At 41.2% G+C, this 72,089-nt stretch overlaps 1 protein-coding gene and 1 long non-coding RNA gene across 4 annotated transcripts; one reads left to right on the top strand and one right to left on the bottom strand.

Moving 5' to 3' along the window:
• The first annotated feature begins 27,363 nt into the window (after window positions 1-27,363).
• On the top strand, window positions 27,364-53,230 carry LOC111249835 (roundabout homolog 3-like). Of its 3 annotated transcripts, XM_022804221.2 has the most exons (10): window positions 27,364-27,916; window positions 42,109-42,429; window positions 42,714-42,844; window positions 44,222-44,387; window positions 47,502-47,831; window positions 47,961-48,209; window positions 48,401-48,644; window positions 48,836-48,949; window positions 49,603-49,891; window positions 50,129-53,230. In XM_022804221.2, exons 1-10 carry the CDS (start codon window positions 27,844-27,846, stop codon window positions 50,456-50,458), a joined length of 2,247 nt encoding a protein of 748 aa, XP_022659956.1. In that variant the 5' UTR covers window positions 27,364-27,843; the 3' UTR covers window positions 50,459-53,230. The 3 variants fall into 3 exon arrangements, with proteins under 3 accessions (XP_022659956.1, XP_022659958.1, XP_022659957.1); XM_022804223.2 differs by lacking the exon at window positions 48,836-48,949; XM_022804222.2 differs by lacking the exon at window positions 48,836-48,949 and having other exon boundaries at window positions 49,600-49,891.
• LOC147756164 (uncharacterized) lies at window positions 28,358-53,357 on the bottom strand. The gene is made up of 3 exons (XR_015326214.1): window positions 53,229-53,357; window positions 41,666-42,550; window positions 28,358-30,822 (listed from the first exon to the last, which is right to left on the bottom strand). It is a non-coding gene; the product is annotated as an uncharacterized LOC147756164 (long non-coding RNA).
• Between the last annotated feature and the right edge of the window lie 18,732 nt (window positions 53,358-72,089).

The following is a 72,089-nucleotide window of genomic DNA, read 5'->3' as shown; positions in this document are numbered from 1 at the left end:
TGTATAAATTTCTTGAGAGTGCTTAATGATTCTCTCTTTGAGGTTGGCAAGCACCCAGAATGGCAAGCTATCCGGGTAAGGAAAATAAACCACGTTATTGTCAGGCACCTTGAATTCGTGTGGGATTTCATGAGAAATTAGGAGCTTCAGTGTGCCATGGACTGGATGAAACACACGGAAAAATACGGTTTCTTATTTATCCTATATATTTCGCCTAGAAGTGGAGAACGCGCGGGCTTAATGACAGGTTCTACGTGGGATCTTCACGGATGATAATAGGTATCTTTACGTCGATGTGGAGTGCAGCAAACAATTGATAATTCCCGAAGATATACTTAAGCCCCTAACTAAACCGAATATCGATTTCAAAATGTACGGTTGGCGGTAATGGAGAGGTCGAATATACTAGGATTATTACCTGTTACGGTTGTTGCCAATTATTAATTATTTGTAACAATTATATATATATATATATACAATATAACAAAAATTAATAATTTGGCAGAAGAATTTAAAAACCGACTTTTTCAATAGAATATTTAGAATTTTCTGACAAGAAGAGAGGACCTGGATGTGTTATAAAAAAATGCCATAAGGAGTGATGATGAGTATATAGTAGGTTAACTTGTTCTCAGAGTTCAAGTGAAATGCGTCTTTTGTTAGGCTAAAGGTCCGTTATTACATACGTTCCAATCTAATATTGAATCTCAGGTAAATCCTTCGTCATCGTTTTATCATTTCGTTGTATATCCTCGTGGCAGCGGTAATTTTGAATATCTAATTTTCACGTAAAGTTATCTTAAATAGCACTAACTTACTTAACTTTTTTACTTTTCCCGTAACTGTAGTAGTACTATCGATAACACGCCTTTATAACCGGAAAGCCTATCTACATCCAAATTACCTTTGGCATTCTTGAATCATTCTAAAAATCTGATCACTTCTTTGAATTTCCCTTTAAAAATGTTTGCCTTTATCGCTGTGGTCTTTGCTTTCGGCCTTCTCGATCTGTAGCCTTCCGGTCCCAAGAGTATATAATAACACTTATTATTATTACCCTCATCCCAACACACATTTTTAAAGTATTTACGCAATTATTTCATAGTATTCTTCTGGTTTCTTAGATTCCGTAAAAGCTTAAAGTGGTTTTCTTCTATTTTTTTTTTCTAGGAGAAACTTATTTCACCTACGGCACGAAATTAAATTAACGACAAAATTCTTCACTTCATGAAAGTTCCAAATTATCTCCATTAAATCGAGTTGAATTAAATAATATTTTCACCTTTAACATCTTCGAGATAATAAAAGAGTTCTAAGTAAATCTGAACGACAGTGTATAAATCGGAATACCCCTAATTGACTGCCGGATTGCAGGCTGTTGTTTCTACAATGTTCTTGGCCTGAAAATGCTGAAAACCTACGGTCTATTCTTGTTTGCCCGCGTTGACACAGGCGTACGCTTACTTGTATTATATTAGCTAAAAAGTTGCTGAACTTTCAACTGAAGAAATGTTGTTGGAAGTGAAAAAAATATGGAAAGAAAATGACCCAAGATCTCTTTCAAAACTTCAACAATTACCACACGTACATGCTATTATATAATAGTTTTATCATCTACCTCAGTGTGTGGATAGACAGCCTCGTCGAAGTTTGGAGTAGTGTTATTAGATAAACGAGTTTACAGAATGGCTATCAGTGCGGTCAGACCAATGGTCCGAATGACCAGTGGACTATTGCCTCGCGTAGTAGCTATCAGGCAATTTCAGGACGAAAGAAATACTATTCAAAGGTTCACTCGAGTGCTTATATTGGCTTTGGCAAGCCAATGCACTTCTGGAACACAAAATTTTAAACAATGAAGACTGTCATGTACAACGTCCTTGTACAAAAACATGTTTTAGACGTAAGATTTTGACGAGATACGTTAGTTCCATATGTAAAAGGCTTGTATTATCTGAGAAGTAGACAGGTTCGTATACACGTTATTCACTCATATATAAGATGGTTAGAAATTCATACAACCCTATGAAGTATACAAACTATTCGAGGCAAAATTTATTTAGAAAATACGCACACTTTTACGAAGAGTGCCTTATATCGGTATCACGAATTTATTCTTTATTTGAACAAAGCGTATTGGTAATTCAACGGTGGCAACTTCTGCCTGTGTCGTACTTTGCCTTTCATATTAGGGGGTAGATAAATTTATCGATACTCTAAAAAGGCCTATGGAATACTTTTAGGGTCTGCACAGCGAGTTGTCATTCTCTATATCGCACTTTACGAAGTGAGAGAACTGTGCAGATTTAGAATGGCATTTACAGATCTTGTTTATAGACCAACAACTGTCGCCTGATAATGCTTTATGACAGGCGTATGACATAAACGTTATGAGGCATAACCGAATTGGACGCGAAATTAATTTACGACAAGGTTAAGATAGTATCCTTATCGTTTCGTGTCGCGGCTCTATGACAATCACCTGAAATTGTCGAAGCAATACCTCTAGCGGCTAGCGTCACCTCACCGGTATGCTATCAAAGTACAATAGTAGAAGAGAACTCATAGGACTATACGCCGATACGAACGTCTCGCCGAGTATAATTAGTATGCTCTCGAAAACCGCTGATCCTTGTTGCCCCGTTTTTCATTTATTTTTCTTCTGTGTCTTCTGAATCTGTTGAGTTTCTCGCGAATCAATTTATATATATATATATATATATATATTATATGTATTTTCGTGTTTTCAAACCCCAACTTCTGTATGCGCATCATTACAGATACATGAATTTAATTGGGCAATGTTGCATGGCTGGTTCATTATGACCCCAATAAACAGGAAATCCGTCACGAATGCAATCATTCTTTGACCTCGTACTGAGAATATTTTTTGAAAGATGATCAGAATAATTGATAGGTTAAGTTTAACGAATATGCTGCTAACAACGGTAGCTGAAGACCTAATCTCCCTAGAAAGAACGTAGTGTATCTGACCTTACGTTCAAATCATAAGGTAATCACTACGTGAGACTCGAACCACATGTAGAATTCATGGCTGCTTGCGTGGTTAGAAAGCTATGGCTAGAGCTAGTACGACTATAATATAAGTTGTTGCATGTAACACAAATAGGATCTGATGCTGATCGAATTCGAAAGACCCAGGGGAAAAGGGGCGATCAATTTCAGTCTGCTCTGGGTTGTCCTTTGATCCTTCAAACAACCGAACAAGCGAGGAGTGAGGTGCCAGAGACAGACGCTTCGGGGATTTTCTTTAGCTACTAAGGTCACGGAATAGAAAGGACCGTCGTTCCTACCGTATGCATGTCTGAAGAGAAAAGAAGGTCGATGCAATGTCTTTATGTGTGTAGTATTACTGTAGGTGTAGTTGTTAAAGAAAGAGCCAATAATAACGATCTCGTTTATTAGCTGTAATAACGTCAAGGAAATATAAGATCAGACCAAACTGAACGTAGTACATACATAAACTTGGATATGGTTAGTGCCTATTCATGAGCCTTCGCTGGGAGGACTTGTAAGGGGAGATGTAGATGGAGGAAAGGAAAACGGGACGGTGCAATCGAATCTGTGGACTTCCTGCTCCGAGGTCAGAGGAAAACAGGGCCCGGATCGACGTCAAATAGCAGAGGAAAATGAATTAGTTGTTGGGCTTGAAAGATATGTCGCGACTGAACAGCAGGACAGTGGAAAAGTATCCACGAAGAGAGCGTTGCTAATACTGGTTAGCCTCTCAGTGGACTTTGGACCATTTAGTTGACGCTTGAGGCTCCGATAAATTACAAAAGTTACAAGCCAACGAACACGCGGGAAGGCAGTCATAGGATTGGGTAAGGTAGCGTAAGTACGATCTGCACAGTAGGTGATGCCTTTCTCCGTACTGCTATTATGTCAGAGATTTAATATCATCCGAAGCCTGACAAGGTAACTAACAGATAAAGACGCGTTCCAGTCGGCTTCATAGGGTTGTTCATTGCCGATCTCCAGTTAACAGGATCTTTGACACCAACTCCAGATTGGGAGTTACGGAGACCACGAAACTGTCGATCGACTTGGGAGTTCAAATTGTTTAGAGAAGCACTGTAAACGTTTGAATGCTCTAGAAGTAGTTAGGGCTAATATACCATCTGTATAATGTGAGCTTGATACCAGCAATTACAACAATGGGATGGAAGTACTAAACAATATGGAAGACAATATGGTATTCTACGAAGGCAGATTTAATTGCATTCATGTGTTTATCTATGAGGATTGCTAACACAATGGACCGTACTAGAGTCTAGACAATGAAGGCGAGTGAAAAATAAAATGGGCATTCTATAACTTTGAATTTAGCTAGATACGAAAAAACATCACCGAGGCATATTTTTGGTAACTAAACTCTAATACCTGACAATATAATAATTTCAGTTAGTTGGTTCCCACAAAGAACTCCACGTCCAGATTCCAACCTAGGCCACTACATGCCCTTAAGTTTAGCAGATGAACACGTTACTCTCTGCATACATGGGGCAAGACAGTACCACCAGCGTATCAGCGTCAAGCCTTCTACTACACTTTATTCTTTATAAGCGTTTGTAGTCGTGTAGCCAAAAGTAAAGTTTACTTTGAAACACAGCTTCAGCATTAATCTTACTTGTACGAAAACACTGTGAATTAATCGAGAAAAAAGTATTCTGCGATAATTTAATATATTAAGTCCAAGGTTACAACAACGGCACACATCTACAACCTATTAAACGCATAGCTTTTTTCTTCGATTGCAGCTTTTACTGTTTTTAAAACAACTTGGAATAGTAAGGGCAAAAGGATGCTTTTATCCTAACACACAACAAGTAATAAATCAGAGCTTAGTAGGAACTTTTCAATTTAATAACTTTAACAAAAAACGCGGTCTAAGCTACCAGGTGGTAACATAAATCGTTTTCAATGAAGTATCACAAACTTCAGCAGGTTATAACTTTTTTGAGTCTTACGGCCGGTACTTTCATTAAGCGTTACAGATTGGAGCACGTTCAGATCACCTCGCGCGACCATTGCTAACTTACCATTGCTATATCATCGAGACATATTGACAGAACCTGCTGTATGTTAACATAACCCGTATAAAGTTTTTCATCAGCTTTTCCCAAGTGAGTAAAGTACGCGTCCAAATAGATCTTTTGATGTACATATTAAGTGCACTGCCTGCAAACAGACCCAACGTTACGACTGATAGCCTTGTACTGTGGGGCGAATAAACCGGCTAAAAAACTCACCTATAGTATGCCTTGGCAATTTAAATACAAAGGCCGTAAAGATCCACGTCGTTGCCAACCACCGACTATACCTAATCTCCTCTGTTCTATTGTGCGCCATTATGACTACGCTTGCGACACAAATTGCAATGGCAAACTGCTCATCGATCAAGTGTTTACGGCAATTTACTAACCGGACGTAACTTGATTTTATTAAAAATAGTAAAATGATTTCACTTGATTGCGGCTTCTACAGGTTTTTTTCCTAATCTTACAAGATTGATTTTTTCGAAAATCCCGCCTCCCGATTGCAGACAACTTTTGACCAAGCTTCCGGGCGGATTTCTTCATGACCTCATGAATAATTCTTACTATCTACATAAACGTTATTGCCACAATACGAAGTTTAAAATTATGCGAATGCGTTGATTGGTGTCGCACAGCCAAATTAACTATCGCAATCCAAGTAAATACGATCGACGATAGCTATAAGAGTATCGTAAAGGTGACGAAACCTCACATACAAAGGGCAAGAGTCAGCTTAGATTGGCACTTCTGGTTTTGTGACGTTTTCTTTTTTGACGATACGGCGCCCTCTATAGAAGCCGTAATAGATGTCCACAAAATCTGCAGATGGAAAGCGACCCTACGGTCGATTCCGTCAACGTAGCCATTCCACTAGCGATTTCTGTGGCACTCTGTCGAGTCCAAGGAAAGCCACGCAACGTACGAGAAAACCAAGAAAACAGTTGTGACTTATATAGATTGTCGGAAATGTCTGGTGTTAGCGATATCCTTCGTATCGATACGCAGGGGGTCCTTCTGACCAGTGTTACATTCGCCGACAATGATTCTTTTCGGAAAGATATTGGCCATCAGTTTACTAGAGGGGTTTCCATTTCGGCGGAGATCGCTGTTTTTTGTCGAGTAGCAGCATTGTACGATGTGAGGACTGACAATAACGAGAAGAATAATGATAATGGATTGAGCTGTCTTTGAACCCCACTCATAAGTAAAACCATATTGTGAGAATCAAATGACAGTAATTATCTCGAGTTCCGCATCACCATAGTTTTTAGCGTGCAACATCAGTATCTTCATGCTTCAAAAATGCTTTGTATGTAGAAAAACTTAGCAAGACAGCTTATTCTTTGAATACACATATTGGCGAATTATTTCAACGAACACTCGAAAACATTAGTTCTCGCACAATGGCGTGTATCTGTGAAACATGAGTATAATCTTTCCCATTTGCTAATATTGTGTACTACTTACCTTCGGGGGAATTCGAGGCAGCGACCCGCCTGATATTCTATTCCGGCCGATTTGCATTTTACTGTCTTAACTGTCACTTCGACCGCAAAAAATAGCATTATGCCTGCATAACAACTCTGGAGTAAATTCGTCCAAGTGAAGTTCCTTCTAATTCAAGGGAAGACACCAAAAACACTAGAAAGAATTCTAACTTGAACCTTTACAGATAGAGCCTCGAAGTGCCTACCATCAACAAATCTCATGCAAGACAGGACGTCAGGTCTGGGGTCGATATCGAGTGCCCTCTCAAATTGTATAGCCTAACTGTGATTGATCAGGGTCGATGCTTATTTAAGGTCTAACTAATGCTCAGGCAATAGAAGCAGTGTGCAATATAGAGCGTACGTATTTAATCAGTGTCACTAAATACATCACCTTTCATTTATATACAAAGTTTGCGTATTATAATGAATTTTCCTTGCTACCGAATTGGCATATATGTACATGGACATTTTAAAATGATCTAGTCTTTGCTGGTATATATTTACTACGCATGTCAGTTTAGGTAACTGCGTACGCTATTATCGATCCAGACCCATTTTGAAGCTAGTTTCAGATTGAATAACAATCATACCAGTTCCAATAATCCTATCTAGAGAGAAGACTAGGAATTGCAGAAGGAAAAGCTGTTCACTGCGATTAAGAAAAGCAGCTGTAAGGCGCGTGTACGGCAACAACTTTTCTCTGTCCATTTAGGATATTTATGCCTCGTACCTTTTCCGTATAGGTAGACATTCTCTCTACAGCGACAAATACCGGCGAGAACAATCGTCCACTACGGTTACGTATGTAATCCCAATCTATGTAAATGCGCAGCTCCGCTTCGTCTTTTACTGTATCTAGTATATTATTACTATGGTAGGGATTACAACAGTCCACTTTGCCGTAGTCGGTTTCCAACCTCGTCCTGTGTTGGCCAGAGAGATAAACAGCTTGTCGCATTTCGTAGTGCTTGAAAAGGCGTGTCCATTGCTTTGACTTCTTTGATACGCGAACCCAGCTTTAATGACAGTGCTTTCCTTCGGGTCTAATTTTTCCTTTCCCTTTTCTCCTATTTTACCAACCCCAGGGAAAATTTCTAGCGAGCCTTTAGCACAAACGAATTAAATCGAGCTTGCATATCGGCCTATACAAAAGTCACGTGCATTTCAATGATTTAGATTGAAAACAGTCTGGCACCGTCGCGATTCGAGGTACAAACAGACGGTTGGCCAATCTCAGCACACCAATCAGGAGTATTTGGTGTCACGGCCGATGAAATCCATGCTTCCTGTCCCCTGCACGCCTTACCCTCTAACGCCTCTTTAAGCAACTGTTATTCTCCCACAGGGCGGTTGACGAGTGGCGTCTATCAGCGATACTGGAGATAAGCGAGGCGTTAAACGATAGCTGATGATCCCTTGGGTATAGCGGAATAGGCGTACGTCCTTCTAGGTTTAATCGGCGAGCGGACTGACGAAATTAGTCACCCACGACTCGTAAGTCAGCCGCTGTTGCTATCGATGTCGTCAGTGTCGCAGTTCTCAACAATGTCACAGTCAAATCGTTTAGCAGTCCGGTCAACACTATTTCATTTTGCTTTGCTAAAATGAGAGAAAAAGTACACTTCGAGAGCTTGGGGCGGTAGGTAACAGCGGGAAGTAGTAGTCAGCTAAAGTGCAGGAAACGTCCATTGGAAACAACGGCGTTTTGCTTAAACATTGTCTACTGAAGGGAAGATGATGATGGAGGCGATGATGTGGAGGTGGATAATAGTGACTCGGAGCGTTTATCTGCCCCTGTGTTGATTTCGTGTCCTTTGGGAGCAGGACGATGTCACGTGACCGACAGGGCAGAGCTAACTGCGGCGTTAGCTGTGAGCAACGCATACAGAGGCCAATTTATTCGAAAGCGATAAACTTATCATATATCGAAACGGATCTAGTTAGCGACGCTATGCAAGTACTAATTATTTGTCGTCACGGGTCGGAGTCTAGCTTATACGAAAATATTCGAAACTTATTTGCTATATTGCAAAAATCTGCTGGGTGCACATTGAGCCAAAACAAATGTACTCCCTTACATGATTATTACTTAAGAGACACTAGTAAGTGTTATAGAGCCTGTGTTTGTTGTGTGACCTAAGTCAATATTACTATTTACAACGACCGCTTTGAATTCTCAAAAACGCTTACCGGCTCTGTGGCTAATACCAAACTATACAAAATCAGTATGCGTATGGGAAACATGGGCGGGTTGTCCACCGTTTGCTTGACCAACTTCAAGCAGCTCGTATCCTAACTAATCCGGTGCTTTTTCACTGGCCGTTTTTGAATTTTTTCTTAACGTATGGCGACTTCGCGGCTGAAAACCACGTACGCGTATCTCAAGCTTGCTTTCCTGGACACCTTCCGCCGAGCAGTTGGCTTTTCTGTGAAGAAGCGATACCCTAGGCTATATCGCGTCGCACTCAAGCTTATAGACCGATACCATGCACAGCGGTAGTGCGGCGTAAGGTGGACTCCCATATCCTGTTTCCTCTCACGTCGATGACCCTATCCTAACCTGAAATATGTGTAACGTTTCTGGCGCTGATGACCAGCAACGTCTACAAATGAAAAATTTAACCATTCCGTCCGTGCATGTTCGTTCGTGTGAAGAGAACTAACTAGCTGTTTTAACTATCGAGTTTACCGCGAAACGACCCAACAACAATTGTAATACATAAAGAATTGGAATATTATTATGTGTAAGTAGATATACGTTCAAATGAGGTTAACTACAAGAAGGAAGTTCGATTATTATCACGAAGGCCCGCCAATATTATATTCGAATAGCACCTAGCGATGTTGTGCCTACGATTTCGTGGTATCCATTATAATATCGCTCTTATTTGGCCTTGGACCGTGTTTTGCTCGGAACTATTTTGTATTATAGTATTTTGTGAATGGTTTCCGTGCACTGGATATCTATCAGCAGTAACACCGTTTTGCTTAAGCCCTACCCATCGTAAACTCATCACATTTTAGAACCGTCTCCAAGAACCGCTGTCGCTTAGGTATTCAACCAGATATGTCAGCAGCAACGACAACAAGGACGCCAATCGCAGGCCTACCAATCAAAATGCATATTGATATGATCTCTCCTCTGATGCTCAGATGCGTAACTCTCAGATAGAATATCATAACAGCCTGATATGTTGCTCCGACTATCTGATCAAAAGAAACAAGGGCCAGAGTCGTATCTTGGTGGCTGCTCGTTTCGCTTAGCGACCGCGGACGCTAGAGTCAGCCGTCGCAGATTAGCAAAATTTACGAGCGAGTGCGCGGGCAAGTCGTAGTGCGTCGAGCGACAAGTAGAATCTAGAGTATAGTAGCAGTTGTACTAAAAAAAAAACAAATCAGACACGATAACTCGGTTTCATTGCGTATATTACCTTTTCTTTGCCGTCTGCTCATTATACGGACGTGCGTGGGGAATTTCGGCTTAACGTATTTGCACTCTTCCTCCTTCGTTCTTGAGAAATGTTCCATCTTTGCTGTCGCTGCCTGGTTAGTAATCCGACAAGAGGCACGGGCCTCTGAAACGTCGTAGATATAATCGATCGTGAGGTGACAGTAGACGAAACGAAGTGATGAAGCTGGAATTATCATCAATAGGATACCGTTTCGAGCTGGAAGCCAGCCAAGAGCGTGTTTCACATTAACAGGCACATTGATAATGACCGACGTATTTTAGCGGGGCCATTTGCATAAAGAGCAAACGTACGCGTTAAACAGTTTATTTAACAGTAATACAAAATATACTGATGGATCTGTTCCGCATGTATAATCGAGTATCTAGAAAAATAAATGTAAAACATTTAACAGAAAAAACAAGACGATCCCAACATCCAGCGAATATTGTTTTCCGAATGGCTCTATTTTTATATCTATTTTTATATATATATTAAATATCGTTGTACTGTATCACTGTTTAGCGAATCGGCCATTATAAACGCTCAAAGTGTGTCGGGATCAATTGTTCTCGCTGTGTCACAGGTTGCAATCATATTGACGAAATACTGAAATCAAGCAGGTTTACTGAACGATGTTTTGCGTTCTTGCATCGTTCCGCCGATTGTACAGCAGTTCAATGAAGGAACATTTCGTCAAGACCCGCCTTAACTGTGCATTTCACTTTGTGTCTTCTTTGTATATATCATCTTCTCTCAAATATCTACTTTTATATAATTATGTGTATAACGCAGCAGCTACTACGTTCTCTGCCAGCGGCAAAGCCAGTCGCTGAGTCATTAGGGTCTGGTTTTTGGAACCTGCAGGAACTTTTGTTTTAAACTCCACCGGTCGTTCGATGAGAACGATCTCTCATAAGCAACAGCTCTTCAGAGGCCGAACCCTGCTTGTCTACTCGACTCAGACAAAAAGTAACAGATATAAAGAACGTTCGATGTGTCTGCGAAGCTGGAAGAGACCCAAAGTGTCTTAGCATAAGTAGTTGCTTCTTTGGAAAAAAGCAGATATGAACTAAACCAGGGGAGAGGGGCGGTGGTGGGAGACGCGGAGGAGCCAAAAAACGACAGAAAGATGGGAAGAGGGAAAGGGGGCAGGGGGCAAAAGCAAGAAAAGTTGGTAGCTTTGAATCTGCCGATGTGCGCGGCCATCCTATATCCAATCATTCTTTTCTTTGGACGTTTGCCGTTGTTGTTTGGGTTGTAAATTGCTGTAAACAACCAGAAAGGAAGATGATTCTGTTTTGATCTTTTTTTTTTTTTATAAAAATGTAGGATCTGCTGCCACATGAATGGGGGAAAGTCAAAACAGCCATCTAAGATACACAGGCGCCCATTTATTCGCCCCTCACGCTTTCCTTCTCTCCCTCTCTCTCTCTCGCTGGCTAGTTCGCATAAAAGTGTATGCATTCATGTGCATACCGTGTTCAATGATAGCACTGCGCAGGTTACCGATCGGCAGAGAGCAAAACAGCGATCCTTAATGAGTACTTCAACTATCGAATACTTTCTTAATTTGAGTGACCATCTTGTGCGAAACAAAATACATTGAAAGCAAGCAAAAGTCAGAGTAAAGGCCGTGGGAACACTAGCCATGTGTAGATTTATGTCGCGATGCTGGCTAACAAGGGCTCAATTAGGATGGTCAGAGACTGGTCGAGCTTCAGCGCGAAGCAGATCGGTAACTGTTCGCCTTGGCGGGATCCGCCTAAATATACAGACAGTAGATGTTGTATTAAAAAGAAAGCTGACATTTTTATAATATATTTGTCGTATGTGAAGCGCTGTGTTTCATTACTCCCAGCGATTGATTATTATGAGAGAACTATATTAGCCAATCAACTTTTACAACACATCCATATACCTACTATGAAATGTCCGGGTTACTCTGCAAAGAGGAGCCTGAAACGTTCCTAATCTAATTATCTTTGTGACATGTTGAATTTTCCTTACTGATTTATCTGTTTGAGCTCAATTCGTTCCTCGTTTTACAAAGCGAAATCATAATTAGGCACTTTTGGAGCATATTACTTCTAGATGGAAAAGCGGTTAGAACTTTCCATGTACGAAAGAGGCACGTACCCAAATTAATAACTAACTATAATAGCAGTTTCTACTATAATCACCGGAAGCACTATCGTACGCCACGGAAAAGCATCTGGGCCTATTAATGGTCGATACCAGATACACTGCGAAGTTAAATTCACCTAATCTTTTTCGATTTCTAGTTTCGGCATAAACATTTTTGCCCATATATACAAACTGCACAAGTGACCAACGAGGACCCTAGCAGTTCGTTGTCCTGTCGCTGATCTCATTGATGACAGGCGGGGGCGGTCAAGGGAAAGCTGATCAGAAAGCTTCCAGATAGAGACAACGCTATATCTTTTTCCTCGTTCGTCCCCGTCTCGTACCGAGTGTTGATTGACCGGTAATACCCATATCGGCCATCCCAACAGTCATATGCCTGTGAAGATGTTTATGTGATTATCAACACTAGGTGCGATCATAACAAATGTACTAACCCATATCAGAGAGCATTGGACAAAGTCTGGTCGAAGCTTGTTCTATTTGAGCCTGAACGAATCTATTCAAGGCAGCAGCATTAGGCTACGACGGTCGCGTATGATGCAGAGATCGGACGAGTATTGCTAAATGCAAATGTAGGCTAGCTGCTCCTTGGCTCAGACGTAACCTCTGCAACGGGACTCGGATCGAGCAAGCTGAACTCCGTCCTACTCTATTTGCCGCCCCATTCGTCTATAGAGGGTTGTCGTCTACCGCCTCAGCAGAAGCCGCTTAACGAAAAATTAGGATTGGAAAAGCAATTAGTGCATAAAAATATTCAAGAGGCGCATTTTTTATTAATAGAACCAATATATATATATATATATATATATATATATATATATGTAACAATAATCCCGCTTATTATCCGCAAACGGATTGGAAAAACATTTCAGCTATTGAGAGCTATCATACAAAAGCATCTGTGTCAATACGTCGGCGACAGGTAGAAGCTAGCCGTTAACATGTGAAGTCGTAACCTTCATAGATTTACATGCGTTTATAATACGAGCTCCACTTCATATTATTTCGAATGCCTTCCCTCACTGAATAAATAATGATGTGTATATATGTCTAGCAAAAAATCCAGAAACTGGAATAATAGTAAAAACTGCATAGATAAGTTAGGCGTGCGAACTAAGCCAACGTCTCGTAGTGCGCGATGATTCTACCGACGCAATGATTGAATTTTTCTACTGAAAACTCATCATCGGGTATCATGCGCTAGCCACTTTTTAAATCAGATGTAGATGCTGCTTGTAATCATATCTCGGTATTGAAGACGGTGATAATATTTTGGTTTATGTTAGACTCAAGCGGTACCTTTACAGGATGGTGGTCTCCTTCTACAAGGTAAGGAAGGTTTCGGCGGACCATCTAAAAACAAGCTTAAGCCTCTTCATTTCCACAGCATTTCATTTTTGCCATCAGCTTACTTACAGACGATCAAGGATACTGTCAATTCCAGGAGTCGGGTCGTACAGCGGTTACGTTAGAACAAGCTGGAAGAATATTTACCAAGCATTTTTATGTGAAGATATTACTGATCCATGCAAAATATGCGCATTAGTCATATGAGCAAATGAAAAGTTAGCACAGTCTAAACTCGAATATTTCTACAAGAGTCATTGAATCAATATATTTGAAAGAAATGGCAAAACCTAATAAAAAGTCTTTCGAGCCTTTTTTCGCTCCACATATCATTAAAATTCAGCCACGGTACGAGCACGGCTCTTAATTGTCGCGCGATGCTAGGCGATGTCGGCCGAAGTTGACAACAAGCTAAATTTTGACGCTCGGCAATTTAACTCGAATGAGTGCAATGTTCCTTTATAGCAGTGTTATCATGTCGTCGTCAGGGGGCAGGAGATGAGGACCGATCGGTGTGTAAAAGCAGGAATGTCTTGAGCTGATTTCTCTCTCGTCATCCTGATTATCATCATCTGTCGCTTCTTATGAATAGCCACAACGAGTAAGCGTCGAATAGTCAAAAGATCGGCTGCGCGTACGTCGTCGCCAATTTGCGTCTTGAAGCTGGCGACAGTCGACAATCAAGCCACAGTGAGGCGGTGGCCCATTGAAACGAATAAAGCTAAACACTTTCCGTTGTGCCGTGGCCACTATTAACACCACCATAGCTATCATCACTGCAGCAGAATACCCCTGCTACAATAGTTAGTACTGGGCAATGTGGTGCCATGGCCTGCTTCCTCTGTTACGGCCGGACGTTGCTCCCAGAAGCAAGACAGGTACCAAAGAGATAATACCGGTGGCGCCGCCGCTGCGACTGTTTTATGCTGTAATGCAGTTCAGGACAATCGTTTCAGCCCACTTCTTTTCATCTTATAGCAACGATGCATATATGTATACATTATCTGCGTCTGTGTATAGCTGTTCCGGTATTACACGCTTACAAGCGTATATATATATATATATAGGAAATATAGGTCCTGAAGAGATAGCTATAGGTGATTTCAATAAGGATTGGATGATTCTAACTGTCGTTTGTCGATTATATATTATTAACGTTTGAACTATGAAGAAAAATCACATAAATTGTGTAACTTCGTTTGGTGTCGCGGGTTCTCAAAATGATTACTCTACACATAAGTATGAATTTTTCCGCATCTTTTTCTTTGGTCTTTCGTGACGCATCTTTAGCAGGGCAGCGATGTGGGATAGTGTTGGTCTCACTATTTCATTACCAGCAGTAGCGAAACTATGGGAAGACTATGGGCAACGAAATCACGTTTCGATACGTCGCCAATACCATTAATGAGTGCACACGCCGGCCATGTCGTGCGCGTCAGCATTCTTTAGAGCTGTAGGTGAAAGTCATATTTATACGTAGATTCAATTTACTATATGGAATAGTGCGTGTGTTTTAGGCCGACGGAGTCCGTTGATGTTAGGCCTCGACGTTCACCGACTCAACGCCATAGGAAACGATACGACTGTGACCATCGGCCTAAAGCTGACTGCGCCCACTGTGGCTAACGACCAAACGAATACAGCCGCCCTATTTAACTCCTAAAAGCTCCCATTCGATGGAACAGCAGCGTTCGCCGCAACCACTGCGGAACTCACGGACTAGCGGACGCCGACCCTGAGTAAATTCCCTATCTATGATCTTATTTTTTTTCCTCCCTTGAGTAAGAGTATCTGCTTGTGGTCCCAAGCATATCTTGTTGTCATTTAAATATATTGAAACGTACATCGAACCGTTTCCACTATATATATATATATATGTGAGTGTGTGTGTGTTTATGTAGCTAACTTTTGTATTTTAACATATAAGGACCAACGTGTGCTCATAGCTAACTAACGTTGTATACCTCAAGGTGCGAAGTAAACCATGGTTTACGAGTATAAATTTAGTATAGCTTTCAGCAAACTGAGCATAGAATAAAACACCTATTAACTCTCAGGCACAGTCACACGTGGAAGAGACTGTGATTTTTTGCGTGTCTGTTTCGTTCTTGACTTTTGCTTTTATTCGATTTTTCTGGGCTACTGTTTCGTAATAAGTGAACCCATTTTAACGTCTTTAATATGACATTCTCATGTTTGATTCCTTCGGTGACTTTTGATAAGGCTTGATATCTTTACTGGCTCTGGGTATGGATCTGTCGATACTTGGCTTTTCTCAGTTCAGTTACGATTGCCCGCTTTAATGAGCAAGACCTTTTCAAGGGTCGTGTCTGTTTCTTGCAGTTATCACACACGCTGTGAACAGCCTGCAATAAAGATGAATTGAAGTACCTCTTCGGCACCATTTATCTTTGGCCGGATGCAGTACATCTTTATTTAGATAGAATAATAAGTTTAGTAGTAATGCATAAATCAACAGCCTTTAGGCACAGTCTATACAATGCAACATTATCAACTAAACCCATAAGTAACAACGTATATCTGGGTCTGAGGTGCAACAGCAGGTTGATTAGCCGAGATGGTCGATGTACATTATCGCTTGAAGAACGCATCCTGTACAAAAGAAAAGAGAACCGTCCGCAAACGTAACCCGGATTATTAAGCGATTAAGCGAAAAGGGCTGTGTGCGTGATATCTGTTTCTTAAACATTATTACCATTCTACATAAATGGGTAGAATGTTGGAAAGAGTATGTTGAAAGCCGCTTTGGCGACAACCGACATAACACTCTACTTCGTTGATCCAGAGACGCTTCTATAGATAAGAAAGAGGCCAGATCTAACTGAAATTAGGATCCACAAAATAGCTAACCAGCAGGTTACTGCTTGACAGTCCAAGCTGTCGACGTGCACGGAAACGCTAGCAAAAGCTATAGACGCACTGCATTGTCGTTCAAGCAGGTCTTTTAGTGTAGACAGAAAGTTTACAAAATCTATAGCAGATGAGCGAACTCACCGGGCTGGGACGAAACGGGATTGATTGCGAAAGACAGTTTCCAATATTTAGTGGCGATTGTGGGTTGGTCGATTCGACAGTAAGTCTCTGACCGGCTTCGTTCGTCACCCATTCGAATAGATGTCATTGTAAAAAAAAACACACGAGAACGATGTGTACAGATAGGACGAGGGTGTTCTTTTTTTAGGTTATTAGCGAATACCGTTGTTTAGAAAAGACAGAAAAAAAATGCTGTATATTGAGCTTCAACAGGGAAATGGCTCAGCTGTGTTTGTCTCGATGAGCTGTTAGCCGCAAAAGTGTATATCTGCCGATGACAGCGTTCATTCCAGTCGGCAAGTCGTTCGTACTCTGAAGTCGAAGCAAAGATACTACATACGGAAATCAGGACGTCTCGGAAGGGCTCTGCGCCTTACCATGTCACCTAAAATAGCCTGATAAATACTATTCATCGCTTGATTCATTCGAGCGCTTAATAGTTACTTGTTATTTTTTTTTCCTTTTGCGCTTTTGTAATGCAAACAGAGGTGAGATTGAGTAGCATACAACAAATCCTAGAAACACATTGTATTCTTCCAGTATTTGAAGAATTGTTCAACTGTAGCATAATATATTATTTATCTATATATATATATGATAAGTCCTTGCTCGACATGGCGTCACTCAAGCGTCCAACACCTGATAAAATTTCAATCTTACAAAAAATATAGAACGACCAAATCGAAAAGTGCGCCCCTTTAACATACGGGAACGGACTATTTCTGTCCTAAGCCACTATTGAACTGATGCTGATTTCATATCGTTAACACTTTTCGATTGCGACCATATGCGCACGAGGCTTCACGGCAAACTGTGCTCGAGAATTCGATGTAATGCACGAAAGGGCATCTTGGGCAGATTTCGACAGGAAGTCTCTCGTAAACCATTATACGATCGTCAACTCGGTCCGCCATCTGACGCACTCTCACTACCCCGACACCGACAAGTGCTAATTTTAACTGCTGATCCCGTTCCGCATAAGTAAAAATACTGAAATAATTCTGATATAGCCCGAAAACTGAATTACAATTAGTCGACGGATCATCCGGCCTCGTCGCTTGCCTGCCAGCCTACCGAAACGATCAACAAATGAACACCTATTGAGATAGATCGCTGTTGGCGGACAGCGTTTCTGACCCCTTGGCCTTTGAATAGAGGTCACAGCTGACGACAATTCGCTTCGTGCTGGCGTATGTTCCATTCAATTTCCAATTCAGTGTGTTGGTACGGTACACGCCTTTGCGCTGTTTTTACCCGCCCGATGCTACTGCCAGCGAATTAAATCGTCTTCAAAACGCTAGCCCCAGTAAAGCAGCTACGATTTACCTGAACGTATCAACGACGCTAAACCGGTGTACGTGACGGTTGCAGGTTTGATAATGCCAATCCCTTTTCGAATAAGACGCTGTACGCGCGCGTCTGTCAACAGCGAATTTGGAATCAATGGAACTTTAACGAACCGTACGCCCAGAGGACGGAAGAAGATACTTTCAATGGCCGTTCGGTATCGAACGAAGCGTAGCAATGTATTGTTGTGGTCAAATCGCGGCAGAACCCAGCTCTTGGCTCATGTTGAATTACTCTATACTTTTGAAAATACTGACGACGGCAGCAGCAGGAACAACCCCCGTGTTTGTCGTGTCATAACTCACGATGCTCGCCTTCTAGTTTCGGCTCTTCTTTTACAATATAGAAAGTCGTGAACGCTGTCTATATCAATTTGCATTGAAGGCCACTGCCAGTCTGGTTAAGAGTCTGTGCACTACATGGGACCATAACGACAGTCGTTGTTTTGAAACTTAAAAATAATCAATATTTATAGTTTGCGTAATTTATTTAATCACCCAAATGTTCCTATAAGGTGCTAAACATGATTATGACAATACACAGTACATGCATTGTTTTATATTTCCGCTGTCACTCGAATAGGCATGTGTATAGGGGGGATGACCACCGTGGCCAACACCTATTATCGCAATAGCAAACTTTAAACGGGAGAGGAAAAATCATTCATAGTCTACCCCCGTTTACTTCTTTCTGCCTACTGTCGATCATCGTTAAGGTTTGGAAGAAGGACGCGGCTTTTCTGCTCTTGTGCTTCCATGTCCGCGACGTCCGCCTGTGTTTTCGGGTAGCATTCGACGAAGGTTCGAAAGGTGCGAGAAGTGGCGGGCCGGCCAGAGGATGCACTGGCTGATCGTGCGTTGCCTTACGCAATGCGAACGCTCCTAGAAAGAATTAGTCACTTTGGTCTAGTTTTACGCTGCGAGATATATTAAATGGTGAGTCTTTTCCTGATCATGGAGGTTGTGCATACTATCTTCAATTTGAAAAGTTCCACTGGCGTTTAATGAGATTTTCATCTGGGATAACTACAATCATCGCTTTTCGGTACGATACCGAGGTAAACCAATGGATTGAGTTGAAAGGCGCCAAAATTTCCAATAGACCGTCCCTTCCGTCTTAACCTTATTGGGTCGGTTTTTGTGTTGTTTACTCTAGTCATAAATGCATCCTGTGGATCGTGCCTGCTCATTGTACACGCTGCAATGTCATCAGCGTACGGGATTAAGCTAGCATGTCGCTGCCGTTGTTTTAGGCACAACAGAAGATCGTTGATTAAGGGTAACTAGGTAATCTCATTGAGCGAATCGTGCAGACTTTCGTTTCTCTCCGTCACTCCGCGGTCAACTATTCCTGTGCTGTTTTGTAAACTGTTTCCAATAGGTTTCAATAGCATCAACTAGTACATCGTGTTCGGTAAGTTTATGCGTGACAATGACGCTCTATTTCAAGTCGAACGCGATCCTAAAAACTAACATTTAGTAAACAAATAGTTTAGGACGCGAGATTATATTCTTTACGTTGTCCAAGGGGATCAAACATGGCGTTAGTGTTTATCTGCTTCGACCAAAGCCATTCTTCTTTTCTGGTAGATTTATACGATATTTTAAATAAGGGGCTAAAAGTCAAGCCGACAACTCGCTAGGAGTTCATAGATATCGTTTGTTTTCCGGGTAGCCTCTCCAGCACCGGCTTCCGTATGCGTTGGCCAAGGTTCGAATGTTAGCATCTGTATATGTGATTTAGTACACCCATATATACGTAGGCTTATAGGCGGCTGCGCGTTCGTTACAGGGTACCGTGTTCTGAGACAATTCGATGTTAAATAGAAGCTATCAAAAAACTGCTTATTATAAAACTACTACTCTTATTTTGACACTATATGCGACATAACATGTGTTTCCCACATGAGACCTTGACAAGCTCAAGGTGGATAGCATTTTCTCTCAGCTTTTAGCTTGTAAGAGCTATTTGTTTTAGACAATCACTGGATAGCATCCATTAAGCTTTGTTGCAGTATTGCTACTGTTCCTAGTGTTATATTTTCTTCTTAGAAATTAAGCGCTACCATTTGAACAATTGCGGTGATGCCTCAATAATCCCCGCTGAGGGCAGCATATGGCAAAGATTTGTCTTATTTCTTAAATGCAATATGACTATGTGATTATCCTGCATATGGGCAAATTGTTCTGTTTATCGAAGCACGTCCTGCACGGTAGCTAGAGGAAACCGTGCAATATGACTCTAATGTGGAGGCAAAACATTGCCGATACTTCATTCTGTTCGGTTTACATGCGGGAAACACGCAAGCGTAACAATCAGCCTCATTTCTACACTATCGTATACCGTAGATAGATTAACTGTTTTGAGAAAGTTTCGAACTTGTACTTTTAATCGAAACTTTTGTCTGCGGTTTGTAGCTCCGATTGCTGGTGCCGCTAGCAATTTATGATGAAAACATGGTCGAGAGAGATGTAGTATTGCACGAGGCATGGTCACGATGCACGTAAGTTACAATAAATGAGTAAGCCCCCTAAATGTTGTCTTATTTATAGATCTTTATTAGCGTTCGTTTTTCGAAAGATGAATCATGTTGCTTCCTGTTCACTCATTTCAGGAACTTTGTGGTTTTTAGCTATGGTTAGATAGTGTCGATTTTCGCTTACAAATTACAGCGGGCTGTACACATAAATTACTTTATGGCATAATAGTAGTGTAAATCTACCTGAAGCTAGACCCGGCAAAATTTCTATAAAGCGGAGAATATATCTTCGAAAAAAGCGTTCACGAAGGCGCCTATAAAAGGCTTCGCGCTATATAAGTCATTCGAACAGCATAAAGCACAGCTTGCTTGCGTGAACACGTTGCGAATGAATAAGTGAACGTGCATCGAGATTACGTCTATGTTTACTGTGTATGTATGATTACGTCTATGTACACACACGCACACGTTTCCGGTTCGCAGAAATAGAAACTGCGTCCTACAACGGTGAGAAACGCGCAAACAGGCCAGGGTTGCGGCTTAGGATTAAGCGATGCTGACTCCCCGTTGTTAAAAAATGCCCACTGGTATGAGCAGGGTGAAGTTTGGCCCTGTCGTAGCGGAGACGTCAATGCTGTTAGACCGTGAAGCCTCCGTGTTGAAGTGGTAGCGACAGAAACAAAGAAGCTACTTAACATACATAGCAGTATTCGTATTTACTGGCATTGGTAATCGGACTCATTTTCAACATCTACGCGCTCCTCAGACTGCGAAATGTATTCAGCTGAGTCTAACTTTTATGCTGACAGTATTAAAAAGAGAACAAGAAAAGCAAAAAAGATGGCCTCAAAAGGAGGGCTGCTGCTGCTGCTGCAACTGGCTGGGTGCAATTTCGGCTGGCGTTGACTGACTCATTCGGACAAACGGCCTGCAAGCAACCTCGAAGTGTGCCGATGCAATCAAATTGTAGGTAGACATTTCAGCTGGTCTGACGTATCTGGATGCGGTAGAAGACGACTGGTGCCCACTGGAACGAAGTCATTCCTGTGTAATCCTATGATATAGCTGATATCGTACGACGATGATGGGAAATAGTAGAGACTGGCTGGGCTGTTTAAGACGTTTCAAGCATTTCTAACCGAGTGAGTGTGCATACTCGAGTGCATGTGGATGCACACGTTCGACAACAAAGAAGGCCCTACAAAAATCGATCGAATTGCTAAAAGAAGACGCCGAAAGTTGTTGCAAATAGAGATTTTTACTGTCGTCTTTAAATTGTATCCGTGATCTAACTTCAGCAGAAACGCTATGTCTGCACTGTAGTCATGAAGTAGCTTGAAGTCGGCCTACCACTTTTACAAATTTACAGCCGTTCCACTGCTACCTTTCAAATTTATGCTTGACAAAAGATCGCTGTGCCTGCGTGCAATAGACGACGCTAGTCGTTCAATCCTCTTGGTAGTTAATACGATTCGTATTCGAATATCCCAATGAATTACCAAGGATTTTTCCAGTCCTCCATTGCGGTAACAATATTTAGAGTCCCACTAGTGGCTATAGCTAGAAAGAAGGGCAAGATACACGAGGACCTATGAGAACTATGGAGTTTCAGCAATATAACATGTATACAGCAGAGTCGATCGGCTCCGACAAGCGAAGAAGACAAATCACCAAGACGTTCGGATTGGAAACGCCTTTATTAAGCTAAATATTTTGCCTCGGGATCTTCGAGGTAGTTACAGTTAACTTAGGATAATGTGCTTCGTTTTCTTATGCAAGCGACCTGTCGACCACTTGTCTCTGTCGTGATGGGCGCTATCGGCAACGATTCGACTTTGCATGCAGAATACGAGGAAAGGACAAGTTGAGAGAAGGTTGTCATTTGCCTGAAGATACCCTGTTCAGGTAGCGGTCTGGTTGATCTGAGTGTGCAAAATCATGTCAAAAGCACAGCGTAAGTAAAAAAGTTAATTAACAGTTGCTAAGAGATAGGTGGTTTCAAAAAGGTCCTGTCAAACATCTTTAAAGCAAAAATAAAGATTGCATTTCTACCAGAAAATATAAATCAAGATATTGTGAAAAAGTCTTTTTTTCTACCCCTACTATTTAAGTAATACGACTAAATCGACCTTAAATTTTCGTTATGACTCGTTGATTGATTAAGGGTGTTAATAATAATCCTAATCGCTGGCGCACAGCCAACACGTAGTCTTTTGCAATACGCGAAAAAGGATCCGCTCACGTAAAAGTTATAGTTAAAAAAAAAAAAAATACTCTTTGTGGTAAAGTTGAAGTGTTAGTCTCGAATGTGTAACCTTTAAACGTAATGGAGGTCCGAAATTCCGAAGCTTGCGAAGTTGCCGTTAAATGTTTTGTAATAAAGTTGTAGTTTGTAGTAAACCTAAGCATAGGGACCTAGTCATAATAATGCAATAGATCTTGCCATACGATCTCTTATTTCTCACATCGGTGATGGTATGTCAATCTTCATTTGCATCTACTGTTGAGATCAGAAATGAGGAGCCAGCGGATTGGTAACGGTAGGGCTTCTGTTGCTTAGCCATGTTAAGTACAATGATCATATTGAAACTGACTTTATTCTATTTAGCCCGATAATAGAAATGGTTTGTTTCTATTTACGCTAGTTAATATATGTTGACGACGCGGCTATATAACGAACCACTTCAGGCCGTGGGGAAAATTGCGCCGACCGCTATACTGACTTACGTGCCCTCGAAATATAACAGCGCAGGTATAAGCACGTATCAATAAACTACATTGATGACATAATTTTACTTAATTTTCAGACCATATATACGTATATATATATATATATATATATACGTATGCTGCGTTGGTCTTATTCACAGGCCAGTCAGTTCACTGGCCGTCTTTGAATCATGTCTGCTCTCCTGAAAGTGGCTGCTCCCTAAGAGTAAAAAATAGCCCATTAAAGGACTGCATATCAAAGCTGGCTTTTTCCCTTTACTCCAAGTTTACACGGTACGAAGAACGAATATGCGTTGCTAAAGGAATCGCCTGAAGATGAATTCACTATTCATTGCTATATTAGATAACCCACCGAGCCTTGGGCGCTCATATCGACGACCGTGACCCCCACCCACCAGCCATTCAGTCGCAAACATCCCCCAGCTTGTCGCCTACATGGTCATAATAATAAGTATACGATAGCCGAATGGCCGAATTCACAGTAGATATACTATGAAGACAATGGTGGAAACTGCTGATGAGTTACAGTATTATCGCAATTTCGCGTACAATAGCAAAGGTTGGACAATCTAGAAGGCAAGAGGAGCAGAGCCGTACTGATGTAACGTATAAACTGAACAATACCATACGCTGAATGAAAGAGTATGTTCATAAATCTAGAACTTTGGCCTTTAATCTAAGCGTAAGATTCAACCAGGCCTCGACCTGAAAGCGAGAATACATACGTACATATGGTGCTATAAACGCAAATAGGTGCCTTCTTTCGTTAAAGGAAAGCTCGAGACAGCCCTTACCCTTTTTTAGCCACAGCAGGCAAATCCAGTAAAAAAGCAACGAAGGCATTGGCGTTATGGACCAGCGTACACTAAGAGAATCAACGGGTCCGCATTTGCCCTCATCTTTGGCTTTCCTGCCGAACCAATGCTTTGAGTTAGTGAGGTTGCTGGCTCAAGAAGAAATGGGGTAGCTCCAAGCCATAGAACAAGCATCAGTAGCCATGGCGAATCTTCTAACCAAGACTCCCCGATGATAGACTAGTCTAGGTTTGGTCGTTGCTATCTCTCTGTGTGGCAGTAGACAGATAGGCAGGCAGGCAGAAAACCAACACATGACTGTGTAATCCTAAAGTGTGATCCAATGAGAGCTCCCGCTGCTACTATGGCCTGGGATGGGCGTGTATTGCGCCTAATGTTAAGGGCAAAATCTTCACAGGGCGTGGGCAAAACCACATGTATTTGCCGTGCACCAACTTGATAGCTCCCTCCCTCTTCCATAAGATCATCAGTACGGACACGCACAGGGCCAGCGATAATATGGGACACCGTTAAAACCCACATGTATCTGTAACGGTTCATAGGAATTCACCACGGTAATGGGTGCCATCTGGGATCATCTTTCAGCTAGGGCCCAGGGTACGTTTGGCCTCCTCCAAGAGCAAAAGAAGGACTAGCGATAGTAGTGGTTGGCTACGGGTAACGCTGGACAGGGCAAGCAATAGATGAGGAGTGGAAGAAAGACCATAAGGAAGGTTGTTTTTCGAGAAAAGATAGATAGCCTAGACAGGCAAACCTTTCCTGCTCACAAGACAATGCAAAAAAGCGGTAAAGCGGTGGTCAAAATCACATTTTAGCCTCTTGGTTGTTGTTGTAGCCGTTAATCCTTCACCGGCGCAGAAGTCGCTAGTAAGAAGCTGCCCTTTAGACTAATGCACGACTGTCGTTTGTTTGCTTATGAGAAGAGACCTCTATGTCCAACGAAACTTTTCAGCTCTTCAAGACTGCGGTATGTTGTTGAAAAGTTTGAGTAACGTTGGATGATACTATTATATATCGTTATACTATACTTATTATTACTTCATCCCACGACTGTTTCTTCTCAAAATTACCTTTTACGCCCCATCAGCCAACTATCACAAACTAGAACAATCCCAAATTCTTTGTCAAAATATATTGTTTGTGGCTACGTAGTATCTCGATACTCGTGTGTTAATAAAACTAACTTTAGCTCTTTCGACTGGAAAGCGGCCGGACGCTGGAACGGAAACAGACAATCGAGGAACTCTCAAGTTCGTACCACTTGGCGTTCGCTATTTGTCAGAATGAGGTTGTTGTTAACACTTCGCCGATGCGTGAATTCACTTTCCCTTCGTCTGTCCGTCGCTGTGCTGAGGAACTTTTCACAAGAATTTATTTTTTGTGAACTTAACAGCATCTATTCGACAGCTGCTATGCCGCTTAAAATAGCTGACCAAGGTTTAGTTCTGTAACCACAGCCTATCGAGAATTAAGCCTTGGAAAACCCTGTCAAGGCTGAGTTTCCTCTGTTTAAAACCCCAAACGAAAGAGTCAGTATAACGAGCATTTGAGACTAATCAATCAGGAATCAAATGAAACTGAAGAATCGTTGGCACTCCAAATTCACAGAGGGAACTCTATGGGAATGGATTTGATGCCATGCATTCAGCGAAGGGGTCCCATTGCTGAGTGAAGAAAACAATGAAGTAATCCGACAGGTGCGCTTTGTCAATTGGGAATAGGGATTTTTGCCCAGTTCCTTATAGGTAGTAACCTTTGTGAGCCGATATATAGGAGGAGAAATTTTGACGGTGTAAGGGAAGGCTTCTAATGAAATCTATAGTAAGCTTCAAGCAGAGTCTGTATATTACATGTGGCGTAAGTGATGATGATTAGATCAGTGCTATAACTTCACTCCGACGTCTATTTGAATAACCGTGAAAATGCTTCCTTTATTAAGCTAATTGTTATTCCGCGAAATGCGCACCTTTTGAGGGTACACTTTGGGGGGTTGTGATTCAACAATATTTCTAAAAGAAACTGTCGCTGAGCTATATTCAAGCTAGCTTTTCTCACTAAACGACAATCGATTGAATATCCCGTTACTTAACAGCTGGATCGAGTAGAAATATATGTTGCGTAACTGCAACGTATGTTCTAAAATTGACCTCAAGTGAAAATGATTGCACGCCTCTCGTCTGAAGCGGCGGGCAATATCTGTATGTACTTCTTCAATTTGTATTAAATTATACACTTATATTCGTTAAGTTTAAATTTTTAGTCTCATAAAATACGAGTACAAAGCGCCGAAGACAATTCAAAATAATACAACATCAGTGTTTGTTCCACAGGTGGAAAATCACGTATATTTTGATATCTCGACTTCTCCTTGTAGCTATGACGCAAGTATAGTAATAAGCTTTGCCCTCTGTGTGGAAAATATGAAAGGCGATTTGCCGAAGGACAATATGCTGTTATTGATTATCACGCTGAAATCCTTAAATATAGGATGTCGTGTCATGTTCTTTGAAGAAATGGCAGTATTTGCTCGGCTTGTTCTCGTTTCATAAAAGTAAACTCAAACTAGGTTGTAAGAAGGTCAACTTGAACCGAACAATTTCAAGGTACGCTATTCTAGCATGTCATCGAATATGGGCGGATACCTTGCGGCCCAATGCTAACGTACTCAGGGTTTAACATACACTATTTGAGTCATTTTATGATAACGGACCGCCTTTACATCTTCTAACGATCTTAGCCCTAATTTATCCAGAGCGCTCAATTCGATCGTAGTTAGATGTAGCTTTCACAAGATTGGGTGTGTTCTTTTAAGCACCCGAGCTTTGACTTCGTTCTCGCTGAGATCCAATAGCTACGAATAAGGATTAGCGTAAGCGCATCAATCATGCATGGTTAAACACGCTGAAAGTGTAGTCTCACTGTGGAAACACTATCTAGTAATCGAAGACGACATTGTAGTTAGGTTATCCCATATGATTGGGTGTAGTTATTGCATAAAGAATACCTTGACTTACTTGGGGATGCCCCTTTAGTTCTGTTGGGCTTTAACAGCAGTCTCTAGTTGAGCACAGGTGAAATCTCTGAGATGGTCATGTTATTAGGATCGCTAATTCCCTTAAGCATTAGTCTCTTGTACTGCTCTACCATGCCGATGAGTAACTGTATTACTCAAAGTTGCATCTTTAAGAGATTGAAGGAACGGGAAATAAAGAGTCCATTTATTTATCCATATCTTTTCGGTTGAGATCAGCTTCCCCAAAGGTTACTTATTGCAGTCGCTGATCGATCGAATAATACGACGCACAGGTCGGCATATCTTGGCAAGCTGCCCTTGGTAAACCCAAATGCAACCCTCTCCCCGTGTTGGCTTCCCTCACCCAAAATCATTGGGCCCTTTCCACCGAGAAGATCGAAAAACACGGTGAACGGCCGAGCGCGTGACGAAACCTCAAATCAGAGAGGCTGAATCTCAACCCGGACGTGCGGTCGGTCGGTCGTTCGGTCGGTGGGTGGATCGGTGTTCGGGAACCATTCTCGTGTGCTCCCATAACCCATGAACACGTCTTGCTTCTGTATTTTAGCACGTGCGGAAGGACGATGGGCTTAGCAGTGTTTGTTTATCGTGCCGCCAATTTGACTGATGCTGAGCGGTATCGTTTACAATGAGGAAAGACAAAGTGTGCGCTATAATTTGTGAATAGTTGTGAGTGTGGATATGCTTAAGCTATTAGTCGAGCAAATGACAGAAGCGGATATTGTTATGAAGTGACATTACGAAATAGAAAAGTAACGGCTGAGAAATACGTGGCAGCTATACGGGCTTGGTTGATTAGGTGTGTCATCTACTGTTAGTGATCACTGAAAAAAGCCTGTTGCTAAGCTTTTGGTGCTCTCGTTTGGTGTCGATGGTGTTGGTCAATCGTCATGTGCTTGTCAGTTTGGATAATTGTCTGTACTGCGTTTGCTTTGAGTTTTCCTCCCCGAATCTTAGGCAAAGGTAAGAATCAAAGCCACTATACCTTTTCCTTTGTGTTTTTGAAACACTGATGATTATTACAGGATGTAACCTGCCATAGGCTCAAGGTGCCGTACATTGCTCGCATACACACTGTGCGACGACGGTTAATTAGTTTAGATAGAGATTTTAACTTGTTAACACTTAACGATCCCTAAAGGTATTATATGTAAAAATATTTATGATTTTTATGAAAAAAACCGTATACTATGAAAGCATTGTTACTAGGGGCAAAGTGTTCATCACCATATCTAACTGTTACTATGATATGTACTCGAACGTACATATTAGAGGATTGATTAGAGGTGTGATTGAATGAATTTAGAGTTGTAACAAAGAAGATTTGATATCTAGATCTACAACGGCGATAATTAATACTTCTTTGAATTTTTGACTTCTTATCATGTACTGCATTTCGCTTGTTTGAACTATGCCATCGACAGGTACTATAATATGATAACAATACGACATGATAAGAAAAGTAAATTACGTTTCTCTTTCTATTTTCAATAAGTAATTTTTTTTTATTTGGCACCAGTTTGAAAAGTTCGTTTGGTAGCACAACATTACCATGCAAAAAAATTACCTTTCACTATAAATAAATACGACCGTATATAGTTTTTAGACTAGGGAATTGTTCTACATATAGATGAATCCGTTTATGGCAGTGTTCGGAACAAAATGGTCATATAGTCTGAATCACCGTAGTTAAACGGCTTTAGCACGACGGTTTTTGGAGGGCTATTGCGAGCGTGATAGCTGTTTAGATAATGTTTGATAGATGACCCCCCGGATACGTACGTACACCGAAATGCACGGAATCGTACAATGTATACGTACTAAATATATATATATATATATATAATTTTGGCTTCTTTTAGCCTGTATCTCTCGCGTTATAATGCTAAATCGATAGATGCATATGTGGATTGCTATTATTTACAAAAAAATATTTCGCAAGATTTTTATAGGTTCAGATAAGCAAGTAGAAGTTCGTTAAACTTTGCGCTGCCAGTTAGCCTGTAGTAGAGATGTAGATTTTGCGCCAGGCATTGCGTTTCTCGCATATCGATTGACATGCTTGATAAATTCTATTTTATATGTGACCTTAGGTTCGGTCTGTGCCAAGTGTGTATACAACTATAGTTTACCATACGACCGTTGTTGTACTACACAATATCAGGTCTAGAAAGCTTGTTCAGTATATTGTTTGTTCCAGTACCTTCAGATAGGTTGGAACGTAAACAGACTTATTGTAAAGACGCATTCATGGTAGGCATATATTGCATGAGCATAATGAAGTATGACTTTTTTTTTTCAACCTGTCTCTATAATATATTTCCTGTTCTAGTTATTATCGAAAACCAAAAAAGAAACATCTCATATGGTACATAGGGAAATATCATAGACTTTAGTATTTAAACTAAATACAACACAAATAGTTTCAACCGTAGCCTAATGAAAGTTATCAAATTAAAATTATAGCTATTTTAGTTTTCTGCATTATGCAATAGGCAAGATTAGCCATTGTATAACTCGGAAGCTTCTATAGTAAAGCACGACGGTGATACGTCGTTTTTGTAAAATAATTTTTGTTGCAAAAATTGTGTTTTTGCGGGACACCTTTTGCAGATTAACAGAGATTTTTTTTTGTCACGTGTTTAAAGCAGGCCTATAGAACGGCAAGCCTCTTCAACAAAAAAAAAAAACAGCTTTTTAAAGAAGTACCTCTGATTTTGACACTCTAATTACAGCTTATAGAAACAAATAAAATGGTAGCACTGTTATTGTTAGAAGAAAATAATGAAGAGTTTTTTGGTGCATCGATAAAGGTCGTCAATCATCACCCTGTGTGCAAGACTTTATGGATTAAGCCACCGTGCCTAATTCATTATAATATACCATAAATTTTGCTGAAATTTTCAGAAAGTTACAGCGGACAACTGTACATAAAGTAGTATCTACAGTCAGCTTGCATGGACATATACGGTATCACTTACTTGTTGTATATAAAATCTTTTCTTTTTCCACGTGGTCCACGTAGACCTGTGTTATATATATATATATATAACTTTATGACGTTGGTGACAAGGAGTGTGCTTTATTTAGAACTAAATGTTATTCTTCCAAACGGATTTAGTCTGTTAAAGAAGGAAAAAAAATAATAATCTTTTAATCATTTACGGATCCTATTCTGTTTACGCGTAGGCAATGGTTCGAACAACGCCTGAGGAGCTGTGCCTTACGTTTTTCAACTCTCGCTACTTGGAACTCCATAGTTCAAAGAAGCTTATACAAGCATCTGGAGGAGAGACTAAATGAAACAAAATAGTCCTTGAGCTTTACTTTTTGAAGGCTGACGGCAAACTCTTTACTATAATGTGCACACTTGAATCTGTGCAGTTTGATAGATAGAATGCCATCATCTAACTAACTCGAACTTGGCTCGCTCAAGGAAATACAATGTCGTCGCTAGCTTAAAATTTGCAGCTCCTATGTAGAAGTTAGGTTCGACACGTTCTAAACGTGTCACATTTGCAATGCAAATTTAGCCATGCCTGGTCAACTGGCTGCTTTAATTTTTGTACATCATTTTAACACATCTAAAAAAAAAACACTTTTACATGCGTAGAACTCCGCTTCAAACATTATAAGCACGTTTCGCTATTGGCGCTGGTAGTTAGTTTCACATTGTCTTCGTCAAATTTACCGCCATTGTCTTGTCCGCAGATGTGGCGTCATCTACCTATTGTTATGAACATTATTTCTACTCACGACCATCGTCTTGAATATACATAGATAAACACTGACGCATCCGAACGGTGTGCTTGTTTCTGTTCCGATACTGTTGCCTGCCATTCGTTCTTTTCCCTCGTACGAGCACCATTCTGAAATAATAATACGATACATTGTTATGATCAGTAGCTTCACTGTCGTTAAGAAGGTGTTTAATTGATCGTCAACCAAGCCAGTGCTCGGTCCTTACGATCGAACAGAATTTTTTCCAGTGATTTATTCCTCTATTTATTGTTTTCTAAGCAATTTCTCGAACCCGAAATGTATACGACTCGAACGCCAACCGTCGGCTCCTAGTTGCCGTGGACACATCAGTTATCACCACATCTAAGTTTTGTTTATCATATGGCTATAGCTCAACTACTAACCTAATTACTAGAACCGTTTTGTCATAACAGGAAGATGGCATGACAGAAACAGAAGGATCATGTATGTTTTTCCGTGATTCCGGACTGGGGCTGCAGAGATGATTGAAGTCGATGGACGACCACGACTAGCTGCTAAAGAAAGGTTCTCTACAACTAGTTTCTCATTAAACAAATATGCTTTTCTTTTTTACCGAAATGCCTGCTGTTATGTCGCAATAGTACATTAGTGGTTAGCAATTAGTGTTTCTAGTGAAAATCGATGTTTTTTTCGTTTGAAAATTGTAATTGTTCGTTTATGCACGCATCGGCGAGTCCACTGAATAGGAAACTGATGTCAGCTTCAGAAGTCAACAGTCACCTGTCTACATAAACACATGCATAGTATCTATTTGATGTTATCGTCATGGCTTTACTGGGGTCTTGTCTGACGTTTAATTGCTACGAACTGGTAGTTAGTATCGTTTCTATCGGTATAATGCAGAACAGCAGATAGTAATAACAGCATTAGTGGCGAAACCGCTATAATTACTACTATTTTCACGACGGCGTAGATGGCCGACATGATCAACCAAGACTTATATAGATGTAATTTCAAACCGGGCGTCGTCTCTGCCCGCCGTAGCTCGATGGTGCCGACTCTGACAATTGTAACAGCAATTTCATAATGGCTTGATCACGCCGCTATACCATACTCACGGCAGCATCAGCATCATTATTGTGCCTTCCATCAGCCATGACGTACCATCAGTTCGTGTCGTCTGTATTCAAACGCCTTACCTGGAATGCCCAGATGTCTGTGGGTCGGCGAGCTGTGACGCCAAATCCTGCGCGTAAATAGACATCAATGAAGGTGCGCATATCTGTTGTATATATAATAAATAGATAGATGTTTACTAGGTCTAGTGACTGTAGAGAAAGTGATCGGAAACAACCCAATAGGCGCAGGCTGGCTAATATTGAGGGGCACCCGGAGACGGTCGCGAGGGTGCCATTTCCATGGGGGCAATTCACTATAACCGCGCTGAGCAACATCGCTGGTGAAGAAACGGCGACATCGTAGTGATCATCTCAGCATTGGGCACCAACGTTGGGCAACAACAGCGACAGCAAAGAACGCCAAGCCAAAGAAAAACGTCAGACTACGGCGCCCGAAGTGGTACTTGTTGCAATATAAAAGTTGTGCTAATGCTGTACGACGCATTTGCCTGTTACTAAATTAAACAAAACGACGATTTTGACTAGCATCCTCTCGTCAGTTTCGCTTATAGGTGGAATCCACCGAAGATCATTATAAGGGTTTGCAGGAATACATGGATTTGACAACTTACACTAACCTTCACTTAGCCAATCGCCTTCAGCTGCTTCGCGATAACCTATAACAAATGCAACAAATGAGAAGGATGAATCAGTGTTAGCTGGCGATCTTTTGATCCGTCGCCGCTCGCTCGGGCCGATCCTCAGACTCGCACTGAGCATCTCATTATCATTCGGCCGAACGAAAGATACGGCTGCTGATGATGACGGCAATAATTACGGTGGCGATACGATAGGGCAGTGAAAAAGTTTATGGAACAGAATTCGAAGAACCGATTTTTTCGTACTGCGTATGCAGACTGGAGACCGTGCAACATTCATCCGTAGGAATAACCGTAGGACAAGATTAAATACCACAGATCCTACAATTCTAAGTTCTCACTCTAAATATAATAAGGTATTAGAAGAAAGGGTGAAAGTTGTTGCTGTTTTTCACTGCGTTTATACGTCCGTCGGTTGACATCAAGAGGAACGGATTCGTAATGAGCCTTAACAGTCATTGGCCCTGTACGACGATGGGATGGCATGAAGACGATTAAGAGCAGGGGGCGCGACTTGGGCGCTATCCATGGAAGAGGAAGGTTTGCTCGCTTCCGCAGCGAAAAGATCACTGCCTGCAGAGACGAGGCGGCGCTGCACGTCACGCCTTCAAAAGAAAACGAAAAGAGAACCGGGCCTAATAGAACTTCGGCAGGACACCGAGAAGGAAAGAGAGAAAGCGCGCGAGATAGGGAGAATCGCAAAGGTGTAGAAAAGGAAATGCAATCGCCAGCTTGTGGTCACCGCATAGTTCATATAATGCTATAAAAATAATGCCGACTCGAACTAATGGTATAGCCAACATTTGATGCTGTAGTACTCGTTCGGTTCAGAAGCCGGAAGAAAAAGAAATGAAGCGGCGTAAAGTTTCGTAAGACACGTATCGTCGGTTATTATACGGCAAAATGTCAGTTTTGCAGCGTCAAACGGTGTGGCCTTTAAGTGGAAAGCGGCATCCGGCATCGCGAGGTGTCAGCGTTATCGTATTCGAAAGAAGAAAAATTCAAATTTCCTTGGGCGGCAATTGTGATTCTTCTACTATTGTGCCTACTGGGTGGTCACGAGCTGTTCGTTAGTACCCGAAAGCTTATACGCGATACGCGAAAATTCGTTGTTGTGAATAATGCCGTCTTAAGACGAAGGAAGAATCTCGAAACATACAGATTTGGATTGTGCCCGCGAAATATAAAACTATAACGCTATTGTTTGCTAATACGCAGTGTATGCACAAAATGTAAATTGTTATTATTGTTCGCACTTGTCCTAGTTATTTTCTCTATTTCATAGTTGAGGTTAGATTATACCGTCAGCGCAGGTTGCATTTGAGTGTTTATTGATTTTTGCCGATTTATCTTTTTCTCAGCATCGCCCTGCTTTGTCTTCGAGCCAGAGGGACGCAGGTACGGCGGGTAGGGATCTATTCATTTATTTCTGTATGAAATTCAAGCGCAATATCAATGAACTAATCGGCACACTTTTGTTGTCATGAATCTATCGAGCACGTTATCCCTAGTCTCTTTCGGACCAGATAATAAATCTTCAGGGACCTACATGTTTTCCGCGTTCGAACCTGTCATCTATACGAATTGGTATTTTCAAATTTAGCTACGATTGAAGTCGTTTTTATTTTTAGAGACTTAAGTAAGCCTCACTTTGTGCGTTCATATAGCTTTTACGTTAGGATGACCATCAATTTGCTAGCAAGGAAATAGGGGCCAGGCAGTTTTGTTTAGGAAACACTGTACAATTGTCTAGTAAAACGGGATGATCAAATCCCGCCTTCGTGCCTTAACGTAGTACCATTAGCTAGAAACGTCAGAGATAGCGTGAGTAATATCAGTTGCAGTAATTATTTCACTAGTAAGATGTAGATAATTAACTAATTAAGCATTTTGGACCATTGCGACGTGTGTTCGGGCGAGCGCACTGATGCCACACTTCATTTGGTAAGCGAGCTTAAGAACAAATGCGTGCTTCACATTACGACTGATTTATATATCAATTCATTCCGCTAAATTATCGATACGACAGCCTTAATTCTACAATTCTAATATTGCTAATCGAAATAGAGAAAAAGAATTGGAATTTTATTCTATATTTAATAATACCTTCCATGTGATTGTAGCGGACGACGCCTGGTGCAGTATACGATCTCTCTGTCAGCTGTGCGGTCAATTCTACACTAATATATAGAGTCTTCATATAGCCGTCTATATTATAAGGAATAAACTAATGTGTTAGTTGCGGTGCTGGAGTAGGAACATGATGCCTTAGGAGGACACAAAAGGGGGCGAAAATAGGACTAAACGAAGGCGGGATTTCTTGAGTTTTTTTTTATTACATTTTTGTGCAGCTTTGTCAGTAAGTGTAAAGTTGGGTCCCGGTTTCAAGGTTCGTTATCTATTGACAAGCGGGTTTGCTTTCCTTTTCAAAGAAGAAAGAAATCGCTGGTATTCTCTAGATTATCCCAGATGCCACCTTCCGCTCTGACGTTCTGAGCTCTAAACTGCTCTATTCCCTGAAGGGGAATATTTCTTTTATTAATAGCTAGTTTCAATCGAATTACGTGGTGCCAGCTTTTTTTATCGACTTCGATCGAAATCGCTACTTCTTTATATAACTATAATCTGCTTTAACGCCTTTCAAATATCGGTAGCCGATCAGGCTTTCGAAGAATGAAAAAACAGCCCATAGTGATAATAATCCGCAAACAAAAAAGCATCATACTAATTGCGTTGTCACTCCGTATAGAGGTGCTATATAACTACTCAATATAAGTACTACGTAGGCAACGAATTTGCGAGGAACTTTTCTTACCGGTAAAGTTTTTCTATGAAGGATTGAATACTGCATAAAATTTCAAGCCAACAATAGGCCGAATGTGTAGATTGTGCCCTTACGCTATAGCACCGAGTGGAATCCGAGCGATCATTAAGCGTCATGTTCTAGGGGTTATTTGTAACGCCATCCATCATATGCTTTCTACGATGTGAAAATATTCTTTTTTTTTTTTATAAATTTCAACAAACACTTTGCTTCGTTTTAGTCATCGTTCGTCGGCCTATGGCGAATGGACGTCTTGTTATCGGATGTGTTTATATTCATATCGCTTATACATATATATATATATATATATATATATATATATGTATATACATATATCGGTATACGAACCCGTTTATGCGTCTGTGAGAGAATATGTCCCTTTTTTCCTAAACGAATGTGCCACCAGCCGTACAAGCAGGCAACGGGCAACTCCTAAGCACTAGACGGATTAGAACGGACGCCGAGCGAGCAAACGATGTCCGCCCGTCTGATATTCAATTTAAATAACAAACTATCGCCTATCAACAAAGTGTGTAGAATTTTTTGGCTTCTTTTCGGTTTGAAACGTAGATAAGGGTAATGAGATGATGCTGTTTCTTCCGCTATCGTTGTTCTCGTTGCCAACGTTGATGGTGTTTGAGCCTTGGCCGATGACGCCAGCCAAAAGCTGCTGAGAATCGCTGAGGACGACCGGATCTCTGGCTATGTGCCCGTGTCTGCTGGTCCGAACTAACGCCGCAGTTATCGCTATCTGCTATCACTTCTTATTCACGGCGACTTATTTTTTTTAACAACTGTTACAGCCGATTGCGGCAAGTATCCACAAGTATCGACGGCCACGTCACGTCGAACAGCAACAGCGTATCAAATCGCCTGCACTGCTGTTGCCCCCCTCCCTAATATTCTTTTCGTCATAGGCGACGTTACGTGTATTATTATTACTATTATGATTGGTGTTATGGCTACGCTATTCTGTTTTCTGATCTGTCGCATATGCCGACGTAGGCCGTTCGTCGATTCCATTTTATAGGTTCAGATGGAAAACGACCAGAGCAATCGGTCGCAGATGTCTTTTTTGCAGTTCTTTGTAGAGATAGATTTGAGATGAACATCAAACAAAATACTTGCCATTTGCAACCAAGATTTACTAATATTACTGGTTTCAATGTGGGGCCTAAACTCAACATCAGGCAGAACAAGGCCATGCAGATGACTCGAGGTCGTTCCCCTGAACGCGTGCGTAACTTGGGCGCGGTATCTGGTAACGCGCGTCGAAGTGCATTATTTAAGTCTGTGATGCTGCAGAGGTGGAAGATGTGACCGAAAACCTCATCGCGGAATAATAAACCACTGAAGACCCTTCCGCGCAAAGTACGTCACAGTCTATGTATATAAACAGTAAAATATCACTTTGCACATCGGCATTAGCCATGGAGTTAAAGAAGAGTGGAAGAAGAAATGGAACTAAAGAAGAGTTTCTCGCCGAAACTCCTGCCATTTGGGAAGATCCTTCCGCATGCTGGTTTTCTCTATACATTCGTTGTTGCTACGATCATTGTTGTTGTTTGTATTCGAAGAGTTCATAGTTCTCCTTCCTTTCGAAGAAGATTGACAGTACGGCAGGAATGGAATTAGTCTAAATGCTAAACAGAGTCCGAGACTCGCTAAGTCGTCTTCTAGTAAACGCGTCTGCGCATCTGCTCACGTTGGTTCCTGCTGTATCTGCTCCGCAGCTCCTCTGATATCGCGCCTCTGTCGTTGGCCCGTATCCCGTCGTTTCTTCTGGCAAATATAGCGACTTAATAAGAAACATGATGACTTCAGAAAATACTGTTGTTGTTGTTAATATAATTAGCTATGTCATTATAGTGATGGAAAAACTCATGCGCAAGCACATACGTCTCTTTGTAGCAATAATTAATTTACCACACAACATAGCATAAAATGTTCTAGTCATAAGATTCTATCAGCCATAATTTTCGGTTTAGATGGGGGACGCAAGGGAATGATTAATCGCAGTACTCCAATCATATACAAAAAGTAACTAAGCTACGCTCGGTAGTTATCTAAGCTGTTTCGGGTTCGAGATCGGCTTAACTTCATCACTTACATGCCCAGGACGAGCTCCAAGTACCAACTCAACTTACGATGATGACCAAATTATGGGTGTTGAGAAGAGGGGTAAGGGCAAGAGAACAAACAAATAGTACTAGCATAGCAATATCGCTACGTTAAGGTTCCCCACATCAACACTAAGCTAGAGAATTCTATATCATTCATAAAAATTGACGTCCCATAGTTTCTTATATTATAAATGGCAGGTTTGGCTCACATTGTTTAAATATAATTGTGTATTGAAACCGGTAGCAGAAAAAAAATGTAGTTATTTTTTTACAGCTCATTGAAGACTATTGATGTGCTCCAATCATCTCTTCATCAAGTTTTTGTCATGCTAGTTCATCATGAAGTTACACATCATAGCATTGGGATATACGTAAACGGGTTTGCGTGCCCATTCATTTTCTACAGTAGTATTTTGACTTTACGTAGACAGGTCAGCAACATCAGATAGGACACGTTGCATATGAACTGTTGCATTTATAAAACTAACTTAAAAGATCTACCAGATGTCCTAAAGATAATACCAACAGGCAACGAGCAATTTCCTTTTGCATTTTGGAGCATTCACATGTATCGTCAAGCCCATGGAAATTTAATCTTTTGTGGAGTTTATGATGGAATCCATCCATGGCTAACGACATGTCTTTTAGCCGGTTGGTCTCGTCCCACTTGGTGCTCTTCATTGCACCGGAGCCAAATATATCCCCATCACTCGTCGCTAACCCTTGCTTCTAGTTCGTCTCGGAGGCTGCAATTGCTCGGAGCTCAAAGCGATGATGTACGTGGCGAGCCGACTAGGAGATATGCGAGGTGATTTCGGGTCACTATGCTTAGTCCCAACGTCCTTTTGGGGAAAAAGGCATTGGCGCAACTAGTGTTCGGAATTCTCCATTGAAAGACCGAACGGAGCTACTCCGAAACTGAACAGATTGAGAGCGGTTAGCTGTAGCATCGTACTTCTATAGCCACTTTGTTTTTGTATGTAATATTGAAATTCGTCATATTATGTCTTGTGACATAATCATTAGCTTATGAGATATGTCCATTAAGAAAGTTCTGATTATGACAGACCTTTGAACTTTAGAGAGCCATGTGCTACACAGCGGAACTGAACAGGTTGGCATCTACCAGGTATCTTCCTCGGACGTGTGTTAGGTTAGTCTTGCAAATGGATAAACTAGAGATTAAAAATTACCACTTAGGTCTTCTTCGATTTGCGTTTTCTTGGGTAGAATCTTTTAGTAGTCGCCTTTAAGAAACAACATGAACATTCTTCAAGAGTCATATGCCTGCTCTAGCGCTGTAGCTCATGGATCTACTGTTTATCTATTATACAGGTAAGCGCCCATGTTATTCAGGGTACGGTCGAGGCATTATGGTGCCGGCCGTGCGCCATACTATGTATGGATGAATTCTTCTAATTCAAATTAGTCACCGCATACGGAATTTAAGTACCACCAGTATGAAGGAACAAAAACAAAAGATTAGAGAGGGTGGTGAATCGGCTGCACAGAGTTAAGTGCGCACAAGCCGTCTGTTTGATGGCCTTCAAGGCGTACCCGTTGCGCGCCCCGTTTGTGCGCTGTCGCACTGAGTGTAGCAAGCCTGGTAGTAGACAGGCACACGACAGCTGAAATCGCCTTAGAATCCATTCCCGTAATTTCTTGCTGAAGCGAAAAATGGTCCAGCCGTGCATAAAATATGAACACCCTTTATCGCAGTCACACACGTTTAATTGATTTAATTCTGAGTCGTAGCGTTCATTTTTATCTCTGTGCTATAGTGTAGGGTATTAACAGCCATCGCTGTGTAATTCTATTTCGCTAACACCGCCACAAACTATAAAAAGCACATGGAGGAATATCCATTAGGTACAACAAAGTTCAGACGCTACACATATACGTTTATGTACACTGTTATAGGTATTTGCCATAGTATATCTCCCATCAGTCCTTGATCAACACGACGTTCTACTTATGAGCTACTTGCTAAATTACGTATACGCACAAGTGGAACGTCGGGATTTTGACAGAGCGATAGAATAGTTTGCGAATATTTTAGAGCTAGGAATTGCATATTGATAAGTTTAACGTTTACCGTTGAAAATTTTGTACTGTAGACTTTTGCATAATAAAACCAAGAAAACTTTTCGAAGATTATTTTTAATAAACTCGCCTTCAAAATATAATAAATGCCGAGCGCACCGTTTTCAGGACAAAGCTTGTCCTTGATTTTTATTTTACTTACCCAACGCAAGCATTCATTTGGAGCTAAATCGGTTTTGCCGCTATCTGTCAAAGGCCCATTATTAGATCGACCGCCCAAGTGTCTTCACTGACAAAAACCGTCGTCCATCTTCATGCGTCAACATATTCAACGAACAAAAACTCCAACTGGTCGAAACGGTAAAATCTAACTTGGAGGTATTGTTCTAGCGACTCGGGTAAACAAAGGGCATTATGAGTTACATAGCATAGGGTCAGCGTTCAAGGGCAACTATTTAACAGTCTTTATGAACAAAGCTTTCGTCAGGGCGAACGTTGGTTCTCATTTATCTGCCCACTAATCAGCGAACAACGTTTGTGTTAGAAGCTTGATCGGTTCCTGTAGAAAAAAGAACGCCGGCCGACCATTGGTGGCGTTTAGTAATGAACTGATTTTACGGATCTGAATTGATGTTTAAGCGCCGGTTGACTTTATTCGAACTTACATTAAATAGACCAAGCTGATTAGTTGGGGCCGACCAACGTAAGTGAGTAAGTGTGGCGTCGTTGAACTGAGCAGTTCTACCACAAGATAAAGCACAAGTTGCCTCCCACACTCATAGCGGCAACAATGGTAATAACAACAGTTGGCTTTCAGATCCCGATCATAACAGGGGGATCGAAGTGTATTTCCCTGACATTTGAATAGATTATTAGTTTTAATTCATAGTTTTATTCTACGGGACGTTTCATTATATTTCATACTAACAGTTTGCTTCTATCTTTTTTTGTGGGGGGATATTGGCAATTGCATATTATTTTTGCTTTTCAGACATGTTTTAAGCAATTTTTGTAGAACTTCTATCAAAAGGTAAGTTGTAAGTTTGTTTGAAAGATCTATGATGCTAAGACGTGAAGTTAAGTTAGAAGCCAATGAAGGTGCACTGTTTTGATCGGCTTTAATAGAGTTGCTAGGTTTATTATAATTAAATTCTACGTGGTACCTAAGGCAACATCGTGAGCTCTTATCACGTTTGTAAAGCTTTTTAAAAAAAAAAACTTAGATTCGCTTGGACCTTATCTCTAACAGTGTTTCATTTTTTCGTATGATGTTTTGCATTGGCTAGATATGTAAAAGAGCGGCTTAGCGTATAGATTAAAGGAAATGCATTTTGCAAAAGCAGGTTCATTATTGTCTAAACGAGTTCGTAATTAAAAGTTTCTATTCATATAAAAAGAAGAAAACGTTACTTAGGTCATCACACGTGGTGTTTATGATATAGAGATGTTATCACTGGCTTCTTATCGAAGTTCAACTTATGACTGAAGCATCTTAACACCCGCACCCGCTAAGCCGTTTAACGACCTGGTACAATCATTGCATTTACGTTATTACTTTGAACTCTGCAATATACCGCATCAATAAAACTCTTCACTCATAGTAATAGTTTTTATTGTAAGAGAACAACAACTATTTTTTTTTTTATGAATTATGTGTGCGGTCCAGACGGTATGTCGGCATAAGGGCGGGGCTGGAGCCGCGAGTGAACGTACGCGTACTGTGAGGTGATCATTATCTTTTGTGGTAGAACTTACGTATTACGGTCAAGATTTACTGCAAGTTATTCTGCCGCTGTCCCTAGCTATTGTATACCGTGAAAGAAGAAAGTGATCGCTGGCAAGCCGATGATCGGCGGCACAACTGCCAAATACTTGTTCTAGTTTATGACCCCTTCGACTTTTGATATCAGATCCAGCTAAACGGCAAGCAAATGTCTCTAGACGAAGCACTACTTGATCGAAGATCATCTCTTCTTATGCTTCTACAAATACGTGTACAACAGACCAATGACTTGTTTCTCAGGAAAAGATTTACCTGTTATCATGTCAATACATCAGCATCGTTGTGGGAGTTTATGTATAGCTTTTCCCTAATGAAGATATTATACGAATCGTTGTTGTTGTTGCAATAGAAATCATATTGGCAATCTTCATATTATCTGAGCGATTTGGTAGGAATAATAATGTGAGACAATTCACTAAAGGAAACATTGCATACTTACTATTAGTGAAGTTGTTTCGCGATATTTGCCACTGCAAAAAGGACAAGCATTAAATTTTTTAACTTTCTGTGAACTTACTTGGACGTTATTCTTGTCACCTAATGACAGTAATGTGTTGTCTACTTAATTACTATTTTTTTTGCCTAAGGAGATTCTATATTTGTATTCGCTTGCCACCAAGGACGTAGCGTTCGCATCATTTTGCTATAGTCGAACGTGATAATAACAAATAACCAGCAGATATTAGTTCATGTAGTATGACAAAAAAAAACTCATCCGTCCACGTCTATGAATTTGTTCCATCATCGGAGTAAGTTAAGTAAAGCTACCTACGCTATAAATGTTTACGTCGTGCATAGTAGTTTACTGTCTATCGTGTAGCGTAATAATTACGTCAGAATATCAGTTGTGCCGTCAGTGATAATTAGTATCGATTTTTTTAGGCATTTCAGAACGCGACAAACTTCTGGAGTTTATAGAGCAGCCTAAGGACACGGTTGCCCTGCGCGATGATCCAGCGCAATTAAATTGCCGCGCTCGTTCTCTCTCCCCGGAGATAACTGATGCAGATATTCAAATTCAGTGGTTTCACAATGGAAAACTTGTTAAACCATCACTTGGGCGTACTGTTTCATTAGGGGTACTATTTCTTGTGTCAGTACATACTCATGACGTGGGTGTCTATTGGTGCCAAGCCAGTATAAAGGGCCTTTCAACTAGACACAATTCAGTGCGTTCCAACAACGCGACACTCCAGATAGCATGTAAGTATAGCTGAGTCAACGTTTTAGCTTTCCACATAATGACAATAGTTATTAGATGCCGGTAGACTTATCTCGTTTTTTCAATTTTCAGAATTGAAAGCATCCATCTCTTCATCAGGTCCTGTTTAAAAAAAAAAAAGTAGATTTTATTAAACAATGTAAACCGGAATTTTGCCTGTGACTAGAGTCGATTGTATGTCTATCATGAGCTAAGAGCAAAAACTACTATAGATTATTTGCTATTTAAAATACACCTTGTTTTTTCATTCGTATTTACCCTCCAGATCTGCGCGAGGAATTCCTAAAAGTACCTTCAAGGAAGGACGTTCCTCAGGGAGGCACGGTAGTTCTTGAGTGCGCTCCTCCGCCAGGACTCCCTCCACCAACAATTGAGTGGCTCAAGGAAGGTGTAGTCGTAAGTAGCATTTTATTGATAATTATAATTATCGTTCTTGTAATCCACCTGGTGCGTGTAGAAGCTTTCCGTTGTAGGAAAGGTGCGATCACGGGAGAAGGTTCCGAGTATTCAAATTCATTTTATATAATCTTTAACCTCTAAATCTGTTTGAAGTGATATAAAACAATATTCTCGATGCTTTACATTACGAACGTTACTACGCTTTACTGTCTCAGAAACGTTTCTTTTGATGGTTTGAGAGAAGGTACCAGCATTTTACTTGTGAAGCGTAAGTTCTCTACGAACTTCACCATGTATATGATATGTGCATAGGTCGTCCTTTTTTTACTTCAGGTACCTTTGCAAGGTCTGACGGAATGTGTGGTTCTGCTGGCTTAGGTCCAAGCTAAGAACCAAGTTTTAAAATTTACTCCGTCAGTGGAGTAAGATTAGGTTGGCCTGATTGCTGACACACAAAAAATTGTATTGACATTGTAGACATATGCGTTGCTTAAACGTTATGTAAAGAGATAGATAGATAGCATCGTGAGCTTCCTTGCAACATCCTTTACTACAACTTAAACAACTCTTATGTAACACACTGTGTCATACGAGACAATATTTTAGTGCCAAATTAATCTTAAGCACCTGGTAACAAAGGCGATACTTACACCGTGCTTGAATATATTTCTCAATAGTACTGTGGACCTAGTAAGCCTCCACTCAAAACGCTAGGTGCGAGGCAGAACGCCCCCATACGAGCTTAGTGGCTAACGTATAAGCCTGCTAAGGTTTATTATACAATTTTGTGGGCTAGGGTGGAACCCTGGCATAGGCAAACGGTTCGCTTCGTACTGGACGCCGGTTTTCCGATGGCAATCTTAACGGCGATACCGGACATAAAATTCGAAATATAGAGAGGCGACATAAAATGAATTCCTCCTATTACAAAAACAAAGACTATTGTAGCGCAACTAGATTCAGTGAACGTATATCATCGCTCTTCTATAAACACGGCTCCGTGTACTTGTCGTATAGTCCGGTTTCCCCATAAACGCGAATGTTCCATCAATATTCCACTAATGCGATCATAAACTAATATCGAGAAATGCACCTGATTATGACGGCTTGCTTGTCTCTCTTAGGAAAGATTAATTTGGATATAAATCACGTCGTTACCACGGTAGCGGAATACATTTTCTCGCTAGATACAAGGAACTTATGAAAAAAAATTCGCCGAACTGCTCCTGATCGTTTTCAAACTTCGGCATCATGTCATAGCCACTTTAAAACTGACTGAACAGACAAAACCACTTTCATTATTATTCTTTGGGATATATTAAGTTGATAAGATCTTGATTTAATTAATGAGGAGTGAATTCATTTTATTTTCAGGTAAATGTAGGCTCAGGACCGAGTAGCCGTTTAAGGCTTGAAGGTTTAGGAAATTTGGTAATCTCCGACGTGCGTGCTTCCGATCAAGGTGGATACGTCTGTAAAGCAGATAATGCCGTCGGTAACAGAGAGACACCCCCGGCCAATCTACGAGTGATATTGCATAGTAAGCTTCTCTCGATTCCTTACATCATACTCTCGTCTTTGAAAATCTATAGCATTAAAACCCGCGATAACGCCATGCACCTTGATTTATTTAAGTAGTTCCACATGCGTACCAAATCGCCCTGCTGGTGCGGAAAATTGTATTCGAGGTCACTGGTCAATATGGCTCCGTTGATGCTTTTGGTTATCAGTGTACGAGGTGGCAAACTTACGACTTCGCGTTGTTAGATGGCCCACCCTAGGGTTAACCTAATTCAGCTGGCTTAATCCATTATTTCTTTTCGTTATTGCAATAAAACAAACTATATGTAGTGCAGAGGAACTAAGTCTTCTGTCTTTATTTCCGCATTATTTGAATGACTTCAATTTTGAGGTATCACTTCCAACGAAACGAGTCCATTAACTCTTGCCTCTGTGTCCATGGGTATTGAGTACGTTACACTATAAAGTTACCGGCATTACGTTACTCATGTTATTATAATTCATAAGACCCATAGTCAGTATAAAAGGTAACATTGTATTGTAACAAACAAATTTGTTATATTTTCTACTTTCTTTTTTAGCCAGTATATTATTAAGCCCATGTTATTATACCAATATGACCGCGTTTGATGTTCGGGTACTAATAATGGCAGTAGTATCGCAACCTTTTTAGCTAAATGGATTAATGCTGGAAGCCGAGTAGTATAAGGTGTACCTAAGAGAGATAATTGAACACTGTTGTTGATACCGGTTCTTGCAATATGCAATATCATACAAAACTAGGCTTTTATAAGCCTAGTTTTGCATAATATAACACATAGAACCTGACAATCATGGAAATGGGATACGTTTTGAACATTCGAGTAGAATGCTTACATAGACGCATTGTTTAAGGTTTATTAACAAAGAATGCATAAAACATAACCGATAATCGAAGAAAACAATTTAGATGATGACCCATTAAAGCCTTTGTCTTAACAGAGTACGAACGACACTTACATACATCTAATATGTGTATATGTAGTGCTTCCACATAGACGAAACCATATATGTTTTCGTTTCGACATGTCATTCTCTCAGTCCCAGTTACCGAGTGGTCCCGCGTACGTTGGTAGCTTATTAAGAGTCTTTGGAAGATGTTCACTACGCTATTGATTAATAAGTTCATTGGGAGAACGTAGCTATGAACAGCGGTAGAAAAGTTACTAATGTACATTGCAATGTCTGTTCGTCAGCGAATTTCCTCGAGCGGCAATATCCCTGATTATATAGTGTGGCCCGTATTATGACCGGACACTTGCGACGCTAACAGACCCGTAACTCAATATAAAGACCTTAGAACAACTATTTTTACCCTCCACTTTGATATAGCGTCCGTCTTTTCTTTCATTTTTGTTTGATCCGGACCGTTGCGGTCGTTTCGTCGTTATCATAGTCTGTTGGCCTTACGCTGTCTGGCGAAGCCATGTATTCACCTACATAGAAAATATTTACATCTAGATCATCTTTTTCGTAGCGCGTGTGTTGACGTCTCAGTTTTGTTTGTGGTTTGCTCGTAACTATCTGCGCGAGCTGACGCTAATGTCATTTGTATTTAGTGGGTCGTCGATCTCGGCCGTGCCCCTGCCGGCATCAACATCATTATGTTGTTCAATAGATAGACATCGGTGCTATGGCGAATTACCATCATTACCTTTGCATACCCGCGTGCACACACACCTATATATATGTACGTGGGAGGCACTTATCGCTCTCCATAGACTTGTAGGTGCTACAATGCTTTTGATACTACTATAGACGCTATGCAGGCGACAATAGTAAAATCCTATCTTCTTTGGCCATTGTCCGTTAAGAAAAGCAGAAGTACAAGCGTGATAATGGTAACAACGAACAGCTTGTGTTTCAGTCCTTTTACGTTCAGCAGAACAGGCTATACAATAACATCGTTGTTATTGTGCGTTTTGGATGTGCGCGTCTGTAGTCTTCTATATGTACATGTTGAGGTACACCTGCACATGCTGTGTGGGGTCTGTGTGTGTATGCCGCTTTACGTGCCACAACTCATGCCTTGTGAATATTCAAAATCCAGCCGTTATCTTGGCGGTTTGCCGCGCAGTCACAATCGGCAGTAACAGAATGAACGCGAAATCGGCTGTAAGAACACAAGCTTGCTTCCCCTATCGCATTTACCTGTGCCATTTGTGCTTGGCATTGCTGGCTCTGGTTGCGGCGGCGTTCCTGGCGTACAAGGCAAACTGTTTTTATGCAGCGTTGACGGGGTCACTCGTTCCAAACCGGTGCGTCGCGTTGTACCCAATGCTAGTACTAATTGAAAAAGGTAACCGTCTGCATGAGCGACATCGTCGTCGTCGTCGTCATCGTCGCGTTGTCTGTCGATCCGCTAACAAACACGCGAGTGGCTGATGCTAATTCGTGAACCGTTAGCTCATAGCAAGAAAGACAGAGTCATAGCCACACATATTCCCGCTAAAAGCTCACAGATGCTGGTCGGCGCCAAACGATCCTATTCTCGACTTCGTCTAATTTGTCGGTTACTTGTGAACACTGAACAGAACAGCGACGCTTATCTTCGGCGGAAGCGTAGAGGTTACTCAGCAAATGTGGAAAAAATAACTCGGCGTGAGTACCACACGCTCTTTTCGTACTCTCAGCCATAAATAATAGCAGCACCTACTGGAGCTTACTTACAGCTCTTCGATGGTGGTTCCAAAGTTTACCGGCTGTTAGTGCATTACAAAGCAGCTGAGATCTGCTCTAGTCTAAAGATGTTCTCTACGTTCTTCCATCTTCAGATCTTTTCCCGTAACTTATATAGACAGTTTTTAAAAAGCATCGACTCCTGCCAAATTTGAGTCGTAAATCGTTTGATCAGAAATCGGACTTTAACAATATACAATGCTATGAGCTTATTGCTCATGTTATAATTATATTTATGTACTGTTTGTTGTTACATAGAGTTTTATATCAATAATTTAATTCAATTTGGTTACTGTTGGGACCAAGCTTTACATTCGGCTTGGATGAACTGACTGGTGCCAGGCCGTACGGAAATTGTATTCCTCAAAATCTTATGAGAGGAAGAAAACTGACAGCTTTTACTTTTAAATTTCAGATAAACCTAAACTGATTATCGTCCCAGAAAACAAAACCGTGCTGATACCGGAAAACGGTACGATAAAGGTTTTGTTAGAGTGTTCGGCGGCAGGGGATCCTCTGCCGCGTATCCTTTGGCGACAAAATAGCCACGAATTAACGGGGAGATCAACTTTGTCCTTTTCGGCCAACGATGGGCTTACAATGACGGTCGAGGAGGATCGACGGGGTTCGGTCCGTTCATCTCTCGAAATTAGCGGCGTACGTCCAGACGATCAGGGAAATTATACGTGTGAGGCTGAAAACTCTGAGGGACGGGTTGCGGCAACAGCACAGCTAACAGTGCATTGTAAGTTTTGACGTTTGTTTACTAGAAGAAACCTCAGAAGAGAGGACAATTAGAGGGGAATTATCGTTAGCTACCGTTTTTGTTCAGTTTATTACCTGCATAACTATTAATGGGTCGATTGATCCGCAGACCGCCCAAGATGGGTAATGCCTCCTGAAGATCGACAGGTCAAATTGTCCAATCCACTGATCTTGAGGTGTGAGGCAACTGGAAATCCATCTCCTGAAATTTCGTGGAGTCGCGGCTCGAGCCGCTGGGTTCTCTCTCCTGGGGAAAGCGATGGAGACATGTCGGTCGATTCGTATGGATCGCTACGAATACCACGCACCGCCCTACATCATGCCGGAGTGTACATATGCACTGCCCGTTCACTTCTTGGTGAGTCATGCACTACAACGCAGTAGTTAATTACTCATACAATCTTAATAGAATGTGATTTTTACTTTTTTTTTGTCCAAAGTTATCGAAGGCTTTTAATAATAATCATAATACATTCTAATAAAACATATACACGACAGTAACTAGTTCCACGTTCTTTCTGACTAACTGTCTGCGATTGCTCATGCCAGGTCAAATCACGACAACCGCTCGCGTCGACGTACTCCAGGGAGGTGTACCAATAATTTCTCATCCAGAACATCCCTTAGGCAAAGATCTTTTTTCCTCTCCTTGGCTCCTTCTCCTCCTTTCGGCCATTCTTTGCCTAATTCTAATCTGCGTTGCAGTAACTATTCTTCTTTTACTTCGCAAGATGAACAGCAAAACACAGTCTGCAGTGACGGAAGTACCCGTTGCTAAAGGAGGTGACGTTAAGTAAGTAACAAACTCGTCTCGTCGCTAGCAGTGACCAAGGCATACGTAGCGCTTTATAGTGAATCAGATGAAATGCGACGCTTCAGTTGAAAATGAAGTGTAGCTATGCACGGATTGTTAGTTTTTTAACACATTAACCATTTTCAAAAAGCACCCCTTAACAATATCCCCGACCCTTCATTACGTTCAAGCTTCTTCACGGACTTGCCTCATCCAACTAATACAACAGAGTACTTCTCTCCGCGCCATGAGAAGATGGTTCTTTATGAGAACAAACTTAATATCCTCGACTGCATCCATCCCACGCAAGTATAACTTCCTTCTCTAGCAACTTTAAACTAATGGCGTCTGACTGACGTTCTAACTCGACTAACAAAAGATCCCTATCACTACAGCAAACGATGATTGATATATTACGTCTAGCCTGCTACCAAAAGAGTAGAGGAACCAGCCTCAACTAGAACATCTTAAACTGGTAACCGTTAGCATATTATTCGAAGAAAACTTTATTTCTTCATATAGCATCGTTCTTACGATTTCTACTTTTGCCGTAGAATCGCCATAATTAAGATAACGACAACAGGTTATTAGATTGGGTGGAACACCAATCCAACTTGGCAATATTGAGACCAGTTTAACGGCAGGGCTGTAGATTTCCAGTAGATTGTGAGTGCAGGTGAGGTGCAAACGTGTATTGAAATTGGTAGAATGAAGTGACTGGCATGGAATGATTATTGGCGTGTACACGAGCGGTAGTACTGCTTAAGCTGAGTATGACAATAAAAAGTCAGATTCGTTCAAGTAATCAATGGCAAGTGTCAGTCAGAGCAGTATCGACTGTGGATTTGGCTCAGGCATGGCTTCTATAGATGGTAGCTTGTGGTTGCATTGCAGGCCTCAATTAGGCCAATTCAACACGGAGTTTTTTTCCTAATGAATATCTGTATCGCCCTAGCAGGGAGGCTCCTCGTTCATCTCTGTATTGCAATAGCGGAGGCCCAATACACACGCCGATATCAGGTCCATACGCAGCCACAACAATAGTTCCGCCTGTCCTCCCGGGAACGCGAGTAGGAGACACTGGCAACTACAGAACTGGTGACATCGCAGCTGTCAACAGATCTAAAGCTTACCCGGTAGCCAGAGGCGCTCAGGGAACTCACGAACTTGAAAATCTTTTGCACAGTGGATACTCCAACAGTGCGTCAAGCTCTAGCGAAACTTCGAGTTTCGGTAAAAGAAGCGGGGTGAGTTGGCGCCAAGAGCGATTTGCGTATTTTTATTTCCGACCCAAACATCTGGTAGAGTTCACTAGTAAAACTGTAGACCTCGATAAATGCGCCCTTTCCTGTAACAAGCGAAGACCCAGTAATTCTTTGTCTTTTTGTAGAAAGGGGCGGTGCAACCAGATGTTGTAATCTGGCATGTCCAATAAGTAACCTGGCTTAAATACGACTCATCCTAACCACTTTTGTACTTATTAGCGCTCCAGTCGAAGTAGCTCGAATCACCCAAGAATTCGAGCTCCGTCGCCTTCACTCGAAAGCAACACCGCTACACCCGTAGCAGGTGAGCCCATATATAGCATGCCCGACGAGGATGAGGCGAACCTTAACAAAGCCGGGTCCGAGAGCGGTTTAGAAGTGACGACATCAACAAACAGGTCTGCGTCTCAGCCTATACATCAGTCGCTTACACCTCTCACATCACAGTTGACCAAGCCGTCGAAAAGATTCGTCGGTCAGCACTCGGAGCAAAGGCAAACCAATGTAGCGCTGTCACACGAACAGATCCTTAAAAGAACCCAATCATGAATGAGGTTAGCGATTTTCTGATGGTCGTCCCAGGAGGCACAACGATCATAGCGTTTACATATACGTGATGAGATGATAGTCTGTCAACAAGCAAGATTGACATTTATCCTATAATTTATTGCAAAAAAAGTTAATTACCTGCACAAACGTGATATGCTTGAGGCAAAATGGCTGGAAAGATGGATTACTAAATAGCCCATCCATTCAGCCATGATGTTGATAATTTATCGAAAATCACGTGCGAGCGTTGAACTATTTATAACGTGATACATAGGCCATGAATCAATCAACAGGAAGCCATCTTTGTTAAAAACTGTAAAACACTAAAAGATCGCAGCTAAAATTCAACGCGAAAAGTTATCGAGAAATATTTGATATAAATGGTATCATTTCTGTATATATCTATATATAGCTAGAAGTGATAATCCAGTCTATTCATCCCAAAGCAGCATCTTTTATGGTCGAAACGGAGATAACATGCATGTATCCGAAATCCGTGTCTGTACAGAAATGTATTAATATACGGCAATGACACTGGTATTTGATAGCAGTGACTTGATGTTGTTAGCAAAAATGGTCCTAAACGATTTTCAGGAGTGATGATGACCTATCTATGCGTGAGACTCACTAGAGTTAGAGGTACATTTATTTATATCGTGAGCCAAAACACCGTTTTAACAACTAGTGAATTTGATATACTTGAGAAAGTGTATGTTAGTGCAAAGACTAGGTGTCATAGGGAAACTGTTTACACAGTATCTCCGCTTGATAATAACGAATTTAATAACAATTATATTATTATTATTACTTTTGAAAAATAAAAACCACCTCGTTATGAGGTGTGGCGTGATGGATATGGATATTATGAAGATGCTGTCGTGTGTAAAGGGAAAGGGAAACAGTAGTCAAGAACAAATTACGTCGCCTGTGATATTAAAATAAAGACAAAGTCAATATTATTATTACGTCGGCATAAAATTGTACTAAATGAAGTATTGGCAGTGGAAGTAGTTGCGAGGTGCCATTTGTATAACATGATCATCACAACCCTTTTTCTAGCATTGTGAAATGGGCACCTTACGAGGTGTATTATCCTGTACATAAAAAAATGAGATGTGAAACTAAATATATGTTCTAAAAAAAAAACGTTTTTTGTTCATTAGCTGGTATTATGATTGTGGGTATATTGTACTGCAAAAAAAAAGGAACGGGTTCAGGAACGGGTCAAGTTCAGTGCAGATACGTCATTTGTCCAGATGAAAACTTCTAGATCCTATCTATAAACATACACAGGATCAATGTCTTTGCTTGAAGATGTGATGTTACATGAAAACACCTATCATGCCAGTGGTCATGCAGAGAAACACGGTTCGCTTAGCAGGGCTTATCCGGTCGTTTGCATACTAGGCGCACCTATAGACACAATCATGCGCCTAGGACCCATCCAGGCTAATTGCATTCAATACGAGCTAGGACAGATAGTTTGGCATAGAAGTTACCGAACTGCATCTATGGATATGAACTACATTTGCTCGTAAACTATACTCTGTGTGCTAGATTCGCCTCTCAGCTAAATACATGTTTCCTCGGCAAATCCTTCGATCATTGAGCATTTGTCATTTTCATGCAATAGCATTAATGCGTGAGAACACGTATTAGCGCGTCGGCACGGACGAACGACGCCGAAAAATGATCGTCTTATTAGTTGAACGCTAAACACTGAACCTTCACATAAGCAACAGGCGGTAATTTAGCTTATCGCTGTCAAATTACTATTTTTATCCATTAGATTCGGGTGATGTCGTTGTCCTTTACCGGCCCGGACTGTTGCGTTTGCGAACACAGCTTTAATGAGGTGTCCCCACAGATCGTGTACGATCGTAAGTGGTGTATGGTCCATTAAAAAGCTCCTTCCGGCGCTAGATCCTTTAAATGTTTTTTGTTGTATGTCGACGAAAGAAAAGTACTTCGACCGTGGAACCTCGCCTAGAAAGCAACGGGCCTTGCTAAATAGCGTATTGCTGAAGCGAGAAACGTGGACTCGTGTGAATCGATGAAAAATCTGTCCGGCACATTTATCGTTAATTGACTGATTGATCATACGATCAACTACGACGAACGATCTCCATTCGTTGATTGTTCTTGATCGATTGTTTTCTCTTCCGATAACATTGTTCTTGGTATAACGATCATCTACATAAGCTAACAGCTATTTAGAAATGGTAAAGGTCTGGATTGTGTCCGTAAGGCTGCAAATAGTGGCGCGTCAAAAATTATTAAGGCATCGTGCCCTTTATTACATTTAGGGCATCTTAAGTAACAATAGCAATGTTTTTATCTCATAGCGATTGATCACATAGACAAAAAGAAAAACACCGCTCCATTAGATATGCCCTATAAAATAATTTGGATAATCAGAGATGTATCAACGACCAATTCCAACTGTATTACTTTAGTCAAAAATATATTGTCCTACTATGTTTCTAATTAGAATGTATAAAATCAGATAATCTGTTTCAAGTAATACTTGCGAACAAATTAAATATCATTTTATTTGAAGGACGTACATGCGGAAGGCAAACCCATAAAAATATATTTTTGTCCCTTCTTATAATAAGTAAAAACATAGAAGGGATTTTATCGAGTACCGGTGCCTACATTCGTTAGAACAAAGGTTGAGTTTATAAGATACTTCGCGTTGCCCTTTACACTAATCGTAGTTTTATCGTTGCATACCCGCACGGTACATAGCAAAAGGTGTGACCAGTACCTTTTTTGATGTCGTGTACTCAGTCGGACGTGTCTGACCGTCGTTGCCTTTCTGGTGGGGGCATTTTCGATGTCCGGCTGCCTCCCGCTGTTGACGCTTTCCAATTGTCCCTTCGTCCGATTATTCATCCCTAAACGCAACATCTACCCTTTCTGATCGACGGTGGTGTCACATTGTTTATACTGCTTTCTTAGGTAGATAGCTCCGGTATTACCCGTTTTATTCTGGGGGGGGGGGGTCACTTGCTGGCAGGTCAATTGTTTTTGTGAATATCAGAACACCAAGGACATCAAAGTCTTAGCTCCAAGCTTGGTCTTTTTACTCGTCCTTCACTGCGCTATTAAGCGCCCTATGTTCTTATAAATTCCGTAATGATAACGCTGCTTCTTGTTGATTCCGTTATTCTCGGGCTGATTTTTGTACCTCTTACTCTGTGCCCTTTCGGCCGTTTTAAAGTTTCTATGTACTGTTCCATGGGATATATTGAGGGCGATATTCAACTTCATGGTTGAAGTCAAAAAGCTGTTGGCTACGCTGGAAAGACATCAAAATGCAAATAATTGCTTCATATTAGATGCCATACCACCGAACACCATACGCCTGTTGGCTAAACGTAAAGATGTGGAACTGGCTCAATGATAAGCGTCGTCGTGTCTGATAAATCAACTAACGACTTGTTTGCTGATACATAATTTTATATCACAACAGCTTCGTACATTGCTGAAAAGTTTATTTGTTTATTTATATAACATATCGTTCTACGTGTAGTATAATTATGCGCACCAGTTAGTTTCGTAATAGGAACAGTTTCAAACATACGATGGGATCTCGAAGGTTTGCTTACCGCCTCGCCCAGTAATCGATTCCAGGTTTCGAAATAATGCTTGTCACATGGATTTTGGCGGTCGACTGGCGGGCAGACGCGAGACGCTTGCCGTGCAAGGACGAGAAAGAAGAGTTCCCAATAGAAGCATGCTCGACACACTCACCAGTTTACTCTGTTTGTTCTGGTGCATTTACGTAAACTACATCATCCTATCAGGGAATTATTGTCCACAATGCAGACAGTTTTTGTATACTGATAAAACAATTCTCGTGTCTATATTCGATATATTTGCAACGATTACTGTCGACAATGTAACATTTAGACTTTTTTTTTTTTTGTAAATAAATACGGAACGTTATTATAAATAAAAGGAATGTATTACGGCGATTAACTAATGTGTCCTTGTTTATAATGTTAAAGGGTATATAATAAGGGTGCAGAGTAAATGGGAAACTAAAAAATGAAGTAAATGAGCGGACACAACGAACCGTTCCGTTGCCGAAATCAATCAGTATCTCTACCTGCATAAAATAGACGAGACTTAAGACTGGTAGTGAAAACTGGGGTGAAGCTGTGAAATGATCTACGTAACAGTTTGTACTCCATTACTTTCAATACGCTCAGTTGGACAAGTAACCGTTGTCACATAGCAATTCGTCAATTATAAACAACAAGAATCAACAAGGCTACTGTTAGTGTGTCCGATCTATCTATTTATTTTGCATTGACGATGCACAAACATTTTATATCGTTGTCATCTTTACTCATTACGCTTTTAGGAAATTCAAACTAATCAAGCTCTTATATATATATATATACTCGTACGTATTTTATTGGTCAAAAATGTTGCTGCTTTATATTTATATTTAAAAAGGTTGTTGTTAAGTTTACGTTATTAACAAAAATGCTAAACATTTCCACGAATGTCAGAAAAGATGGGAAACATCACTGCTAGCATATATAGAAAGATGATACACAAACGTTACGGGTTATAGACAATTTCTGCGATGACCTTAAGAGACATTTGTTAGCGAGATGTCTTCTTCTTTTTTCTTCCGATTTTTTAGATGATCATTGTTGCGAAGTTTCAGTTTTAGGCTATGCATTACACGCTTATGGGTTTTTGCCTTGGCTGTCCATATCAAGTTTATGGGTGACATTAGAACTTCACGAAGTTAAAAGTTGATTTTATTTACTATAAGGGAATATCTTCATTCAGTATCGCTCGTGGATGTTTCATACCTTTAACTCATATAGACGCCTGCGTATCCCACACAGTGAATGTAGAAATTCACCGGCCTGAGAAAAAACAGATGAAGTCATTCTTCACGGGGTATATGAGCTGAATTACATAGAATGTGTTCATTACCATGCGCCTAGGTACATCATTTCCTAGGTACCTCTGCTATGATTTCAAGGGCAAAATAGGCGTTAACTGTATACAGACGTTTCCGTGTCGTAGCAATATTGAAGCGTTGAGTTCATGTTTTTCTCGTTGCATACTTTATAACGTCATGAAGTGCCAATAAGTTCAACTTAATTTAAATGGCAAATGAAAAATTACGGTAAATCAAAGACTGTAACTATTGTTTTTAGTAAAATGTACAAGAAGTATAAGAAAAAAATCTGTGCAGTTTAGCGAGCATAGGCCTAGTCTTAGGTAGTTTTCCCCTAAGTCAAAGACTTTAATTCCGCTATCGTCCTCCTATACAAATCGAAGTTAGACAGGAAGTAGTTACCCATTGTGTGAATAAGTTATTATATGTATATTTTTAACAGTATTCTAACTTGCTGGGGACTATTCGCCTATTATACATACAGACGAACATGTAAATGTACTTATTCAGATCGCTATATTATCAGCTGCCTGTAAAGCATGTTTTCTATCAAAAAATTGACCCAGAAAGCCACAGTCGATTTTTTTATACTACTGATATGGGCGTGTATGCAGGGTCTACTTGATAAGTGATAGAGCTAACGAAACGTATTATTATTATGCATCGCACTTTAGGATATCGTCTCTCTCTTTTGATCTTTCACAAATAGAAAGCTGTCTTTTTTTAGCTTCTTGTAAGATGGGAACGAGACAGATACCCGTATGCGCCTGGCCAAGACGTCGAAAAACGTTGATATTCATTAACAAACAGGAAAAATCCCTCGCATTGATCGTTTCAAAAAAATCTGACTTTTCTATGAAACTGCTCTCTGGTGGTTACATTATGACATCCAGCATTAAGATGATCATATTCCTACCTATATGTACGGTAGTTTCACGTTTGCTTTCGAATTGGATGACTCGAACGAGACTGATGACTAGATAGAAACGTGATTCGATGCTACCTAGGAAGGCATAATGGAAATTCAATCTGGTTTAGATCGCCTATTACTGATATTGAGGTCTCAACAGAGCTACAGGCAAAATCTGAGAAGACACAGTGAATAAGCATAAGCGTTATTATCGTATACATGTCCTATTTGAAATGTTTGTTTATGTTGAAATAAGGACAGCGCTGCTTCAGAAGAAAGAAAGCCTGTTGTTACACCGTTGAAGTCGATCCGATTAACTTCGCTTACACATAGATCGGTAACGGATAGCATCTCGCCGTCAGTTATTAGGCGGTAGTGACAGTGAAGAATCGTTGTTGAAGTTTCAGGTTGAATTTGTTCGTAGTTATATGTATTCTGCTGTAGGTCTTAATTGAAATTTATTTTTCTTTTATATTCTTACTTTTTAAACTTAAAAAAAAAAGGCTTGCTCTGAATTAGATTGTTCTCCAGAACGGAGCAAGGTAAAGCTTGTTCTAAAGAAGGTCATAATCGATATCGATTCCTGTTCCTACCGGTATGATTAAATACATTACCTTATAGTGGGCGTCTAATTTATGAATAATAATTAGTAAAAGATACAGGTTGTGTCGTATGCCTGCGGCACTTTACCTGAACTGCACTGGTCCTGTCAATGAGGTTGCACCCTGATTCATTTCTATGAAACACTTTTCAGTAATGTGGTTGTTATGTATTTTAAAATAGGTCTCGTATTCGTAAAAACTTAGTAACCTCCGCTAACGAGGCCAACAACTAAAGTTGCTATAGCCCAAAACTGATAAGTCTGGTATAAACTGAATAACCCGCAGACCTGATAGCGCGAGCGTATTTAGCTCACGCTTCGTTAAAACAAAAACTGGACAATCGTTTATTTCGAAGCGTCTCACAATGGTTATTTGCTTCCCAGCTCCGCAAACGATCCAAGTTCTTTGTGCCTCTAAGTTCTATGTGCTTCACTGCTAAATTCTAATGTAATTAATGTTATATTATCAAAGAAATATACCTCTTCACCGTGAAGTCCCTTACGCTTTTGCCTGAGTGACAAATCCCGGCTTGCTTTATTAAAATCTTGAAAGCAAAAAAGTAGACTTATTTTTATAGACCTACCGTTTCGGAGTCAGGAGTGCTATTTAGAGATCATATATATATATATATATATATGTACACGTGAATAGCACTATTCAGTAGCAAAACAACAGAGGGAAACTGCCGTTTCTGGACCGTTCCGTATGCCCTAACTGGACTGCAGGACGCTAGACAAAAGACACTCTGCATGACGAATGTATCCAATGAAAGCGTGTATCTCGATGTTTGGTCTACGCTGAGAAGCAATGATAATGTAAGAAATAAAGAAATATTTCTTTGGTCGATTCCAAAAAAAGATGGCCAAATATGATAAAGTTAATTGGGAAAAGATTTTACCTGCTGGTACCTCAGGTTATATTCGACTGCGTCGCAGGTTGGGTGCAGCGATGCCGCCAGCATCAACAACAGCGTCAATACTCACGTATATCTAAATTAGGTCGCGTATAATAGCAAAACAGTGATTCTATATAATAGAATTGGAAGATTTTCAAACCCTGTCTGCATACTTACCGGCCGAGGAAAAATGAGCCAACAAACGCAATAAACTAAGTCGTTTGATTGATGCCGTATAGCCCTATTACTTCATCAGTAGCACCACAATAGTAAAAAGCGTGCTAATGAGCTAGTTTGATGAGTATAAACGAGCAAGGCATCTGTCTTGACTTGTTCGTGCTTTTCAACGTGCACCGCGTGCGTTGAGAAATTCATTCTACGAATAATTACGCATTCATGACAAACACAAGACATTTATGTAGACCTTTCGAGACAATTGTCTACGTCGGTTCCATTCTAGTTACTCCATCAACGCACGCAGCCCAAAATGCGGGTCTTTAGCCAGTCACGCAGTAGATAACCACTTCAATCGTCCAATACTAACAAAGTAGCAAAGCAAAGTCAGCAGGGTCTTCCTTCATGATTCTACGCTCTATTACTTACGCTGCCCATCGCTATTATTTACCTTCCACTGCTTAAGCCCGGCGCTTTTATACTCGTGTTAGATTGAAAGCCAGTGGTAACAGTTAGCTCGAAAAATGTTTTACTAAAGGCTTCCTGCTAGCTTCTTTCCAAGCAGCTGTCGGCAAACAAACATCAGCATCCAGGTCGCATCCATTGGAGTCGTCTGGCCGGGTTCCTTATTATGATGAACTTTTCTTTAGGCTAGGATTCCTATTCATCTCTATTCTCTCTTGCCCGTCTCTCTCTTTTGCTGCGCGTCGTGTTTGGCTAATGTTCATGAGCTGGATGGAGTTGTTTAGTGAGTCGGCGGACGCCGTAACCACCATCTCGACTCATTCAGGCCGTCAGTAAAGTGAACGAGCAAACGTTATGCCAAGTCGTCTTTTTTGCGTTTCTCTTGTTGGCTTCGTTCGATTTTATGTGTGTCAGCGCGTGTGTGTGTGTGTGTGTGTGTGTGCGTCTGTGTTCGCGAGAGAGAACGCCTGACTTGGCAGGCTTTAGCGCGCACGTTATCCGTCCTTCCTTCTTGCAGCCTTCGTAGGGGAAAAAAGTCCTGTGCGGTGCTGCCTGGTGCTTTTGTAATGCTCCTACTAGTAGTTACTTTTCTTATTCCGTTTACCTTCTTTCTCCGTCTGTCTGTATTCCTCCAACAGTTCGTCTTTCCGTCCACTGCTAGGTCGGTTAACTTAGTTAGCCCGCGCTTCCAGCAATGCTAACTCAACGGGTGCGCAGTTACGCGAGTACCGCCTGCCTAACTGACATCCTAGCTGACAGGCTGATCTCCAAGGTTTAGGGAGATTTAGTACCGGTAGCCCCAACACTCGTCACTTGCATTGGAGCCGAGTGTGCATCGGAGTTACAAAGGTCTTAAAACGTCTGCCACGTTTGACAGGTAACACCGCTAGAAATAGACAAGTGAAGTGTCTACTAACGTTCCCTGGTAAAGCCGACACGTCTCACGACAACCGTGTCCCGGCAGGACACAAATGAGACACTAGGATCGCGAAGTCCGTCCCTTATCCAACCAACCACCTCTAAATATGTACGCGTTTGTTGAGATAAGGCTTCGAGCAACATACACGTGTGTGTAACGTCAATAGCAATAAAAACATTCTTTTAGAGCGAAAGGATTACTTTGGTTGTAATCCATAGTTACTCAGGCTTTGTTGCTTTCCCGTTCAAGTGTCACTTAAACAGTGATAAAGTTCACTCCTGCTTGCGCAAGTCTTTGACTTTAGGGCTCGCCTGACTTGAACACAATTGATCATATACGTAGGGTTTTTAAGTAATAGTCTAATTTGTTTCCGTTTTTCTGACTCTATTTAGCCTTACGGTTCTTGCAAAGTTAAGCCAATAACTGAGTCCGTACGTGACTAAGCATGAAATTTTTCCTGAGCAGCCATCGAACCTCTGGCGAGGCGTCGTCCGGTCCTAGTGCTGTGTCAAGGCAGCTCATATTCCTCTGGTCAGGAAGAACTTTGGTAGAAGTAACTGTAATAGCAATAGCTTACAAGCTGTGGCGAGCATTTGAAAGATTTGACCTGTTTCTCCGTTTCACGGTCGGTCTGCTGGGCGGACCGCTTTCTTTAGCTGAGGACAAGACGCGCCTAGCTGCTGGCCGCCTCAGGCCAAGCACCAAACAGGCGAACTGGAGCAAATGTGGAACCAAGGGAAAACAGACAAACAATATCACGGCGAGCTACAGCTTACGGGAACGCAGCCAGCCACGCTGTCCTTCTTTGTTCTGTTTGCACGCACACATACCAGATACAGCCACAAGGGTCCGGCCTGAAGTCGGTCCGTCCTTTCTAAATGCTAGGCATATTGCGCATACGTGTGGAGCTGTGACATCTCGGGGCTTTCCTTTTTTAGAACAAGCCAAAGTACCAGCAGCAGCGAAAGGAGCCTCCAGGGCGCAAGCGAAAACGATGGCTACATGAGTCTACGGAAACCGATGCATGAAGTTTAACGCATTTGTGTCGTAGCCGAGTGGCGGAATTGTAGTTCTTTCACAGTTGAAGTCAACAAAGACCGCACCAATAGCTACAGCGAGCCCTCTCGCTAGTTAGGTATTAAAGTTCGCTGCTGATATTTGAAAGAGGTTTTCCGGGAAATATCGGATTTTCAGAAAGTGTTCAGTGCAAAACAAGCCACCTACACAGTTGAATTTGAGCTTGCATTTATCTGTATATATGCTCGCGTATAAGCGTAAGGACGATATTCAACCGACTTGCGAATCATTTTAAGTATATGGTTTATATATTGCTTACTTAAGTCGGTGATAGACCACGTTGCTAGTCTAATGAACAAGCAATGTAGGTTACGAATATAGCGTAAGTAAAGCGGCCAGCTTTATTCACACCTAATTTTAGCATCCAGCCCTTGATAATATGAGGTTCCATGACAACCGATGATCTGTATCAACAATCGATGTGACCCATGGCGACTTCAGCTATCATTACCTTCTCCGCGTCCATCCATCCATCCTTTCGTCCATTTCGGCCTATTAACGTGTTCCACAGCTACCGGTTGTCTATTAGTTGTTGTAAGAAGAGTACGCCGGATGACACGCCCCCTATAGGAGTGTCATTTATCCTGCCGTTGCGTCTCCATACATATCATACGCTGTGGATATATGAACGTGGATTCTCTATTGATCTGCCTCCCCTAAGCAAGAGGGCATTCTATCTCCTCCATTGTGTACGAACATATACATACATGACGACGGCACAACGTGAAAAAACAGAATGAAACAGGCAGACCAGGGCGCCCAGTCCGGATAGATATATGATATTCTCTATAAATACATATAGATGTGTGGCAGGACCCACTTGCTGATCGTGAACTTGGTGTACAGACGGCCAAGGTAGGGTCGTGTGGAGTGAACGTCCACTGCCTGGACGCGGGCAGCCTGTTTTGTGTAGGCAGCGATTGTCCGATTGTCCCTTCAATTCATGCGACCAGCATCAGCAGCGACAATAGCAGTGCTAGCGCTCCCGATAGTCACGTGGCACTTCTTCATGTATATACACATATACATGCAAACACACACACACACACGAAGTTTATCCACACTGACCATGTAAGAGGCAGCTACTAAGAGAACGGGCGCCATTAACGTCTTTATTTTAGTCGTTGTCTTCCTTTACGGTTCAATTTGCGAGCCAAGCATACAAGCAAAAGAGCGCTGAACACTGCTGCGGCGGCCTATGGCGTTCAAAGCTGTTACGGGGACTCACCACAGCTTATGTAGCTGGCCTCATCGAATCAACGCCGCTACGGCTAGTAATGAATCAGTGGGGGGTGATTCGTAAAGTATCAGGCAGTCACTGCAGATGCTGTAGATCTCCAGGAACAGATTGTATTGACGGATTACCATCATCGTCATCTAAGAAGGAACGAAACGGTCTCGTTCGCCATTTCTTACCCTACATCACCGCTGCTGATTCTGTTCTGTCGGTACTGCTATGTCGTATTGTTAGATTCTGCTGCTCTGGATCGATTACTTTTACACGAGCAGCACTGCCCGTTGCCCCCCGTAGGCCGGCCACGCGTTTCGCTTGGATGTTACCCCAAGCTTCTTGCCGCTTCTGCAGGTAGTTCGACTCTGAAAACGATGGTCCCAGAGGCTGCGACGAGAATCCCACAAGGCAGAGAGTGGAGCGTTGGCAGGGTGGAAGTAGTCGTTAGCATTGTCAACGGCGGTGGTAGCAGCGGTAGCAATAACAATAACGTTGACAACGTCGGCGACAGCGGAACACAGTGGGGAGATGTGTGGCGTTAAGGAGGCACCGGAGATCACTTAATGACAGGTGTTGGATGGTGACAGCTGAGCCGACACAGACGGGGGGCGGGGGCAGAAAATGGGTCGAGCTTCTGTTTCTCTGTGGGAATATTATATAGAACAAACAACAAATATTCATGCATGGGGAACAAAGCGAAACAGGGAATTTACAAATCGGAAACAAATAAATTGAAGCAAATTTTCGGTTAACCCATTATTCTTATATAAAGACGTTTTTGTGTTTGGCTTACTACATGTATGCAGGAGTTTCCGGCCAGTAGCGGTTGTTTATTAAGCGCGATAAACTCAATTATGCTGCTTGACATATCAAACAACCTGTAGTGTTTTTATTATTCGTATCACACAGTACAATCTTTGGTAAATCACATATTACCCTCTAGGTTATTTTATTCAGGGTTTTTCCCTGCTAGATTACATAATAACGCATGGGTTCAATGCCATCCAGCTCATGCTCTAATTGTATAACGAATAAAATTCAACATGTTGCAGAAACTGACAGATACGTGAGACAATGGGATAAAATCTACTAAAAGTATCTGGTCAAATATTTTTATTCGAAGTTTACCCAATAATCTAACTTTAGCTAAATCAATGAATACAATATGCAAAATGTTGCATGGGGAACTATTTGTAGTTATTAAAGTTAGAGTAGTAATAATTGATAGTTACGCGATCATCTCCACACTGTATTGACAAAGAATGGCTTAAAGTTAAAGAAAAAAAAAACGTGGAATCACACACGCATTGGGCCGATCAGCTTTACAACATTTATATATGCGGAACGAGCAAAGCATACTAAGGGTGTTCTTGTATGTATTAAGGTTTGAGCTAGACGGTGTATCTTCGGTAGGGCTTCACCGTTTCTGAGTCTTTTAAGAGCTTTATTAAACAAACGTTCGACCTGCACTGTTGCATGGTGGGTGTGGCTCTAGTCATAATTTTAAGGGCCTCAGCTCGAACTCAGGCGATATTAGACGTTTAACCAATCCTTCGATGAAGGGGTTTTTTTTTTAGATTACTATAAGAAACGCAAGTATTCACATTTTTTCTACTATATCACAGAAAGGGGTAATTCTACTTAAATGGTGTCATCTGTGGCCTAACCTTACGGTACCAAAACTATAAAAACAATATTACTTTGAAGCTCAATCTTCCAAATATGATGCCTTTCATCGCAAGAATTGCTGGCTTTCTTTTTGCGATGTACAGCTTTTGCTACAGACCCACGGAACACTTGTCGAAATAGAATGGAAAGATCGGCAGCTCTGTGACTTCGGTGCTATGACTTGATAAATTTCTCTGGATCTGAGTAGCGAGATGTGCGACGAGCAGAGCTGAGTGGCTAACAGCTCGAGCATCTCAGAACAAACTGTCATATTGAAAATTTTAGGTGATCCGATATTCGGAACAGCAACATAACACATTTCAAACTTTCTTTCGTGAGAGGCTACACAAATAATTCTTCAATGAAATATTAATGAGTATTTTGATTTGCATGATCTCGTTCGGGTGTTTCCAACTTCGGACCAGATGTCTAAAATCAGCAATTAGCGCAGTTGTTTATCCACACCAAAATTTTCGTCCACTTGGCCGTCCAGTCTATTTCCGAGATAATCAGCTGTTTTTAAATATCACCCTTGCAAGACAATAGAAGCACAAATGAGTAAAGGTCATGCTAAGGGTCATGCTAAAGGTCATGCGGCTCCTGTGAGCTACTATGGCGGCACGTAGATGCCCATACTATGGTGAGTGCAGATCTTTAGCGTGTGCCACTAAGTTCCAAATCTTTAAATTGGGTCTTACTGACGGATGTTAATTATAGCATATATAAGGGTTTGTATGATTTCCATGAGTTTCGACTAGAACAGAAAATCTTTCAGACGAGATGTGGCGCGTCAATGGATAATAATGCGTGGGCAAGGAAGAGAGCATAGTTGGTCAGAACAGAGATAATGGCCATTTTCATACGGAACAATAAGGCGTACGATCGCTGTCAATAAGAAGAACTGCCTCGATAGACGCTATTCCAGACTGCATCTTCATTCGGAAAGTCGATGGTACTGCAAAGATATTATTATGCGAATTCTCGTTTTTGTTTTTAGATCATAAATCATCCGACATCCAAGGACAGACAATGCATAAACGAGTAAAAAATAAAGCTTAACGAAATGCGCACTCTACTTAAAAATAACACACAAGGGCAAATTAGCACAAGGGTGGCAGACGTCATTACATATTACCACTAGTACGTAAACTTAACGCTGGGCAATAATTTTTTAGTGAGGGTTGGCCTTGAGGGGGCACATAACGTTTGTCCCCCTTATTACGTTTTTTCGCCTAATCATTCTATTTACATGTGCGGTTAGTTTGGCATATATAGCACTTAAACATAGATAAATTCTTGTTTAAATTTAATTGAATTAAAAAGAGAAATGTTTAACTTTAATAAGTAGTTCCCGGCCGTACTGTGACGCCATCAGCGTTAGCGTGCAGCCACGTCTTCATCAGTCGGCAACGTTCTAGTTTATTAGAATACATATATATATGTGTATAAGTGTCTTTGACACCTTTTAAGCTTCGTCAGCTGGTTGACCGTATAATTTAGACTCACGTTTTAGCGTTTGTCCCATCGACCACCTGGACGCCGCGCACGAAATCACCCCGTTGACTCGTAGGCCAAACGGGTATGTTACTACGAGTCCTAGTATTCATCTTGTGCGGTGCATGTACTAGCAGTCTGAAGTCGAGCAGGCAAAATGGCACTGAAGTCTGCCTTTGTGTAGTACAGACATCGAAAGCTACCGTTGAACAAGTGGACTGGTACGGACTAGTCAAGCAGATTCACTCGATCGGCTGGCCACGCTAGCATGACCGATAAATATCGACCACAGATAGCTACGATCAAAAGATGTATCACTATCGACCCAACGACAGTAAGTGTAGAAACAACTACAACAACAAAATCCGTCGAGATGCTACAGATGCACTGTCGTCGTTCGATACGAATAGCGGTATTAAATATGTACATAAGAAAAAACATGTCTTTCGTTAAAGCTAATATATAGCAATTGGAATCATGTGATAGGTATGCTCTTTCTGCCTGCCCACCCGGTGGCAACAGCGGCAGCTGAACTCTATCACACGTATAACTAGCCAACCAATACGAAATTCAAGAGAAATAGAAGCGGTACATTCTAATGGTTCTTGTTCAAATATTCACGATAGTTGGACAAGCGATTCATTGAACGTGACGTCCGATTAGCTTGAATTTTATAGTACCTCTTGAGCGGTCGAGCAGTATCAAATTGCTCACTTATACGCCATAGGTTTGTGGGTCAGTAGAATTTAGAGGGAAAGAAAAAAGAAAGAAATCTGCGCTGTGAATGTATGAGGCTAGATCAGAGTTGCTACTTGTTGTGCATAGACACGATGACGTTACGTAGACAACTGTACCCGTAGCATGCAGCCACGACACGATCTAGTCCTTCCGTTTCCGCACTACGTGGTACGATAGATTTGCATGCATGATTTGTGGGAACACGATAAGAATAACATTACGAATAGATCAATTAGCGTAGCCTAATGACTGGCACTAACTGGACCTAGCTAGAGAAGTGCCTCGATGTTTGTAAACGCTATACGCCGTCTATTGTATACCCGTAATTTCTTATGTTGAGCGAATACAACAGCTGTAAGAGAGTAACTACTTTGTCGAAAAATCGACGGCACCTCCACGAATCATAACAAATGTCGATAGTTTTATTATGGCCTGTGGGGTAGCAGCAGAGGCAATGGAAGAGTTGTACTGCCATGTGTGGCCTACACCGAATTATGTGGCGGGTCGTCAAATCAAACTTGACGCACGCAATGCACGTAGGTGAAAAGTATTCGCACAGTATCATTTCGGTTTTGCAATTAGAAAACAAGAAACAGGACCGTGGAATGGATTGAACATCAACCGATGCGTCAGTTCATCCTTGTGGAACTTCCGTCGGGTATACCGTCGAGGTGCGCTCGTTACTTGTAATAGAAGCAGCTATGGAGCCCTACTGGTTCTTGTCGGGCACAGGATTTTTTTAGCTGAAACGAAACCTCCAAGCAGATTTGCAAGGAGACGAGTGTAGGAGTCTTGTGATTACAGGATAGCAATCAGGTTGTCTAGGAAGATTGCGTCATGCGTCGACGAGGAATTATGCACGCAATTGGAGACCAAGCAGTGGCTGTGACGATTTTCGAGTGAACGAAAACATGTAAATACGATAGCTCCGGTATAGTATTATCAGTCGCTTAGAACGGTAGAAAGATATTGGTAGTATCGTTCAAGTCTATGCGTTTTTTGTCTTGCCAGAACTACAGAAGAAGGAAAACGACATCTTTCGGCACGGTTTTTACGAAGTCAAAGCCGGACCATGTTAATGGCATCTTAAGGAAACTCAAGTCTATTCATTTGAGAAGTTTATTTATTTCAAGGCAGTAAACTTAACTTGACGTTTTTCAAATGAGCAATATTGGCACCGATATCAGTAATATTAATTTCAATAGGTTATTCGGTGGCTATCCGATATGGTTAGCGGCGTCTGACACAAATAAATGGCCTGATAGAGTTCTGCGTATATAACACAAATTTATGTACATTTGTTTATTCATACAGCGTCGAACCTGTCGTTGGGGTGCAGTCCTTCTGCTTCTGTGTCTAAAAATGATCAGCGTTTCCATGCTGCATACGAAAAGAGTTGTACGGTTTTCAATTCAGACGCTCACGTTCGCCTTTGCGTTTTATACCGTTACGTATCCGCACAGCCGCAAACCAGCCACACTTCGATGGCGAACTCTCTTCATATTTCCCATAGGACTGGCAAGGCTCTGCGCGGAAGTCGCTGCAGAGCTACGCCACGATCCGAAACAAGCGGCTTAAGTATTTTCGTGCAGTATACCTACTCGATGTGTGAATCGTATGTCAGTTGTCCCTGTGTTCCCCAGGACTGAGACCATCTTACCTTAGCGATTCACTGGTTGCGTTTCCCATTGGCCAGCCTTTACCATAACATATATATACTGCCGGTGCTTTGGCCACCTTGTCCCCCAGCCGTTTTCTTAAAGGAAATAGACGCTCTCACTAAAGCAGAACGCGCTGATGACAACAGGTCAGACGACGGCCTCGTTGCGCAGACGTGCTGAATCCATGCCAAGAATCGAGAATTGCATCCATGTTACGTGTTACAAGTGTGTTAGCAAAGCTTTTCAGTTTCGTTCCGAAGGCAACATAGGAATCGTTAGAATTAGCTGCGCGGTATGTTGTACGCTAAACAACAAATTAACAGCTTTGTCAACCTGACAGAAGGAGACATAAACGTTTAATCTAACAGCTGCTTGAGTCGAGTAATGATAACATAGTCTGAAACTAGCTTAAGAACCATAAGTATTGCTCACTGTGAAAAATAAATCTATTCGTAGATTTTTAGAAAAGTGACATAGCCCATTGAACAGGAAAGATTGAGAAGTAATAGAACATGCTGACTACCTGTTCGGTAAGTGGCTCGTAAGTGGCAAATGGCCCATAGGACACCGAATATATTAACCAATCCCAGTCGATCAATTTTCGACCACTTCTATCAAGCACCTACGGTTATAATAGTGATAGCTTTTCGCCAAGTGGCCCACCCATGTAAACTAAAAATTTTTCTATGTCAAACCAATGAGATTCTTCTATTAGGCTTGACCTAATGGGCCGTACAGGTTAGGTTACCTAATGAAGTTAGAATAATAACATCTTGTTGCAAGCATGACTACGTGTTTTTACACATTCAATAAAGATATTATAGCTTATCTCTCTCCCTGCCTCGTGCAGCCCACGCTTATTCGCCTGTATAAATTTGTCATGGAGACAATGGCAGGTAATAACAGCCTTGCAATTCCGTCACTGACAGATCGGCCCCTGTCAACTCCACCTATCTCGCTCACTGGCGGCACGTTCCGACGTTTTGATAACAAAAAAAGCCGCATTTAGTGCTGTAGCCAGATGTCGTCTAGATCACAATATTCCATATCCGTCCCCCTTTGCTCGTACCATTTTTCTACCGAATGAACTTCCAACGCCAAACACTTACCACCGGAATTAGCAGTTGTTCACTGATTCACTGCTTCTATGACCATGTCAATCACAAATTGTACCACCACGATCATAACGACAACCGACAACGGTACACAGCGCCGTATAGACTAGCTTCGCTCTGGCTACAGAGAGATGTCTCATAAAGGTAAACGAAGAAACAGAGGGAAACGTACAATCTAGTCCACATAGTTTGCTCCAATGTACGGCGAACGCGTTTGGTACGGCAGTGTAGGGGTCGCCCTGTTCACTTTTGCGCGCGCAACGTTCAATTCCGCAAAATTCTACACTGGTATATACGGTAATTTCGCACTGCTGATTCCAACACTGACCATTGTCCCTCAGTGTGACGAACAAATGAATCTCAATGACACCCTTCACTGTTAGCGGCAGTGAAGATTCATTTCGCTGTAGAGACGAGTTGAATGCAAACACTTCATCGAGCAATGTACATCATTGCTGACCAGCATCATCGTTGCGACGACAAAGCTGACACGATCCGCAAAAGTTCAATGTCCCAATGATCTGCTTTCGACTAAATATCATTCAATTGAAATACCTATCTACCTAAAAACAGCAGCTGTAGGGAGGTAGCACGACTGGCTTGACGAGAATATACTAGGGAGTAGATAGTTCTCTCAATAGAAATGCAACTCCGTATTCTAACAACAGACAACTGTCTTCACTGTTAAACGTACTATGTTAAATTCCGTCTATGATCGGTCGGAAACATAATAATCGCTTGGCGCGATGTCTGGACAATATGATGGGTGTGAAGGGACCTTCCAATGAAACTCCTACAGGGCCATCCTAATGACCTTTAACATTGTCGTGGATAGGTCGTATGGCATTGTATTGTCGATCCGCTTTTTCTGCTCGATAGCCTCGTTCAGTTGACCCAACTGGGCCACACACACAAATTTCTGTTGACCGTCTTTTCCTCAAAGCTTTTTGCCAGTGTTATTTCAACCGGTGTACTCAGGAAGCAAACCCCTATATCGGGAACATACAAGACACTGACGTTTTCCATATCGTAAGACGAACAAATATGACTAAGCATTATAGAAGAAACGGCCTAATGTCAAAACTACATTCATTAAAGTATAAAATAGTTTAGGAAATCGCTTAATAAGAAAAACATGACACGGACAAGTCTCGTTCAAAGCATTAACGCCTGCCCAGTTTCCCAATGATATCTTATCGAACGCCCTGTATATACCTTGATTTCTTAAATTATTGACACGTTAAAACTAAAAATTTCCAACACGGTTTTTTGCCTTTTCCTATTGGCGGGGAATGTGTTGCGTTCGTTGCATCGATGCGATGTTTACGTCACGATTCAATGCCCATGTAGAAAAAGAACGATATCTAGCAACCATTTTAGATATCCCCACTGCCATTTAGCTGAACTATACTTATCTGTTTAGGGCACCTTTTGGAGTTCTATTAAACGGGTTATCTTATCAGTACCGCCACTTTTTAAATGTGTTCGATGGCGACTTTCGTTTCGGTAATGAGCTCTGCCGTGATGCCAGTCAGTGGCAATTGCCTTGGCTTGAAAACTCTTAATTAGGCAGTAAGGAAAATTACCTTTCGCCATCCATCTACAGACTTGGAACAGGGTGTAGCATAAGAGATATCATCATTGTTGCTCTTTTTTTTGTCACCCCGACAGTTTAGCTAACTAATGGTTGAAGATAGTTCATATTGCCAAAGCCAAATCTATTATCCTCATGGCTGACATTTAGCCATTAACGGCTTCTCTAGATCCCACTTCGAAACCTGGGCTGTAATAGAAATTTAAGTAGTTCATAAGTTGACGAACGACACAGCCTCACGGTGTGGAGTTGTTGAGTGTCATCGACAACCAGTAACTCTCATCTTTCTGTGTCTTCACGCAGCTTCAATAGCCAGCAAACGGTAAGCAATATATAAATTTCCATATTTTTTTACATATATAGGTGTCGAACTTTAAAATAGTTGGCCTTGATGCAGGACAGAATGAATTCCAAGCCATTTTTGCTATTGCAATTCAACACTTCTTCTTTGGGATAGTTGTTTGGAGAGATAACGTTGAGTCTACGTACCGTTTTCGTTAAAAAGTAAACCTAAAGTAAGCAAGCATTCTTTTCGTCGTTTTCAAGACAATATTTAAGTTAGAAAAAATTTCAATGAGTTTTTTTGCAAGGGCTAAAAGTGCCATTTCTGAGAATTATGTTTATTCAATATAACCGCCATTCACTCCGATTACAGCTTTAATTCGGAGTATAAATCTTTTTCCATTCCAAAGACCATTTTCAAAATCGCGAGTAACTTTTTAATAGGAATCGTGTGCCAAGCAAAATTGGTAAGCATAAATTCACTAGAAATATTGCTGCACAAGAAAATTACGGAATCTGACCTCTGACCAATAGCCGTAAAAATTCTAGGAATTTAAAGGAACCAAACGGCCACGAAAATCGAAAGTACAAAGGGCTTCAAAATGACCGGCCGTTGAAGTTTATTTTTAAACCCATTAGCGATTTATATTATCTTCTATCTTCTATAAAACGACTATTAACCTTTCTATCAAATACCTAGATGTATAATAACTTTTTCGTTTTGTAAAAGCCTTCCTCAGATTTTTCAGAAATCGTATAAAAACTGGCAATAAAAAGAGACTGAAGTGGAATTGAAGGGTTTCTTTAGTGCCAAAGACGCATACAATAACTGGTCTTCATTTGAATTCGAAAAACTATTTCAAAAAAATATGGCGAGTTTGTTGTTTAGATAGGTTGTCTTTCACCTATCTGGTACCAGGAGTAACGGATGAACGCGTACCCGCTACATGAAACTGCCTAAAAACTTTTCCTTACTTTGTGCACAGGTTGGCGCGTACGAAGTACCTTGTATATACACACATATAGAATATGTACAAATAATATATATATATATATATATATATATATATATATATATATATATATATATAGATAGAAGGGCTAGGCTGTTGGTCGGAGATTAATGATATACCGGCAAGCAGCTAGGGCTTTTATACCATGACCTCGTTCGAACTAGCAGTTATTTATTATTTAAATTCTGACCGGAATATTTGGTCGTTCCTAACACCCATCCATGTAGCATTCGCGTGTCCTGCGTCCGGATACGCCTTAGACTTAGAACCTCAACGGTCTCACAAGCTTGAGGCAACGCCTCCCCATCGGCCTTCTTTCTAGTCACTCGGCGCCGCCACTGCAATCCCTTAACAGCCTCAACGACCTCGCTTTCATACGTGCCCAACGCCTTCCCTTCGTAGGCGTTTTACGGCCGGATCTGGTGAGTTCGTACGGCATAGGGCCTCTTGCACTCCCTGCACGGCAAACTTCACGTAGTTTTGCTTGTCAGCCAGGCCCTTTTTCGTCGGCACCAGTTCTTTACAGCTTCAGCGTCGTCATCAGCCCCGAAGATGGCTTACCCCCTGCGGCGATCTAGCCCCCAACTGGTTTGTCTCTTACGGTAGCCTGATTAGTGGCGGCTTTCGTGTTTCCGGCCTGGTCCCTAGGCAACTGGTCGGCCTCCAGGTCTCGTGATGCCGTCATCTATGCACTCCATCAAACCTATGAAGGTGACCGAGCTTTTTTTTTCTTATATATGTCTTACACATAAATTATTAAGTATTACTTTAGGGTTCTGCTGAACTACCTAGATTCTTGTTCAAAAATACCTATGGAACAGCATAGTTACAATGTGTCATATCTTTTTAGGCTGTAGTTT

This window comes from Varroa destructor, unplaced genomic scaffold (assembly GCF_002443255.2).
Source record: "Varroa destructor unplaced genomic scaffold, Vdes_3.0 BEIS01000004.1, whole genome shotgun sequence".
In the NCBI taxonomy this organism is placed as follows: Eukaryota; Metazoa; Arthropoda; class Arachnida; order Mesostigmata; family Varroidae; genus Varroa; species Varroa destructor.
The sequence above is the reverse complement of the archived record's forward strand: the minus strand, read 5'-3'. Positions and strand labels throughout refer to the sequence as shown.

What these genes read in the sequence shown, in the direction of transcription:
- LOC111249835 (XM_022804221.2), top strand. Translation starts at nt 27,844, where the DNA reads ATGTGCTTGTCAGTTTGGATAATTGTCTGTACTGCGTTTGCTTTGAGT. An exon ending in CGCGACACTCCAGATAGCAT is followed by an intron (nt 42,430 to 42,713) that starts GTAAGTATAGCT and finishes TTTACCCTCCAG; the next exon opens with ATCTGCGCGAGGAATTCCTA. An exon ending in GGCTCAAGGAAGGTGTAGTC is followed by an intron (nt 42,845 to 44,221) that starts GTAAGTAGCATT and finishes TTTTATTTTCAG; the next exon opens with GTAAATGTAGGCTCAGGACC.